Below are 69,550 nucleotides of genomic sequence, written 5' to 3' on the forward strand. Positions count from 1 at the left end.
GCGCAGACGAGTGTGCACGTACACGCTCACACGTACGCACAAGGCACACAGGCACGCGTGCAGATGTGCGTGTATGTACACGCTCACGCATACGCACAAGGCACACACAGGCACGCGCGCAGGCGTGTGTGCACGTACACGCTCACGCGTACGCACAAGGCACAGGCACGCGGGCAGATGTGTGTGTACGTACACGCAGCGTGTTCGCACAAGGCACACAGGCACGCGCGCAGGCGTGTGCGCACGTACACGCTCACGCGTACGCACAAGGCACAGGCACGCGTGCAGACGTGTGTGCACGTACACGCTCACGCGTACGCACAAGGCACACACAGGCACGCGCGCAGACGAGTGTGCACGTACACGCAGCGTGTTCGCACACTCCGACACAATGCAGTGCAACGTGTTTGGAAAACACATGCATTCACACACGAGGCGCATACTCGCGCACACACCCAGGACGTGGGTGTGCACACATAACGGGCATGTCTGAACACACACACGTGCACAGAGGCACGCACATGCAGGCCCTTGTCACGGCACCGTGGTGCGGTTTAGAAATATCGGCTGAACACCTAGTAAATAAATAGCTGAACAAAAATGTAAATCATTGATAACGTCTCATAAACAAAAGTCCATGGAATTTAGCTTCCTACGTGCAGGAATGCAGAATACTTTAACAGAACCCCATCACCAACCCTTCTTCCTTCCAGATGCCCTGAGCCCTCCCACCCCGCAGCCCACAGCTTTGGGGACACAGGCCAAGATGGGGACCACCGTGCTGGGGCCGACAAGGCTCCTGAGGGAGGGCCCCAGCGCTTCCCGGGGCCAGTGCCGCCCAGCTGGCCAAGGCTCCCATGGACAGTGCCTGGGGGTCTCCCAGACCCCAGGTCATCACACATGAGGTCATCGGACCTCATCCCGGCCCCAGGGTCCTCCTCCGAAGCACTGCTGTGGGTGGAGTCCAGTACACGGGCCTCCCTGACAGCACACAACCTCGTGCCTTCTCAGAGGACAGGGCCAGCTCATTCCCCAGTAGCTCTTGGGGCTGCAGTTCCACTCCCACTGTACCTGCCACTTCATCGCCTACCCCACGGCTCAGGGACATGGACAATTAGGGTTTTGTCACCTGGATGGTAGCTACCGAGGGTAGGCACCTGACATGTTCACTAGGGCTAGGACAGGTGCGTGGGACTAGGTTTGGGGGATGGAACAGTGTCAGAGAAGAGAGAGGTGTGGGGGATGGGACAGGTGTGGGGGATGAGACAGGTGTGGGGATGGGACAGATGTGGGGATGGGACAGGTGGGGATGGGACAGGTGTGCGGGATGGGACAGGTGTGGGGGATGGGACAGATGTCAGGGATGAGACAGGTGTGGGGGATGGGACAGGTGTCAGGAATGAATCAGGTGTGGGAGATGGGGCAGGTGTGGGGGATGGGGCAGGTGTGGGGATGGGACAGGTGTCAGGGATGAGACAGGTGTGGGGATGGGACAGGTGTGGGGATGGGACAGATGTTAGGAATGAATCAGGTGTGGGGGATGGGACAGTGTCAGAGAGAGGTGTGGGGATGAGACAGGTATCAGAGATGAGACAGGTGTGGGGATGGGACAGGTATGGGGGATGGGACAGGTGTCAGGGATGAATCCGGTGTGGGGGATGGGACATGTATGGGGATGGGACAGGTGTGGGGGATGGGACATGTGTGGGGATGGGACATGTGTGGGGATAGGACAGGTGTGGGGGATGAATCAGGTGTGGGGGATGGGACAGGTGTGGGGATGGGACAGGTGTGGGAATGGGACATGTGGGGGATGGGACAGGTGTGGGGATGGGACAGGCATCAGAGATGAGACAGGTGTGGGGATGGGAAGGTAGGAGGGGAGGAGTACACGTAGCCTGCATGGGTTCTGGACACTCCAGGCAGGGCTGGGATTCAGGAAAACTTCCTCCAGTCCTAGGACAGGTGCAGAGGCGGTTGGGGTGGGGTGGGGATGGGGGCAGGGGGACCAGTGAGGGCAGGACGGAGTCCCAGGGACATCAGGGAGGAAAAGATGGGGTGGGGCTAGCCGGGCAAGAGGGGGGCTGGGGCCGCAGTCTGGCAGAGCTGGGGCACAGGAGAGAGAGTCCGGCCTGCAGGGACAGCAGGCCCTGGGAAGGGCCAGGCCGGCCTCCACTGCGTGGGCCTGGGGCCTGTGTCCTCAGAGAAGCTCCAAGCCATGTGGGAAGGGTGACCCTGGGAGGTGGAGGCGGCAGCGGGGCCATCTTGGGCCTCAGGCTCTGCTCCGTGGGTGAGGAGACCCAGGGTCCCCTGCCTCAGTTTCCTCCTCCGCACTCCTTGGCAGGGTTGGGAGGGCTCCGTGCGCGGACATGTGCACTGCCCGAGGCCGGGACTGGCATGCCCTACCATTGTCCTGAACACGCCCAGCCACGGCTGGACAGCGTGGCCGTGGAGGACGCCCCAGTCGTGTCCCCCTTTCCAGTAGGGACAGCCTTCGGAATTTGGGGCCCAGGAGCCGTGCTTGTGGCATGTGCTGCCGGGCCGGGCTGCGGCCATGCTCACGTTTCTCTGGGTGAGCACACTGCAAACAAAACCCAGACGCCGCCACAAGGCTCAGCCCTGCGGTGCGGCCGCCTGGGCTGCAGGGCCATCTTGTTATTTTCATCAAACAGCTCTGCTTCGTCTCCAGCGGCTGCTTGTCTTTCTGCTCACAGCCTTGAGCTGGACAGAATGAAGGAGAAGGCGCTCTGAGGCCACCCGTCCAGCTGGGAGAGGGGCCACGTGCACAGACAGGGTCCCTCAGCCAGCGTCACCCCAACAACACTCCGCAGGGCCCCTCTTTCTCTTGAGGAAGGGGACTTGGCAGAGCAAGCTCAGTTCTTGGGGTTGGGTGAGAGGAGAGGCATGCTGGGGGTCCCCAGGCCGCTCCCCAGGACTCACCCTGGTATGGCTGAGCTGGGTGCTCTTGGGCACCGGCCCCTGGCCTCGGACCCCCACCCCGTCGGCCCTGGACAGGGGTGCACAGGGCACCTTCCCGGCCCGCGGGCCCCACTGGGGCTCCTTAAGCTCAAGCACTCCGGCACCAGGGGCTCTGGCTCTCTTCCCAGATTGCCACGAGATCGCTGGGGCCATGAGAAACGATCCCTTTGGCAGCCAGGGTCTTTGACCCCCTGCACCATCCTGGGAGCCCAGCTCCCTGTGGCTCAGTCCAGAATCCTTCCCCTTGGTAGGAAGGGCAGGAGGCAAGAAACCAGGGCCCCACTGTCTGCCCCCAAGGGCATCTCAGAGACCACAGCAGAGAGCTCCTGGCTAGTACACGGTCTGCAGGGAAGGGAGTGGGGGGAGAGGGCAGAGGGGACAGGGGATGGAGGGGAGGGGAGGGCAGGGCAGGGGCGGGGAGGTAGAGGGGGACAGGGAGGGGGGAAGGGAGGCCAGGCCTGTGATCCCGGTGCCATCATCAGAGGCAACGGCAGACCACGGGGCCTGTCGCTGTCGGTGGGGTGGGGCAGGGGTTGCTGGGTGAGGCACAGGCCAGGCCGAGGGGCACCAGCCCAGGGGCGCCCTGACAGCGCAGGGGGGAGTCTTCCTGACGGCCACCCAACTCCCAACGCTCATGCCCCCAGATTCCTCCCAGGGGACGTTCGTGGACTTGGGTGTCTCTGTTCCGACGTCTGCTGTTGGCCAAACCAGCCACTCCTCTTATCTTTGTTCACATGTTCCTCCTGCTTCCTTGGGCTTTATCTTATTTTTCTTTTCTACAGTCTGGAATTGAACGTTTAATTCACATTTTATTTTAGTTTTTTTTAAGGACTCTTCACGCCCAGCATGGAGCCCAACACGGGGCCTGAACTCATGACCCTGAGATCGAGACCTGAGCTGAGATCAGGAGTCGGACGCTCAACGGACAGAGCCGCCCAGGCGCCCCTATTTTAATTCTCCCTTGATTATATCGAGGCCCTTTAAGATGGTAAGCTTTCCTCCGAGTGCGTTTTTGGCCGCCTTCTAGAAGCTTCACTGGGCAGTGTCTTCTGCACTCGGCAGTTGCCGCCTCTTGGACTCAAGTCAGGTGCAGAGCATCGGTGTTGTTTCTCGCTGTCCCGCCGGCCTCAGTGGGGCTTTCCTCAGAGGTGGATTTCCGGCCCCACCGCATGCGAGAGAGAACTCTGCGTTCGCGGGAGGGTGTGCGGCTCGCTGCTGCAGACACCTGTCGTTTCCCGGTGTTTCTGGCCTGGCTTGGGCATGGCACCAGCTCCCGACCTCAGGAGCCAGAGTAGCGCTCTCTGTTCACTCCTCGGTCTTCTCGGTGGGAACCAGAAAGCAGGTGCGTCCGTCACAGGAAGGAACATTCCCAAATAGCCAGTGGCTCCCACCCCGCTGCGGGTGGGCCGGAGCTCTGGTCCTTGTGGTGCACACAGTGGGAGCCCAGGCTGCCGGACAGGCCACGGTCTGCAGCCCTGCCGGTCACCACACCAGCACGGTGCACCACGCGCGGACTCCAGAAGCATCCCCCGAAGTGGCATGTGTCCCTCACACCCGAGGCCAGATCAAGTCCACGGCTGTGCCCAAATCCAGGGGAGGGGGTGCAGGCCCACCACAAGCTGGGGACGGTGGGGCAGGGTTAGGACAGGGTCTCCCCGCCCCGGCGGCCTTGACATCGGGGACCCCTGATGCCACTTGGCCCCAAGCGCCCCTGGCAGAGCCAACACAGTCAATACGCGCCCAGGCTTCTGAGAATCGGTCACCGGGTCCCTGGGCCTCCCCAGGAGGAGGCCGTGGGCACACGGTCCTCTGTGGACCCCTCCGGGCTCCCCTCCTGAGGCTGCCCGTCCCCCACGACTCTCACCTTCCACATCCCCTGAGATCAAGCCCCCCACTCCTGAGCAGACACCTCACTTTGAGCGTGTTTACAGTCAAGACCAAGGGAAGGGTCGAGGGTGGCACGGGGGCTGGCCGTGCCTTCCAGTTACTCGGCGCAGACAGGCTGGGAGGCCCCGCGCAGCTGGCTGGGAAGGAGAATGTGACTGACTAATGGAGACGTTCCTTATGCGGCGGGTTTTTGTCACAGATGACAAGGAGACCCCCGCAGGCTTCAGGGGCCAGGGAGGAGGGCGGGCCCTGTCCGGGCAGGGACTGTGAGGGGAAGACCCACGGCAGGACCCGAGAGAGAGGTACTGACCGCCACACAGTGACCTGCTCCTTCTGGAATGCTGGGAGCAGGACGTCCGCGGGGCAGGCCAGGCCGGGGTCCCGCTGGGCCCACAGTGGCCTCTGCAGAACCTCAGGGCTCCCTCCCCAGGAGGAAGGCGGGGCTGGAGGCTGCACTGGGCCACCCCCCACACACACCGGGGCTTCAGCACGAGGCCTGTGTCCTGACCTCCACCTGGGGGCTGGGCATGGGGCTGGTGGGAGCCCGGCGGGCAGGTGGGATCCCGCCTCGGGGATCCACGGCCTCCGCGCAGGGCAAAGGCAGGCACATCTGCCTCCTCCCCGCCACCCCTCCCCCCTCCAGAGGGTGGCAGCTCAGAGACACCGTGTGGAAAGCTCCCTGGAGACCCGCGGGTTTCAAAGGCGATGCCCAAGCTGCCCCTCTCAGCAGCCCCCGCTCAGGAAACCCCAGCAACCAAAACACAACCCGAGCCAAGCCCGTGACCCCAGGAATGCAAAGCCGAGCAGCATGAGGGAAAGTAATCCCACCATTCGCCCCCCAGCAGGAAAAATAATAACAAAATAACAAACCACATAACTTTCTCAACAGGAACCAAGAAGGAATTCAGTAAAATTCATCTCTTCTTGATACGAGCGCTCCTGAGGTAGGAATGAGAGCTTTTGCCCCATTCTGATAGGAAGTCATGCGCGTAACGCAAACGCCTACAGAGCATGTCTGAGTTTGCACCTGAAAGCTCGTATACCGCACGCGCACACACACACGTGTGCACACGTGTGCGCGCACACACGCTCACAGCCCCACGTGTGTGCCCCACGGCAGTTATGTCCTTCCAAGCGGGACCAGGTGTTCCGGAGGACGGCCGGGCCCCGCGTGGGGCTACGGTGAGGACTTCCCCAGGTCTCCCAGGCCAGTGTCCTGTCTATGCCCCACCCCGCCCGGCACCCCCCCACAGGATGTGACCCCAGCCCGCAGCAGCATCTCCTGGGTCAAAAGATGTGCCCCAGTGCTGCCTCCTGTCCAAATCTGGACTCACCAGCGTCCCCCCCGCCCAGGGGATAACTGACCGAGGAGTTTAGGGCACTTCGTCCTAGGGCAGACACGGCCAAGGGTCAGTGCTGTTACTGCCCCTCACCCCCAGCCAAGGTCATGCACTCGTCAGGACCCTCAACCAAGCAGGACCAGGGTCACAGGGTCCTCTGAGGGCTTCTGGCCAAGCCCAGGTTAAGTCCGCAGTGCTGACCGCTAAACCCAGAGGCCTTGCAGCTGAGCTGTCCCCAAAGCAGCCCCGAGTGTCCCCAGGCAGCCCTGCGCTCTTCTGGAAGAGGGGGCCCCACCTGCTCCCAGGGTTGGGCCTATCCACAACGTGGGGCCCTAGCCCGCCCTTGGTGCCAAGAGACGGTCCCCACCCGAGGCCTGTGCTGTCAGGGAGGGCAGCCACCTCAGGCTCCAGGAAGCTCCAAGAGAAGGTGCCCCTTGGCGTTGGGAGAGGGCGACAGCGGGCCGGCCACTCCCTGCGGCACTGACAACGATCCAGGGCTGCAGCCGACAGCTCCGGCCCTCCGCTCCCCCCTCCGGTAGCAGTCCTCCCGTGTTGTCCAGGCCTGTCCCACCACGGCAGCCGGGGCCTTGGGGCGGGTAAGGCGAGTGTCCCAGGCGTGCAGGAGCCGGGCAGCGTGGTAGGGATTCCTGCAGGCCTCCCCAGAATGCGTTTATCCACGCGTGTACACCCACATCCGTCCACACCCATGTACTCCCGTGTGCATGCACTTAGCCACACTGTGCTACTCCGTGTGAGACGTCATGGTACACACGAGTGTCTAAAGACCAGGGGCCTGGACCCTGCATCCATCCAGACAACCCCTGCCCGGAACCCAGGCGCTGTCGGCAGGGGCCTGGTCCGCGAGCACCTGAGCCCAGCAGGGCCGCCCCTGTGGCCGAGTTGTGCCGTGTCCGGCCGCCCCCCCCCCCCCAGGTAAAGCCGGAGCTGAGGCCTGGGACTTGAGGGCCGCCGGGTCTCTAGCAGCCCACCAGCCTCAGGCACCGGGAAGGTCCCACTGCGCTGCCAGGACAGGTCTTCTCGTCAGACAAGACGCAAGCAGAGGCAGCGTGACCGCAAACCACCGACGCCCCATTAAAAGGCCCAGGTCCTGGCTGCCCCCAAACCCAGGCTGGGGCCCCAGAATTTACTTGGATGCAGCTCTGGCCCCTCCCTGCCTGCAGAGCACCCCACAGTACTGCCCTCCCGCTGGTTCTCGGGGGGCCTCCCCCCATCCCTCGCCCCCATCTGAAGGGCCAGAGGGATCTGTGCAGGCTGAGCCAGCGCAGGACTGCCGGCCACCTTCTTCTCAGGGGGCACCTTCTCGTCCTGCCTTTGGACGTCTGACCTGGGCCCAGGGACGAGGAGTCAGGCGTCCAGGGGAACCTTCCTGATCACCCTGCTGCCACCACCCCCCCACTGGCCCTTCCTCTGCACTGCTGTGCGTCCAGTTATCGACAAAAGTGCTCACCGTGGCCCCAGGTCAGAGGACAGCTCGGACCCCCTGGCAGCAGGGTCAGCAGTACCGAGGACCTGGCGAGAGTTCTCACTGCACACATGATGCTGAGATCCAACACCCACCCGGCTCGCTGGGGGCCGTGGTGGACAGTGGTGTGGACAGCTCTGCTGAGGAAGCCCAGGCCTCACCCTGCCCTACTGCAACAGAAACCACCATCCACCCTTGGCCCTCCCCCTTTTCCCGCCTGGAATGTGGACGTGATGGCTGGGGTGCTAGCAGCTGCTTTAGCAACAGAAGGAATGAGACCGGGCTGCTGACAGCAACCTGCATCCAGGCTCTCATTCTGGGAGGGGCAACCCACCCCACTTCAACATAATCAGCCCCCACGACTTGGGTTTTCAGTCACAAGCACTATAGCGAACTGGCAGATGACCAGCGCACCCCTCAGGCCTCCACCAGATGGCATCCCCAGGGTGCTCTGCAGTAATGCTGGGTCAGCCCCGAGCCAACCTCCCGTGTGCCTCTCACCCACCCACCCGGGGCCTCCACCACCAGTCTGTTTGGGACGGGAGTTCCGCCGGCAGGAGCTGACATCTTCCTAACGCACACTTGCCACTGTCCCCTCCCCTGGAGACCTCCTGGTGGGGCCCAGGGCGCCCACTGAGTTTACGGGCTGCACACAGCTGTGCCTGCCTGCCCCACCAGAACAGCTTTCCTGATGTGCTGGGTGTGGTGTGAGGACCAGCTGCAGACTGGGGCAGAAAGGCTGCCTGGGAATGGGGGGGGGGGGCACCCTGCCAGGTGGCAGGCCAGAGGATGGGGCACATTAGCCTGTCGGGTGGGGGGACGTGGGTTGGCCAGCCAGGGCCAGGTCCATCAGACCCAGGGGCGTGCGTCTGCAGGAGGCAGAGGGAAGGCTGTTCACACAGGCGCCCAGAGCCCGGGGGCTGACCAGGATAGATTCTCTAATTACACACTGTGATGTAATTAGAATCTGCTCCCAACTTAGGAGACTGGAGGCTGGAATAATTACCACTGTGCAAGAACCCTGCGCACCAAAGCAGGGAGAAGAGCACCCCAACCCTGTACTGTGGCTTCAGGCACTGACCTGAACCTGCAGAGGGCGGAGGCCAAGGGCACACATGGGGGTCCCGGGGTGCCTGGAAGCTCTGCATTCCTGAGGACCTCAGCCTCAGCAGGAAAAGCACCAGATACCCCAGCTCCAGCCCCAGCCCGGGGGGTGGGGGGGGCTCTCCCCTCTCCAGGCTCTTGGGTTCCCCCGCTGCAGAGAAGGTCCTAGCCAGGGCTCAGCAGGCCCAGCCCCCAGGCCCCCTCTTCTGCCAGCAGAGCCCAGGAGAACAGGAAGGGAAAAGGCTTCAGCCTGGCAGGAGGCCCCGCAGACTCCACGGCCCTGCAGCCTCTGTGGCACCAGAGAACGTGTGAATTCAAAGACACGAGTAATCACTGATTTTCTCCCCAGTATCTGAAAAATAACATTTCCCAATCTTAACAAAGCCTTAAGAAACACAAGCCAACATCAGGAACACGTCTGTAATTATCACTGTAACCCGTGTTATTTTAACACCTTTAGAAGAAAATGCAGTTTATTGAGTCTGTTTGACCTCAAAATAAGGAGGTCGTCCACGCAGGCCGAGGGTCTCAGGTCCAGAAGCAGGGGACCAGCTGGCCCGGGAACGGGACATCAGAGAAAGGCCCGGAAGGCTGGCGTCTTGCTATCTCCAGGAGCCGGCTGGCTCTCCCGATATCCTGGAGACACGCACTGATAGCAGCACCCTGGAGCCCGGGTCATGGGGTGGTGGCCAAGGACCCACCGGGGCCAGGCGGGGGCTGGGCTCCAGCATCTCAGCCCAAGCAGCGGTCACGGACCGGTGTGACCGCCGCCCGAAGAGCATTCCAGGAGCAGTGTGGACGACACCGGACTTCAAAGCAACACGGGACCGACAGGCACGGCTGCCTATGCCGGACTCACCACCCAGCTGAGGCTGCCCGGCACCGACGCCCGTCTGCCCAGGACAAAGCTCTGAAGCAGGAAGGGAGCCCGAGTCCGCGTGAAGGCCGGCACGCGGAGGCTGTGGGGCTGCATGAGGCTCACGTGTCACCAGCCGCCTGGCACCAGAGCCAGGCCCCTGTCGACAAAGCTCCATACAGACGGGGTGCAGCCATCATCAGCCCAACGACCCAGACACCTGAGAGAATAACCCAAACATGGGCCAGCCCTGCCGGCCGGCCTCGAGAACCCGCGGCCTGCAGGCGCACCCAGGACCAGAACGGACCCCGAGGGCTGTGAGTTCATACCGACTCCTTCCTCCCCTCCAGGCGCCTGAGTCCGCGCCCCCAGGAACCCTCTCCCCACTGGACACCGCGTGCAGACACGAGGCCACCCCACCTGGGCCCTGGGCTTGGTCACCTGGGCCCACGCAGCCCACTGCTTCCTGCCTCTGGTTCATTCATTCATTCACTGCCACGTGGGGCTGCTGACCCCCCAGCAGCGCAAAGCACACCCTGCCCTCAATCGTTTCCGTCCTAGGGGAAGCAAGCCAGCCCAGAGAACATGTTAACACTGGGCAGGACAAGGGCAGACGTGCCAGAAAGAAGGGCTGGGGTGCCGTCTGGGGGAGCGCAGGAAGGGGTGGGGCACCAGGAGGCCGTCACCACGAGGGGACCCCAGCCCACCACCCAAAGCCCCAGTGCAGTGCTCTGCTGTCCACGACTGCCCCATGCCTTCCAGTCCTTCGCCCGTGTCAACGTCCCACCCCATGAAGCCTCCCAACACCCAGCGCTTTGCCCTGTAGGCGAGTTCACCTCCTCCCCGCCCCACTTGGTGAGTGGTAGCCGACTCTGGATGTGCATCTTCGGTTCAGCTGGGGGCTTCCGAGAATCCCGCTGCCCCGACCGCCCCCCAGACCCAGGGCATCGCCCAAGATGCACATCTACGTGGAACCTCAGAATGCAACTGTATCTGGAAATAGGATCTTTGCAATGGAATTAGTTAAGGGGAGGTCGTCCTGCAGGAGAGCGGGCCCTGACCCAATGACTCATAGGAGGCAGGGGGAGGAACAGGAGTGATGCAGCCACCAGCCAGGGGACACGAGAGGGGCTGGCAAACAGGACTGCCCGTCTGCCCGTCTGGAAGCCTCCGGAGACGGCGTGGGCCGGCCAGCATGACCAGACTCCATGACAGAATGCATTCCCAGTGTTTGAAATCACCCTGTCTGCTGATCTGTTACCCAAGAAACAAATTCAGTGGGTGCCTCAGGCAAGAGTCCGGCCTGGCCCAGACTTGTGGGGAGAACACGTGGCTGCACGTTTGGGGGATGTCACACGGGTACCATGGCAGCTGATAACCGATGCACACATTCACCAAAAGAATGGGACAGCGTTCGTACCAACCAGGGGCTCCAGAAGGGAAGAGGAGGAGAGGGGTGTTTCATGGGGAAGGAGGATCCATGTGGGTTGCTGGAGTACTTTTAAAAAGGAGTCTTGAAAATTTCCGGCTGGGGGCAGGGGACCTTCAGAGGTGACCCTGCAGGCAGGTGCCAGAGACAGCAGGAGTGCACAGGGTTTAAGAGGCACCAACACCAGGAACTGTTCCACTTCACCACTTAGACCTGCCACCCCGGCAGCCACACCCACGGCACACACATCAGAAACCACACACATGCCCGCTCGGCGGCAGGCGTCCGGCCGCAGCCAGGGGACACCCAGGGGACGGCCTCTCCTGTAAGCTGTCACCGGGGCCCGGCACTCTGCTCTGGGGCGGAGGTCCCCACGCGTCTGAGGCTTCTCTGGTGACCCTCCTGGGGTGAGATCTGAGGCCAGTGGTCGGCGCAGCACACGTGGCTCAGCCCCTCAAGAGCAGCCCGCCCCCCCCCGTGCGGCCCCTCCCTCTCCCACGGCACACGCGCTCCCGGGCAGCCGGGACACAAGGGGAGCCCAGCTGGCCGGCCGGGGTCACACTGGAGTCGCTGGAGGCCGGGAAGTACATTTTCCCTTCAGATGACACGCACCAGCCTTGCACTCACTGTCACCAAACTCATTCGGAAAAACATGACGGAGGAACATCAAGGGGCCTGCATCACCTTCCGGGCAGCCTGTACCCCAGTTTCTCCCAGCACTTATTTATTGCAAAAATGAGTTTGTCACAAATACCACTTTGTAAACAACTCATCTCCCTTATCGAGAACTGGTTCCTGTGCTGAGGACAAGAGTGCACCGTCACTTAGGGGCTGGCAGTCCTGGCGAGACGGCCGTGCTAACCTCCGGCCCAGGGGACTCAGGCTCCCACCTGCAGCCTCGGTGGTCCCATCTGTCCCTTTCTGTATTCCATTCCTGGGAGGCGGCCACACTGTGTGCTCTTGTGCAGAGAAGGGGCCCAGGATGCCCAATGGGGGCAGGGCATGGGCTCGGATCCCTTCAGCCACCCACGCCCGGATAGCCTTGGTAGACGCTGCCCAGGTGTCCATGAGTCGCGAGCACACCAGCCAGGGCACCAGAGGTCAGGGACATACCTGGAGCTCATGCCGGTTCAGCCACAAAGCCTAGAGTGCCTGGCGCCTGGACGCGCTGGTGCCCACCCCCACACCACAGCCTGTGAAGGGGTGCTGGGTATCCTGGCCCCGGCCCCAAGAGTGACGGGGCGCTCACTGGGTCCAGAGCTGCTGCCGTGGGTGCCCAGGCCTCCGGGCCACACATCCACCACCACTGATCCCGCAGGACATGGGCGGTGAGTCCCCACACAGCACACACTCCCAACTCCCACTCCCCAGGCAAGCCCAGGCCCTTAGGGTTGAAGTCTATTCCTGCAGTCTGGCCCCCAAGCCCCAGGTTTCTAACAGTAGACACCATCCTGCTCCCGGGTCAGCTGTGTCGCTCCAGGGCGGGACCAGGCCTGCTCCCAGTCTCCGGACTGCTGGACTACGGCAGCCCGGCTCACCTCAATCACAAGGGCAGGTGGGGAGCAACCTGGGCTCGGAGCCAAAGGGACACACGGTGGGGAGCGGGCTGGGGAGGAGCACAGGGACCACAACCCAAGAAGGGCAGACAGGAGCCCTGGGAACCGGGAGGGCAGCAAGCGCCCACAGAACCCACCATGACCGCGTCTTGGGGCTGCAGAGGAGCTGGGCATCCCCAGAGCCTGCTGCGTGGTGGCCCGCCCAGAGAAACCCAAGAGCAGTCTGGAAGGAAGCCCAGGGGGCCACGGGGGCACAGAGGAACTGCCCCCATCCCAACGCCTCACGGTGGGCTCTCCTGCCAGGCTCAGGGCAAGGGCAGCAAGCGGTGGATCCTTGGAGCTCACGGCACGTCTCCAGGCTGCATCAGAGATCAGAGCTGGCTGCCGCCGTCCAGCTGCATCTGCCGGGCCAGCTGCTGCCCGATGGCCAGCAAGGGGCTGGCCCTGTAGGCTGGACTGGCCAGCAGCTCCCGAAACCGAGCCCTTTCTTCCTCCCTGAAAGAAAGGAGATCAGCGCAGGTCAGCAAACCCCACAACCCTGTGTAGGGAGGGGTGGGGATGAGCACCAGCACCGCCCCAGCCCGGCCATCCCATCCCTGGGCACCTCAGGGCGGGCTAGACACTGGAGTGGGTAGGCCAGGAGTACACAGAGCAGAGCACCTGGGGCCTGAGGGTCACCAGGGGGCAGTGGCAGTATGGGGGAGGGATGAGGAAGGCAGCAGGGCAGGGAGCGGGCTCAGGAGCGGCCTTGCGGGGTCAGGCCCAAGGGGGATGAGGGGGCTAGGAGAGCTAACAGGCACTTCGGGCAGGAAGGGACTGGCTGCCCCGGGGCCGCCTCACGATCACACACAGGCTCTGCAGCCACCAGACGCACCCGTGGGTCTGGGGGACTAGCACCCCTGCCCTCCCCCAGAAAGTGGGCTCTGGGCCCCCCATCCCCAACTCTGATGCAGAGCTGCTATTCGAAGCAGGAAGAAGCGGACACACGTGGGGAGGCAGACACGCGGGCTTACATAAGAGGCGCCCTCCCACCAGCACTGCCAAAACCGAGCGCTGCCGCCCCACAGGCCGAGACCGGCCCTGCCCACAACAGGGTGCCCCGGCGACAGAGGAGGCAGCGGCTGCCTCTGATGAGAGCTGGAGGGCTTCCTCCCGGGGGAGGACCTGAGCCCCCAGTCCACAGCGGTGGCTGCCACTCTCTGCACGTGGGTGTCTAAGCCCAGCCAGCCCCGGGGGAGCCGGCACTCATGCCGCGTCTCAGAAGCACGGGGGCCAGCTGGACGTTTGCAGGTGCCTTGGCGAGGCACCCCTGAGGGAGGAAAGCTCGGGACGACGGTTCCAGGACACGTGCGGGCAGGGCCGCCGTGGCACCCGTGGCACCGTGCTGGGGAAGGTGCTGCAGCAGGGGCGGCCCTGGCCCAGGGGCGGTAGAGTGGAGCCGAGCTGGTGCTCTGCCCTGTGTGCGCGTGACAGAGGGCAAGGCCGAACCGCAAAGTGCCCGGCTTTCCTGGCTGTTGGCGGAGAGACTGAACCCCTGGACCGACTGCCCAAGCCAGGGGTCCACACCCAAGATGCCTGGGAGGGCAGCGGGCTCTGGGCTCCCAGGGTGATCTCCTAAGAGCCGGCATGTCTTGTTCTGGCAGCTTCTGCTCCCCTTGCTGCCTGGGCAAAGGGGCTCTCCGGCCCGGCTACCAACCGGCTGCTTCATGCCAATGAGAGGCGCCACTGGCCAAGCTGTCCGCGGTGCCCAAGTGGGCCAGGGCTGGAGGCGCTCGGCCAGAGGCCGGACGGCACTCGGGTGAGGTGGGAGGAAAGGAGGTGGGCGCACTGGAGTCTCATTTTGGTGGCGGGGCCTACTCACAGGAGCTCAAGCCTCTGCGCGGCGCTCATGCGGCTCAACTCGGCGGGCCGGGGCCTGCTGCTCACCCTGCGAGGGACAGAGAAGCAAGTCAGCACAGGCTCCCCTGTGGGGCCCCGCGGTAGCCTGGGGAGCTGTCCCCCGGAGGCATGCGCGTCTACACGGCCAGCAGCAGGAAGGGCGAGAAAACCAGAGCCCAGGCCGACACCTAAATTTAGCCTCCGACCAGGAGACCTCATCCTTTATTCATGGTTTCTGTTAAAATATGAATGAAAGACCTGTCTTGTGCGTCCGAGATGGTTCCCACCGCAGCTCCGCTCCTCTCGCTGCTGACCCTCCATGTTCACCCCAGAGCAGGCCCCTCGCAGAACTGACTGGCATGCCCAGGACGCTGTGCCGGCAGGTCAGGGAGCCTAAGCCCTGGATCCGATCCAACCCCCACACCCCAACACCCCTGCACCCCCATCTATAAAAAGGTAAAATTGGGGCGCCTGGGTGGCTCAGTCAGTTAAGCATCATCTGACTCTTGATTTCAGTTCAGGTCATGATCTCGGGGTCGTGAGATCGAGCCCCACGTCAGACTCCACACTCGGCAGGAAGTCTGCTGGAGATTCCCTCTCTCTTCCCCTCTCTTAAAAAAAATAAATAAATAAAAGATAAAAAAAATAAGAATAAAAACGTAGAATCCACTGAGGCCACCCACGGCCCTCCAGCTCTGACAGCAGTGCCGTGGAGACGCACCGGGAGTCCCCTCAGTGCCCAGGGGCCAGGTGCGGGCTCTCGTGGCCTAAAGCCCCCAGCACGGGGGTGGCCAGGGCGCGCACGGAGCCTCAGGGCGCGGCTCGGACCTGGTAAGCAGCTTCCAGGGGGAGGCTGCGGTCCTGTGGACAAAGGCAGGCTGTCTGGGGGAGCAGAGCCAACCCCTCAGTCCTGTCACCTCCGTCTAGACAGGCCCAGGCTGTGACTTCAAGCCTCTCAGGTGGAGAGCCCCTGGAAGGCAGAGCCCCACTTGGTTCCGGCTGCAGGCAGAGCAGGGTCAGTGGTGGGCTGAGACCCCCGGCCAGGAACGAGGTGCGGCTCAGAGCCCACAGCCTGCTTGCTGACGTACCGCGGACGTGGCCCCGGCCCCAGAAGCCCTGGAGGGAGTGGCTCTGGACACCGGCTGACCGGGGATGAACCTTGGGAAAACCACTGTACCCTGAAGCCTCAGTTTCCCCCTCAAACAGGCCAATGCTTTCCTGGCAAACTTGCACTAGCGGGCCTGCAGTCCAAGAAAGTGAGTGCACAGTGCACCCCGGTAACTCCCAGCTCTGTTGCTCTCCTGCAGGCGGTGGGGCCAGCCCTGTCACTCACCTGCTGATGGGAGTGAGCCCACATGGCACGTCCCAACCCCAGGGGCCAAGGAAACCAAGTGGGTGTAAGAAACCCCAAACAATACGGACTCTTGTCCAAATCCACAGCCCCGGCGGGCGAAGCCCTAAAGCCCACCCAGGGCGGCCCAGTGGGCTCCACGGTGCTATTCCCAGCCCACTCTCCAGCAGCACCTGCTGGCCCATAAGATCCGGGAGGGCTGAGCCGGCAGGAAGCACCCCGACCCTGGCTGCCGCCCAGGGGCTCTCCGAGTATCTGTGGCAGCAGCCTCGAGACGTGGCCAAGGTCACCAGGACCACATGAGGTCCAAGGGGTGGCTGGCCTGGTGGCTTAGCTGCACAAAGCTCATCAGAAAGGACAAGGCGACCTTCACCTGACGCTCTTCTGCCAAGTTCCTAGAGACTCTAACCTTCCACTGATAAGCAGCATCACTGTGTACAACCGCGCTGCGTCGTGCCCACCCAGACGGCCGGGGACACAGCACGGGAAGGCGTGCTCCGACGGCTCCCTGAGACCACCGCCCTGTGAGGCCACGTCACGGATGTGGGACGAGCTTGGAGAAGGGCCCAGGGCCTTGGTCAGGGTGTCCCGGTAGGTGACTGGAGACCCTCGCACTCAGGTCCGGGTGCCCAGGGCCACAAGGCCAACCCCACAGCACATCCTGTCCCACCCCAAGCCCAGGACACGCCTGGGGGGGGGGGGGGGACAACACACACTGATCAGCAGAGCCAGCTGTACCGTGTGCATGCTCAGGAGTCAGCCCTGCTGTGCCCCCTCCAGCGCAGAGGCCACCTGAAGGGGCTCCTGGTGGCCAGAGCTGGACCAGTCCCAGCAACAGAGTGAAGTCGTGTTGGATCATAGCCCACAGTGTAAAATAAATACCCACGAGTCCATACGGACATCCATAAATGATTCACTCATGCGCTGATGCGGAAACGGTATTTATCTCCTCCTCCGAAGAGAATCCCGCAGTGTCTGCTCAGCCGCTCCATCCTCGGGCAGCAGAGCGCACCTCCCCACTCCTTAGGTGTGGGCTGGGCGTGGCGACTCCCTTCCCCGGGGGACAGGGCAGGGAAGGGAAGGAGCCACATGGGGTGGGGACACCGGGGAGACACACCTCTGCCAGGTGACCACGGCCAACATGAGCAGTGGGACAAGTCATGCTGACGGCAGGCACCTGGGCCAGATGGGATGAGAGGGACACTTCCCTGTGTGGTCTTCCCCCCGACAACCCCTGACCCCAGTCCACTCGTGAGAAACCACATCATGCTAATCCCAACGAGGGGCATCCCCCAAACGCCTGGCTGGTCCTCCTCCCAACGAGGGGCATCCCCCAAACACCTGACTGGTCCTCCTCCCAACGAGGGGCATCCCCCAAACGCCTGACTGGTCCCCCTCCCAACGAGGGGCATCCCCCAAACGCCTGGCTGGTCCCCCTCCCAACGAGGGGCATCCCCCAAACGCCTGACTGGTCCTCCTCCCAACGAGGGGCATCCCCCAAACGCCTGACTGGTCCTCCTCCCAATGGTCAGGGTCATCAGAGAAACTGTCATGGCCAAGAGGAGATGTAAAGGGACATGATCAGCGTCACGTGGTGTCCTCACGGTGTCCCCACCCCACGTGGCTCCTTCCCTTTCCTGCCCTGTCCCCTGGGGAAGGGAGTCGCCACGCCCAGCCCACACCTAAGGGATCCTGGGACAGAAAGGGGATGTTAGGGGAAACTGAGGAAATCTGAATAACCCAGGGACTTTATTCAATCACTATTATTTACATATCAATACTGATTCCTTACGGGCCCCCAGGGCACCACGTTCACAGGGGGAGCTGGATGTGAGGGACGTGGGAACTCTCAGTATCCTCTCATCATTTTCTGTAAATCTACAACTGTTCTAAAATAACATTTATTCAAACAAACAGCTCCCCAGTGCCAGACGCACTTGAAGAGGGACGGTGACCCCCGTCCCTAGGAGACCAGCTAGGTGACGGTGACCGCCCAGCTAGGAGACCAGCTGGGGACCTTCCCGCACCCAGAGAGCCGGAAGCAACCTCAGCTACAGCCCAGCTCAGCAGCCCAGGCCGCCCGAGGCCACACACATTCCTCCTCAGACTGCCAACCGGGTGTTTACGCAGCAATTCCCCCCTCAGGGAGCCCTGAGCACATTTTTCAGATGAGAAAACTGAAAGCGGGGAAGGACACTTGACTGGGGTCACATTTTTTATCAAGAATCAGGGGGGGAGTTTGCATCTCAGGCTCTGGCTCGATCACCAATCTCAGCTGTGAAGGCCACTCCTCGATTCTTTGTCTGGACCAAAGGCTCCGGGTGCTCCCATCCCAGGAGCTGGCCTGGGGTGTTCTGGCCCTGAGCACGTGGCTGGACACCCCCAGCCTCCAAGCTGATGAAGGGGCACAGGGAGGGTCAGCAGAGGGACTGGCTGCTCTAGAGCACGCATGTCGCAGGGAGGCGGGAAGCGCTACAAGAACGTGTACTTCTGGGAGAGGGTGCTGAAGGCAGCAGGTAGGTGGCAGGCCGTGTCCCTGGGGGGTGAAGCCCGGCGGCTGGAAGGACCCACCACACCGCAGCCCTCCCGGCTAAGCTGCTCCGAGGCCCACCTGGAGAGGGCCGACAGGGGCCCCTCGTCAACATGCTGGACAGGCCATTTGCCTGCAGAGGCCCCAGCGGGGGAGTCGGCACACCACCTGCCTACCTCAAGGCTTGGACCACGGAAGCAAGGGTTTCTGCATCAACAAGGAGGTCGGGCACCTCTGCGGCCTTTGCCTGCCCCCCTCCCCTCCCCTGCTGCTTCCTCTCGGGGCTCCAGACACAGGTCAGCAGCTGCCACTCTGAAGAGCCGGCCCTTTCCTGGCCTCCCACTCCCAAGGCAGCCACAGACGGACACTCACCCTCTGGCACGTGGCTGCCGACCGCCAGCCTCCAGCTCCAGCAGCTCGGGGAGGGCGTCTCTCAGGGGCTGCAGGTCCCCCACCACCACCGTGGCCCTCCGTCTCCGCTCTGCCTTGCGCTTCTGCTCGGCCAGCTTTATGGCTTCGATTTCTGAGGGCGGGTAGGGGAGGGTGGGCGTGGGGGGGGGGGGACAATGGGTTAGTGAGAGGAGCAGAGAGCAAGGGACGAGCACACAAGCAACCAGCTTCCTTCCTGAGCAGGGCCGGCAGGTGGCACTACATTCGCCCTGGGAACCCGGGAGGCAGGCCGGCACCCTAATCGCGGGATGCCGAGACTGAGCTGCAGGCGCTGAGGCTTTCTCTTTCTGAAAAGGGACGCTGGCTCGGGGGCCTGTGCACGTGGGGGGCGCGGGCTGCGCAGTCAGTGGGCAAGGGGAGAACAATGTAAACGATGAGTCACTGAGCGGCAGGGTCATGCTCTCCTGTGCTCCCCAAGTTCCACCTGAGACGCACCAGGAGGGAGAAAGTGGGCCCCCACATATAGCAGTTGATCATGGGGCTCCCAGAAAGCTCTGCACAGTGGTCCAGGCGTCGGAGGGGGCAGCGCAGCCACTGGGAAGGGGGCACCGGGGTAGGCCGGGGGCCAGCGCGGCTGAGAGGAGCACAGGGAGCTGGAGGATGAGGGACGGGGGCACGGCCTGCGTGGGGGGCAGGGCCAGCGTGGGGGGCACGGCCTTGGGAATTGTTAAGATTTATTTATTCATGTGAGAGCACGCGGGCGTGAGTGGGGGCGCAGCAGAGGAAGAGAGAGTCTCAGGCAGACTCCCCGCTGAGCAAGGAGCCCGACACGGGGCCCGATCCCAGGATCCTGAGACCATGACCTGAGCCACAATTGAAAGGCAGACACTTAACTGATGGAGCCTCCCAGGCGACCCAAAGCCTGGGGACTTGATTTTCACTTAGAAATGTTTTTATTTCACAGCTGTTAGTAAAATATGTATTCAAATGCAGTATTTCCAGTGTGGCCGGTGGGCAACGCCAGCTCAGCTCTTACCCGGGGAGACAGCGGGCGGGCCCAGGGCCCGTTGTACGTGAAAGACGCGCGGACTCCGCGCTCACGGATTTTGTTCCTTTGCTCTGTCAGGCTCTCACTGAAAAGCTGGGACAGGACAGCGGCTGTGGGACGACCAGACCTGAGCCCATCCTGCCCCACTGACACGGCCAGCCACACGAGGAATCACACCTCAAAGGCTGCAACACACCGCTTTCCTGACACAGCGCCCGGTGGGTCCACAGCCAGGGCGCCACCAGCCAGCGGCCTGCACGTGGCAGGTACGGGACCCCTGACTCCGCGAGCTGGGTCCTTCGGAATGCTGTGGCCGTCCATCACCCCGCAGAAGGGCAGGCCAGGAGGGGAACCCCACACTGAGCCCCAGGAAGCACACGTGAAAGGGGAGTCATACATGGTGACCCCAACAGGCATTTTCAAGAGGGGAGTTTCCAGAAACTGCAACTATTCACCTACCGGGGAGAAGCACCGAGGAAGGCTTCCCAGAGGCAAGAGCCGCTCAACAAGCCTGCAGTGCTAGGCCAGGGCCACCCACCCCAAACCCCTCGGCTGCCCGGGGCAAGCTCTGAAAAGCCCACCCTGTGTGGCCCAAAGTCAGGGACACCCATGCTGCCCCCAACCACAGCCCCTAAGAGAGCCCCAGAGGGCCCCTGGGGAGTGAGGTTGCTCCCCTCGCCCCAAAGAGCGGAGCTCAAGGGGACGAGGATAGCTCCACTCGTCAGCTCCTTGTGCGCGGAGCAAGCCCTCAAGGCTCTGGATTATCAGGACTTAGAAGGGACAATTCAGTGCTTTCCCTCCTGCCAATAAGAGGATCAACAACTTACTGAGCATCTCCTCAAACCAGATGCCTCTTCCCCGAGAGCCGAGCATCCTGGGAGGGCGGCAAAGGCCAGGGCAGGTGCTCTGAGACCCCTGCCCCTTCAGTGGCCAGCAGACCGGCGCTGGGACCAAGCACAGCAAAGCACAGGCCCAGGCTCCTGGGGGACACAGGAACACGGCCACACAAATGTCCGCAAATCCAAGCTGGAAGTGCTTTAAGTTAGGGACACATGCCACCTAGCGGGAGTGTAACCGAGGCACATGAGGACAGTTCAACATGGGGACATCTGCCAGGCACCCCACTGGGGGTCTGTTTAAACACAAAGGCCACCGTGGCCACAAGAAGTGCCAAACGGAACACCACAGAATTCACTATCCACTCACCATAAAAATGACAACACAGCCATGAATGGAGGCCAGTTCCTTAATGTGACAAGAGATTATCTACCAGAAACATCATGTTCTCTAGCAAAACATCACAAGACCCCACAGCAACCCAGGGAGGGCGGACGGTGCTGGGCTGGTGACCCTGAGAACCCGCAAAGCTCACACAGCCTCAAACTTCAACAGGATTTTCACCTGAACCTGTGAAGCTAATTCCAAGTCTTACTTTGAAAAAGACTCAATGTGTAAGAGTAACCACCAGAACATGTTTAAGAGAACACGCAACAAGGAAGTGGGCCTACTGGACACTGAAGCAAATAAGGAAGTGACAGAAATCCCAACAGGGCAGCGTCCCGGGCAGGTATGGAGGGCAGGCTCCCAACATCCTTCTGGGGAGAGGGGGGTCCCTGCTGCCTGCCCTAAAAACGAAGAATTAAACACCACAAATATAACAAATAGGAATCAAAAGCCACAAAACACAGGCGTGCATGCACGCACACATGCACACCATGAGTTTCTAAAGCTCCACACCCCCAGGAGAAAGGGGAAAGGTCTGCAAGTTCAATCCTGCACAAGCAACCAACTTGCTAGTGAACAGGGTCTTCAGCTCTGTCCGTCTTACCTAAATAGATTTATAACTTTTTTACGCGGGACTGAAACATTAACATGTCCTCAGATTTGGGTGCCTTTCATTCCAGCCTGGAGACTTGGGGGGACATGTGAACAGTGAATTTAAAGAGGTGTAATTCTGTGCCACTGGGCTCAGCACAGGGGCTCCAGGCTGGCCACCCTCCGCAGAGGACAACTGCGCCCACGTCACCACGGGCCCCACCCACTCTCCCCTTCCTGCCCCAGAGCCACTCCCACACCTTCTAGCAAGAGACAGGGGCTCAGGGGGAGGGGGGTGCCCACCTGGAGTGTCCTCTGAGGCCAGGACCCTGCTACACCATCTTCTGGCAATGAAGTCTCCCTTCTACCCTCCAGGCCAGATAGAGGTAGGGGGCCTCCCCTCCACATCCTTGTACCTGGGCTGGAAATCACCCCCTTCATCGACTCCTCTCCAGGTAAACCTTTCTTGGGGTGCTAGGACCAGACAGACCACACACCGATGTTTCTCCCCGGGGAGAATCTCATGGCCAGCCCACTTGTAAGCAAGGGGAGGGGCAGTGAAAGGTCCCTTCTACCAACTGTGTGTTCTAGAGCAACAGATTCTGAGCATTTTGGGGGCGGGGAGGCTCCTCCTGCCCCTACCACTCCCCCTCCCCTGCCTCTGGAAGTTTCCCAGGAACTGACACTCCTTCATTCTAAATGGCTTAATTTAAAACTAGCTTGAGGTATAACCAAGAAAGCATTCCACATGCTAATTGAGCCTCCAAAAACAACTTCACCGGCTACATGGGATGCTGACCGTGGGAGAGTCTTAAGGGCTGGGTTCCCTGAAGGCCAGTCCACATCCCACTGACAGAAGTCAGGAGGAGGGGGCAAGGCATGTGCCCCCGTCACTCTCCTTACTTCCGTGCCCACATCTGCCCATTGATGAGAAGCCTAAGGGAAGTTCCTTAGAAACCGGGCCTGAAGCAGAGAGCACATGACGGCACCTTGCGATGTGCACCAGGGCCGCTGGGTCCCAACCCCTGGCCCCAGGCTGGGAACCATTCGCACCCCTTCCATCACCGCCCACCGGAGGCTCGAGCCCCTGCCCAACGATGAGAAGACATAAAAACATGAGCTTGGAGAGGAAGATGAAACTGTATCCATTTTAGGTGGCATGATTTTTTATGTAGAAAGTTCTAAGGAATCTACAGAGTAACTATCAGAATACATGATTTTAGCACTGTCAAAGGATACAGTATTCTTAAAAATCCATGCTTTATAAACTACTAGAAAACGAAGCTTTCGAGAATCTCACTTATAACAGCTCCAAAAACTATGAAACTATTAGCAATAGGCGTAACAAAAACAAAAACCCATGTAAGACCTCTACTCTGAAAACTATACAATGCTGACAAGAGAAATTAAAGAAAATCCACATAAAATGGAGAAATATACCATATTCGTGGACTTGAAGATTCAATACTGTTAACACGGCAGTTTTCCCCAAACTGATCTACACACTCAAGGCAACCGCAGTCGTAAGCCTGCCAAGGTTCCGTCGGTGGGAGCGGGCCTCTGGTAAAACCTACACGAAGCGCCACGGACGTGGCCTTCCCACACAAGAACCGAGGAGGGGCGGGCGCCCGCTGTGTACCACGGCCTCCTCCGGAGCTGCCGGCACGTGTGAGGACAGTTGCAGCAGCCAACAGAAGACGCCCCCAAACAGAACCACACTCAGGAGGCCGTGCGATGTTTCGCCAAGACACCGCAACAAGCAAACGAGGGGAGAAAAGTCTTTAGGACAAACAGCGCCAGAGTAAGCGGACATCCACCCTGAGGGGGAAAGAGCCTCAGCCAGGACCACACGTCACCGACAAAGACCAACCAAGACAGACCAGAAACCTAACTGACCTAACCACACAGCTCTTAGAAAAGCAGAACAGCACCTTGAGGACTTGAGATGGGGCAAAGTTTTCCTAGACAAGACACACACGTATACAAAATAACCATATAAAAAAAGATAAATCAGACGCCTCAAAATCAAACTTCTGCTCGTCAAAAACACATTGTTCAGAAAATGAACAGGCAAGTCACGGTCTGGAAGAAAATCTGCAAGCACGCACGTGACGCAGGGCTGGCCTCCGGGACGTCAGAACCATTCTTGGAGCGAGGTAACAGAAAGGCAGGGCCCCCACGAAACCACACCCAACTGGGGCGCACACGCAGTGCTCAGTGGTGGTTGAGAGCCGACGCCACGGGGAGCTGCCGACGCCCTGCCCTGCGGGGAGTCGTGGCTGGTGGCAGTGTGAACACAGGACCACTCTAGGGAAACGTCTGGCAGTTGCTTATAAAACTAAACATGCACCTGCCCTATGACCCAGCGCTCCATTCCCAACCATTCCTCCAAAATGATGACACTCTCCACAAAAAGACCTGAAGAGAATGTTTGTAGCAGCCTTTTTCATAGTAGCTAGAAAGAGAAAAAAGACCAGGTGTCCATCAATAGGAAAGGGGGTAGCAATCGGTCTGTCCAGATAAACCCTTCTCAGCGAGAGAAGGGCCCGGGCCACAGCGACACACACAGAGCAGACTTTCAGACTTCCTGCAAAGCGAAGAAATCCAGACACAAACAGAACACATCCTACAAGATTCCACTCATAGGACGTCTAGAGCAGTAAAATCTAAACTGTGACTCTGAGGGGAGGAGACAGTGGTCGCGCCTCGGTGCTGGGGCTACTCCGTCCCTCCCAGGGACTCTGGTCGCACGTGTGTGTGCAATGGCACCCAGACTGGTACGTCATCGTAGGCCGGCCTTACCTCAAAACGAAGGAGAACCATCTGCAGATGCCGAACTGTAGCAGAATCGTTTGGGAGAAAGCGTCCTAACGTCTGCCACTCACTCGGCAATGGGTGGATGGAACACAGGGTGGTGGAGAGACAGACAGGAATGGACAGAGGAACAGATGTGGTAAACAACAGTGTCCACATCAAATCTAGGTGTTCACTGTCAGGTCCTCCCTGCTTTTCCATATGACACTTTCCATGATAAGATATTAGGTAAGCCCGAGCGGGGCGCTCCATTCCTAAACAAAACTGTAAAAACTATGAGCCAGGTAACTCAAACCTAAAGAAAGCAAGAACAGGGTATTAAAAAAACCAGAAACTAATAATTTAGGGCACAAGAAAGTAGAATTGACAAATACAAGGCTTAATTCTTGGAATGGAAGAGAAAATAAAGAGAAGTTCAAGAAAGGGATGCAAATAAAGGACAACAAACAGGGTATCGATGATGAGAGGCCAGGAGCCCTTTGCCAATAAGGGTGGAGATCTCATCAGAGTAGATGCCTTTATGGGAAAATAGGAGTGGCCATGCCAGGCTCAAGGAGAGACGACGAAAGACCAACCAGCACGGAGCGAGGAGCGAGTTTTAAGTATCTCGGCACACGGCAGCGCAGAGAAGCGCAAGGCCCCAGAGGCCAGTCTGTCTGCTTCCCCAAGTCCAGCTTACAGAGAACGTTCCGCACAACCCCACGCAGGGACTGTGGAAAGAAAATGCACGAATGAGTCACTTCTGTAAGAAACACCCACAGAGGGACAAAACATAAAATAACTGTGGAAGAAGTTGACAAATTTCTCTAGGAAATTAAAAACGTACGTTTTCTTTAAAACCTTAAAGGAAAAAAAGAATTTTAACCATGACAGAACATATCACGTAACACAAATTAATTTTAAAAAGTCAAGAGAACCAAAAAATTATAAATAAATAAATAAAAATAAAAGTGAGCAGAATCACACTAAAATGAGAACAGTAAGAAAAAAATTGCAAAGCAAGCCTCATAGGACAATCCTTAGAAAACCATCAGTGCATATTCAGCATCATGAAAACTAACTCTAGGGAGCGAGGCACCGGGGGCGGGGAGGCATCTGCTGGAGGCCCGGGATGAAGCGCCCCTCAGACAGGCCCTGAGAAGGAAGGAGCAGGGGCCCCGCCGCACCCAGAGCGCCCTGGGACAGTTCTGCTGTAAAACCCTCGCCACAGCACGGTCGCCTATGTGCTGATGAGCCAGCCCTGCACACGAGGCGCCCAGAGCCGTGGCGCTCGGGGAAGACAGGGTCAGGGCCCTGCCCCAGGCCACTGTGGGTGTTGGGGGGGGGGGGGCACGGGGGCTGAACTTACTCTGCAGCCACCTCTCACGCCGCAGCTTCAGTTTCTCCTTCTTGGGCAAAACTGCCCTGGCCTCCGCACCTGAGGACAGAGAACACATGGGGGTGAGTGGGGCGCTCCGTGCCCACAGGGAGGAGCCGGGCACTATGCCCCAGGCCAGGCCGCTGCCAGGTGCATGGTGGCCCAGCATCAGGAGGGATCCCTGAGCACTTCCTACGGGGATGCCCCGGGACACCTGACCCCAGGACGACCTCCAGAACAGGCTGCAGTGTAACCAGGCAGCCCAGAGATGCCACATAACTCCCCAGGAGGAAGCGCACGCTGACTGGGAGAAGCCTGGTGGCCCCAAGGGGGAAGGCCCATGCCCCCGAGCCTGGGACCTGGAGCCCTGGAGCTGAGGCTCACGGTCCCTACCTGTTTGCAATTTCTCTGCACAGGCGCTGCCCAAAGCCGAGGGTCTCAGGTGAGTCCAGTCGAAGAAAGAGACGGTCCCAGATCTTGTCACTGATTCCACCCAGGCAGTAAGAAAAACCTACTTCTCTTCACGTGGTGCCTTCCGTGAGGGGCTGCTGTCCACCCTCGCCTGCCAGCATCGGAACGTGTCTCCAACGTTCCCAGCCTAACCCTAACCCAAGGTCAGGGCAAAGAGTGCAACACATGCCCTCTCCTCTGTCTCTAGAACATCTCCACCATCAGAATGCAGGCCACCGGCTGACCCTCCCACCACCCTCCCTGCTCCCCCCAGCTCAGTGGGTGAGTGGCCTCCCCTCCCTCATAAGCCTGCCCTCACCCCCGTGGTATGTCTGCACACCCCCATTTTACGGACTAAACTGTGTCCCCCAAATGCACATGCTCAAGTCCTAATCACCAGGCCCTCAGAATGCAACTGTGTTTGAAGACATGGTCTTTAATGAGGGCACAACGGTGGCCCTGATCCAACCGGACTGGTGTCCTCATAAGAAGAAATCACAACACAGACGTTCACGGGGACGATGATATGAGGACGATGGCCGTCTACACACCCACGAGAGAGGCCTCAGGAGGAACCAAGCCTGCCAGCACCCTGACCTCAGAGGCCCAGCCTCCAGACCGTGATACAGGACAGGGGTGGTGTTTGCTCCGGCCGCCCGAGTGGGCCCCCACATCCATCTGCTCGGGAATAAGGCAAAGCCCTGTGCTTCCGCCATCAGCCAGACAGCAGGCCAGTGCGGCCCTGCCTGCCCAGGCCCCACGTGGACTGCAGTTACCAGACACCAACACGGCATCACCCGTCGCCCACCAAGGAGAGGGCACCCGTTAACACTCATTCACGAACTACCTCAAGAAACCTGCTAACCTTTAGGAGCACTGGGCACCTTTCTGTCAGTGACCCTACGAACTAGCCCAACAGAGGGGGCCGTAACCCCCGCAAGTCATGGGAACTGCTAGGGACCGGGACCGGAAAGGAGCTGCCCTGGGACCACACTGCTGGAGGTGAAACGGAGACACGAGACTTGAAGTAAAGCCTGAACCACGTAGGCACAAAAATCACACACGGCCCTGGCCGCAGGACACGGGGCTTCTCTCCTCAGCGGGCGGACGGGATGGGAGCGAGACAGAGGAGCCCCTGCCCCCAGGAGGCACACAGAGTGGGAGGACGAAGCCTGACGTCACTGACCAGATGCTGACTCCCAGCTGGACAAAGCCGGCCAGCCTGTGCCAGCAGAAGCCATCTGCAGCCCCAAGGACGCTCAGGCAGGGCCTGCTGCTGCAGCAGACGGCACTGGGCCTCCCCTTCTCCAGCCCCTTCCTTCTCCAAGGGCAGGACGCTGGCACGGGGCCTGAACTACACCCTGGGCAGTGGGACAACCACAAAAGGAGGGACCCCTCACGAGTCACTGAGCCTCTCAGAGCCTCTGCATTCGAGGGTAAACGAGTGGGACAGAGAGCACGGTAACTTTGGGCATGATCTATAAATTTACGATACAAACCCTGAGACATCGTCGTCACCCCTTCGGAGTTCTTCCAGCCGGGGAGCTACCACGGGTGAAACACGCAGGTGTCCCCTGGGCTCTGTGCACAGGAGCCCGGCCTGACCTGGGGGCAGGGAGCATAGCGTCGCTGCCAGGCTCGGGGAGCACAAAGACGGAGTGGCCCGACTGCTATCTGCCCCACGTCAGGGCTGTGGCATGTGGGAACACAGGCTGGGAGGGCGCTGGGCCAGGAGACGCCGGACGCTGCGGACAGTGTCTCTGCCTCCAGTTTGCTCTACAAACAGAGCGGTCTCCAGGCTGGCTCCACTTCCTTGGCCTTAACCGGTTTCCCCAGAGATCAAGTGGCCTAAGCCCAGGGCATAGCCCACCCCGAGCACAGGCTACGAGACACTCGCATCTCCCGATGTGTCTTTACTTCACGCCGATTTTCCCAGCTCCTACGGGAGATCCATGATGTCTACACAACAGAGCAGAAACAAGTTCCATCAAGAGAAAGGGGGTGCGCCTGTTAAACTCTTCAGCTCAGGAACGTGCATAAAACCCTGTAATCCGGGACTCCCAGGAGGATTAATCCCTCATCCAAAAGTAAGACCCTGCGAGCTGTGGCCTCGCGTTGAAACTTCCAGATGCGCTGGAGCTGACCTACTCTCCTCCTCGCGGCCCTGACCTCTCACTGCCCCCCCCACCCGCCCAGAGAGCGGAGACCTTGTGTGACTTTCCAGTCACCCTCAGCTGCTCAAAACGGGGGCGGGTGTGAGAGGGTGGACAGAAGGGGCTGCAGGGTGCGGGCCCCCAGGGTAACCCTGCTCCCCCCGCTGCTCCAGCCCCCGCCCCCCTGCGCCTGGCACCACACCCACCATGCTATCCGGCCGCCAGGTGCCGGCCTGATACAGGCCGGGAGGGCATCTCTGCAGCCTCGTGCAGGCGCCAGAGGCCTCTGGGGGTGGGGGTGGGGGTGAATGTCCACGTGTCCCGGTGCCATGTCAAGCCACAGCTGGGTGATGACAGTGCCCGCTATGGGGTCAGGGGGCATCTGACTGAGGTGACAGTCTGGGCAATGGAGGCCAGTGACAGGAACAGAGCTGACCCACATGTCCAGCAGGTGAATGCAGGAGGGTGCCCTCCCAGGGAAGCATCCGACAGGAGGACGTGAAGGCGGCTCACAAAGTTCAGGGAGACCCCACCCCTGGGGGCCTCTGCCCAGTAGTCTGTCCCCACGGCACCGGGGAAACAGGAACCAAACATGCCGTCCCTGTGAGACAGCCGAGCACCCGGACAGTGAGGTCCCCCAGAAGCTGCCTGGAAGCGTGGGCCCCGCAGGCCGCAGGCGGCAAACACGCGGCCCACCCTGGGCACAGGCAGCAGGGATGGGCACGGGCACCACAAGCCCTGCTCACTTCAGTGTCCCTGACGGGGGTCCCCAGCGCATCTGGAGGGTTCCAAAAGCCCAAACCCCCAAGGACCAGGCAAAGCCCTCACTCTGCACTGAGGCTACAGCCTCGAATGAGACAGACAAGAGGGCAAGAGGGGCGTGGTGGCCAGTGGGCCAGTGGGCAGGCCCTAAGACAAGCCCTGTAAACACAGGCTTCAGAGAAGGTGGTCTCTGGGAGTGCCGGGATGGTCTGGGCAGCCAGAGCCGGAGGCTGAGCGAGGCAAGACAGCTGCCCAGGCGCACCTCGCTGTCCCCGGACAGCGTCAGACCCGGAGCGGAGGCAGCCTCGGAAGAAAGAGAAACACAGATCCCGGCAGGGGCAGGGCTCCACGGCAGCCTTCTTACGGGAGATTTTCACGCACGCGCAGGGGAGGGCAGGCGGTGAAGAGCCCTCGAGCGCCTCCAGCCGCACCCACTCCGAGCCCCCACTCCCGTACAGCGCACGTCCGACGCCCGCTCTCGTGACCCCGCCCCCGGCCCCTCGCTGCGCCCGTGCCTGCTCACCGGAGCGCCCGGCTGTCCCGAGCCAACACCTGTGAAAGGGGCCCCGCCCTCAGCACTGGCGCCGGGAGCACGGGCTGACATGGGTCAGGAGATGCTCAGGGGCACACGGAGGTGGCCTGTCCAGTCGTGGCACCAAGCCTCAGCCCTGGGCAGGCCACCCTCATGACCCCAAGTGAGGGCACCTCTCCCAGGTGGACGGGAATCCCAGCAGCACTGCCCGACTGCGGTTTCTCCACCACGGCCGACGGGGCCTGCCACAGGGGCGAGCACCGGGCGGCACCAGCTCACGTCCTACCCAGGAGCACCCCCGGGGCCTGCTCTGGCTCTCAGTTACTCCCACCCCACCTTGTGGGCTTCCCTCCTGTGGCCACAGCGGCTGGAGGGTGCTGGTCCCACAGGCCCCGTTCCTCCTGACGCCCCGCACGTGGCTGTGCCACACCACAAGGAGGCACGGAGGCCCAGAGCAGAACCCACCCAGAGCCAGGCAGTTCAGCGCACCCGGCACCACCCGCACCGAGGCCGACAGACCCCCCCTGCGGTGTCAGCGTGGGCTGTCCCAGTTCTCGCACGTACAACAAAGAAGTACACCCAATCTCCAGTCGCCGCCTCCGGGCAGCAAGCTCCACGTGACCCACGACAGCAGAAACGCCGGCCTCGGAAAACCAGGGCCGGGCGCCATGACGCTGGCCTCTCTGGTCCCAGGCAGGAGGCTCAAGAGTGCCGCATGCAAACCTGGGTCCTAGTCCCTCCCAGGGCCACTGTCCTGGGTGTGCCCTCACCTCCAGAACCCCCCAAGTCGACACTACAGCCCTGCCGCCTGGGGGAGCAGAACGAGAGGTGTCCAGCAGCATTTCCGACAAGTGACAAAGTGACAGCAACTGCGCACCCCGGGGCGCGTCATCCCAACCCGAGTGCCCAGCCAGAACTCAGGGCAGGTGCCAGGAACGCCAACCCAGGGTGTCCACGTGACCCAGCGAGCAGCGTATTCTCACCTTCAGGGTCAGAAAAATTCTCCAGAACCTAAAAACAATACTTAGAACAGTCAACCCAGTGACCATGCTGAGCACAGGAGGCCGCGTGGCCTCCCACCCTCGCTGTGCCTGCACCCCACCAACCCACCCACTTCCGAGCCCCACCCTCCAGCCGGCCTGAGGCACCTCCGCAGCCCCGGGGCAGGACCTCAGCCAGAGGCCAACGGGCTCTGGGCATCCCAGGGAGGACGGATGGGCACGAGCTCAGGTATAGGCTGCTCCAACCAGAAAAGCTGACGCTAAGACGCAGCTTCCTACAGCAAGACAGCAAGCTCTGGGTCTTCGGCGGTAGAGACTCAACAGTCTCCCCAGCCGTGTAAGCGGAATGCCGGTGCACAGTGCGAGGTCCAGGGCCCCGCACTGGCGCCCCAGCGGCCCGCCTCCCATGCGGTCTACAGCCTGGGCAGGACGTGCAAAGGACAAGACATGAGTAATGCCTCATCACAGGACGTACATCCTAACGGAACTGGAAGAATTAATACGTAATTAGCTTTTCCATAAATGACACCAAGAACCTGCTCTCCTTTCATCAACAAAGATGTGCAAGAACCAAGCCCAGGTAACACAAGGAGGTAGCCTCAGGTTTCAGAGCGGCTTCAGGAGCAGGCTGACGTGACTAAAGCCCCGCACAAAGGCATCCCGGGACACTGACGCTCACACCTCAGCTTCTCAGTAAATGCTACCAAAGACAGAGATTTGCAGGAATAAAGCAGGAGTCCTTCCCGTCCCTCTGTGCATCAAAATAAGGTCCCAATGCATAAAATATGTAAACAAAACCGTAAAAGTACTACAAAAAACACAAATGAGTCGCAAAATAGAAAGAAAACATCAATTTGACTACGTATGAGAACTGTAGTAAAAAAGTTATGTGAACAAACTCAAAAGGCATCACTGATGGGGACGCCTGCAGGCAACAAAAAAGCGCTTCTGAATCAATAGGAAAGGCAAACAGCATAAAGGAATAAGAAAGGCGCAAAAACGGACTGCCTTCAGAGACACATGGCTAATGGAACTTCTAAGGAAGCGCACATCTTACGAACCCGCCCGCACTGGCCGCCCCCGACATTAGCAGAGACCTAGGCAGCACCGGCCGGCTCAGACCAGGGGCAGAGGCGGACTCTCACACGCACAGCAAGGGCTCCCACGGGGCAGCATCTTGAGAAGGCGATTAGGCACTGTCTACTGACTTTCGTCGTTGTTTTATGGGCTTCTGGTGTTCGGTCCCCAGTCAGAGGCATGTACTAATACCCTGGGCCACAGGTGGGGACTTGTGATGCAAACCCAGGGCCAAAGGGGCCATCTGGCTCCCAAAACCATCTATGGATTTTTTAAATGTCTGCACATCTGACTCAGCAATTCCACCTCTACATTTCTGTGTACAGAGGTGTTTACTAGCATCCACAAAGATGGGCGGACACGACATGCCCTGCAGCGTAGGTCCCATCATACGACAAACCCCAACAGCCTTGCAGAGGAGCGAGGTCACCCTGTGCTGACGGGCAACCATGCCCAGCACTCGCGGAAGCACGGGGCCAGCACCAGCCAGGTATGCAGACTGTGGAAACGGAGAAGCCTGCAGGGGGGCAGCTGCACCAGCGTCCCTGCACAGAGTCTCCACGCTCGTGGACGCCCCGCTAACGAGAGGGCAGTGGTGTACCACGGCGGGGCTAGCACTGTGGGCTCTCCAGGACGGAGAGGACAGGCCCGACGGCCGGAGCCGCAGCTAGAACGAGGAGGGCCCGAGCCCCCTACCTCGGCAAGCCTGAGACAGGTGGTCGCCTACAGACGGTGCAGCTAGATTTTGTTCCCTTCATTTTTCCATTTAATTATTTATGCTGCACCCTGCAAGCAGACAGCCATTTAGAAATTTTTATAAAAGCAAAGATATAAAAAAAACAGGGACAAACTTCCCTAATCAGAGACCATGTCTGGGAAGAAAAATAACAAGATTATTAACCAAAGAAGCCACATCCACATATTCTCAAAAACACCCACCAAGTTCTACTGCTAAAGCACCCTTTTTGTTGATGAAAACCTCTCCCATGATGAACTCCCAGATGCCCCAAACTGTTGCATATGTCAAAAGGACAGACGCAAAACCCTTGGGACCAACTTCTAACATAGACGCGTGGTGACGTGGCCATTGGTGCAGCTTTCGGAGCGGAAGGCTGACGGGGCCCCTGGTGGTTCTGGGTCTGCAGCCGCCAACAGACTGACGGGAGGGCAGAGGGGAGGGGCTCCCGGGGGGCTCGGGCCAACCTGCGGTGCTCCCCTCGGGACAGACTGTCCTGCCGGCGCCTGGGCCCCGTCCCCAGCACGACACAAGTAACCCCTGCCTGCCCCTCCTGTAAGCCCTCGCCCCACCCCCGCCAACCCGGCCCAGCTCCATGGCCTCCTGCAGGCCACTGCCAGGACAGACCAGCTGGGGGAGCCCTCCAGGTAACAAGGCGCCAGAGGGACAGCGAGCAGCACGGCTGCACTCCAAGGACGGAGGCAAAGAGCTCATCCTTCAGGCTCCTTTCTCTCAGGGAAGGAAGCCTGCAGGCGGCGCCTCCACCCGCAGACGCTCAAGCCAAGCTCAGCCTCCCCCCTCCAGGGGCCTCTACATCTGCCAGGGAGAAAGGGGACACTGGGCGAGGTGCCCCGAGGGTCCCCCAAGCAGCATGTACTCAACATGCTCTGGGGGCGTCCCCTCCTCACCTCCTCTCCACAATCTACGGAGCGCCCAGGATGAGCCCACAGGGGGTAAGGCTAGGCCCTGCCCAAGGCTCCTTGCCGGACAGGCCACACACCCCCCCCCCCCCGACCGTGGCGAGCAGCAAGCCCGCAGAGCGAGGGGAAAGTCCCAGGCAGACAGGCAAGCGCAGGTGATGCTCAGGTTCAGCAGTCACAGCACCTTCACTGGACAGGGCCTCCCCCTGAGCGGTAGGGATGTGAGGACCCTTCGTCCACAAGAGGCCAGGAGGGCCCCAACCTCACAGATTCTGCCTGAGCAGAACCCACCAGCGTGCAGGTGCCCAAAGGGGGACGGCTGCCAGACCCATGGGCACCGAGCGCCGAGAGGGCCGGACGGCCTGGATGAGCAGAGACCGCACACAGGCCTCCGGCCCCCCTCAGCCACCGGGGACATGAGTGACAGCAGACGGCCTCGGCAGGGTGCAGCTGCCAGGCTCCCCAAGCAGCAGAAACGCGCCGAGAACCTGAAATAGCTGCTTGCCGCCAAGTCCAGAGCGCCGGGTTTAGAAATAGCAAGCCGCGTGCCCAGACAGCACCTCCCCACCCCGTCTTCTCCAGCATGTGACACAGTCGTGCCCAAGGAGCAGCACCCCTCGCAAAGGGAATGACCCCCAAACGGCCATATAACCCCACCTGCCCCCTCGGGTCCAGAGGCCGCTGCTGGTGGATGGCACTGTAAAGACAGCGTCCCCCCTTGGAAGGAAGGTTCTGGAGCGGCAGGAGAGAGGAGAAGGCTCTCAGGTGGTATCTGGTGACGGAGGAGCACCCAAGGACCTGCCCGCGACCAGACCCAACTCCGCTGACGGAGGAGCCCCGGGAGCTGAGGCGGCGCACTGTCCCTCCACACCGGCCCGCCACCTCTCTGCGTGCCCAGGGAGGCCTCCCGCTCAGGTGTGCAGAAGCGGACAGAGGCACTCCGCGAGCCTTGCAGGAGGGAGCCAGGGCTCTGCCCCGAGGGACATTCCCCCAGGCAGGGCCAGCGGTTCCACCCAGCCGGCCACGGGAGGGGGGCCCGTCTGCACAAAGGGCAGTGAGCTGCACTGGGCCGAGGAGCCCGCCAGCCACTTCCGGGAATGGGGCAGGTGGCATCCGCTCTGACCAGGTCAGTCTGTGGGCACAGCCGGGTCACAAATGCAAAATCCCACACAGGGACACAGGGACTGCAGTCTCTGGGTAGAGAAGGAGGCTTTGTCTTTTCTCTACTGCGCACATGCTTTTCCAATTATCAAGTGTTACCTTTCACAAAAGCGGTTTTAGAGGGAGGCCAGTCCCTGACTTCCGAGCCTCCGCCAGGGCTGAGCCTGGTCGTTCAGGGTTGAGGACTTGGGGCATCCATTCATGCGTCAGCTCAGCTTCATGGAGCCAACACCTGGAACAGCACAGAGCGAAGGGGCTTCTTCCACAGCCCGGCCCCTCCTGCTCCCCCCAGATTCCAGAGGGAGCCCAGATCTTTCTCCCCCCGCCGGCTCTCCACGCCCCCCACCTCCTGTGCATGGAAAGGTCTGCTGGAGCAAGATGCTGGCCCCCCGAATGGCTGCATGTTCTCCCCCGTGCATGTGTCAGCCATTCCTAAGACAGTCACATCCAACAAGCTACTTCAATCACAGGGAACACTCAGCTTGCCATGCTGCCAGGAAGGGGGCCACCGTCACAGGCTCCAGGACAGAGGAGGGGGTCGCCATGAGCCTCCCTGTCACCTGCTTGGGCCACGCTCTGCAATCAGAGCTCTGCAAGGATGACCTCACAGAGCCCCCCAGCAGCCCTTCTTGCAGATGAAGGAGCCAATCACAGAAAGCCTCAGGCCGCCAGCAAGAAAACGGTGGGCAGCACATGCCCCAGCAGGCTGGCTCCCGACGGCCCGCCAGCACAGCAGAGGGGGTCACTGAAGCGCGCAGGGCCTGGGACAAACGCGGCAGCACTACAGCGGGCTGACGGGAGGAAGACACACAGCAGAGCCCGGCCCGGCAGCCCGGCCCGCCCGCCCCACTCCGGCGTCTCCATGGCACGCCACTCACAAGAGCGCCAGGCTAAAAGGACAGCATCTCACTGCTTCCTGAGCAGAAGAGCTCGGCCTCCCAGGTCCCCAAGGAAGTGAAAAGAACATCCGACGACAGGCACGTCCTCGCACCAGCCAATGCCCACTGCGGCAGGAGGCGGCTCGGGCACAGGGCGGGGTGGGATGGATGCCCAGAGTATCTAGCAGCACAAACATGAGCACCCCCAGGGTTTGAGCCTGATCCAGACCTAGACCTGGGGCCTCAGCCAACAGGCACACCGAGGCCCTGCAGTGTGGCACCCCAGCGGCCTGGCTGCAGAGTGGGGTACGGTCCTCCCAGTCCCAATTCTGGTCCTCTTTCCCACTGCCAGGCGGGATCTTGGACCTTAGTTCTGCGGGGTGGCTGCCTGGCTCACCCCGATGGTCCCCTTCATTCTCCTGAGGGTGGACACAGGTAGACACGGACTCCCAAGTCTACCCTGAGCCAAGCCAGGGACCACTGATGGGAGGAAGGAGGGGTCCCTTGCTCAAAGGGGCTGTGACCACTGCGGAGGCCCTGGACCCGGTGAGCGTGGTGACAGGTGGGGCCTACACCTTGCTGTGGCTCACACGGATTCTGGGAGCCCCACCGTGCCGGGCGTGTCCCATCTCTCCCCCACCCCCCACATGGGCTGTGTAGCCCCACTGGCATCCGGGTCACCAGGGCTGGGCAACAGCGCGGGTACAGGGCTTGGGCTGGGGCTCTCAGAGAGGGGCACCCAAGAGAGAGAGAGGGCCTGGAACTGGGCAGGGAGGTCCCGGCCGGAGGGCTGCCCCAGCCACCTGCAGGGTACACCTAGGGGCTGGCCAGGCCCTGCCTGCTGCGCACCCTGAGCCCAGGCCTGCAGGCGTGGGTGTTCAGCAGACATTCACCACACACCATACCCTCTTTGGCCCAGCAAAGACACCTCCTAAAGCCACCAGGCCTCCTCCAGCATGGATTTCAGCCCCCACACCGCACTCAGGGCTGCCGGGATGGGCACAGAGGCTCTGGCTGGTCAGCCTCTCACAGGCAGGCCCCCAGCACAAGAGCTCAGTGGGCAGAGGGCAAGCTGCGGCCACTCCGGGGCGCTCCCGGCTCCACACCTCACCCCTCTCAGTACAGACTGCATACGCCAAGTCCTCCCGCGGCCAGGCGGCAGCGCCCGTGGGCATCAGCCAGGTCCTCCCATGCTTCACCTCCCACAAAGAGCCGTCTAGAGGCTGGAAGAAGATCCTGGAAATGAAGTGGCTGTGGCTTGTCCCAAAGTGGGGAGGAAGGGGAATTCAAGCACGGGACCAAGTACTCCCACATTCCTCCTCCCAAAGCCCTGATGACAGAGGGAGCGGGATGCAGGCCCCATACCCCACAGCCTCACGCCCACACCCTCTCCAAACCATTCAAGCAGGGCTGTTCCAGGCTGCCTCCTTGACCTTGCCCTTCCCTGCTTCCTGTTGTTAAAAAGAACGGGCTGGAGGCAGACCAAGGCGCGAGCAGCCAGGCAGTGGGCCCCTTCCTGCCCTGGCACCGCGCGACCGCGGGGCCAGATGCCATCAGCATTCCAGCTCAGCGCCCCACGGCTGCCAGCAGGCCCAGAGCAGAAGCCCCCGCCTTCCAACCCTCCGCCTGGTCAGGAGCACAGACCTTCGGGCCCTGCGAGCCAGGCTGCCTCTGGAGGCACTGGGTGCCCCTCCCCGGGGCTGGGCGGAGGCGCTCCTGCCCACGGCCTACCCCTCGGCAAGGAACCAAATAAATGCCCAGGCAGCAGCAGAGGCTGCAGTCACAGGAGACGCGGCCACCTCCAGTGGGCGCGCGCCACGCACCGCAGCGAGGAGGCAGGAAGGCTCTCTGGCTCCCCAGCCCGATAAACACCACCAGCCACTGCAGACCTCCGGGAGTTCCCTGCAACAGCCTTCAGGAGGGCCAGAAGGCCACGGGGGCCTCAAACACTCCCTCAGCCAACGCAGTCCCAGGCAGCTACCGGCAAGGCCCCTGGCCTGGCCGAGAGAGCAGTAATCCCCTCTCCTTGCTCATTTCACACTCGGGGTGGCTTGGGGATAAGTGCTGAAAACCTTCTGGGTGCGTTGTGTCTCACCCCTACCTCACAGCTGGAGGAAAAGCTGTGAAATGTCTCTGAAGGGGGAGCTTTACAAAATCCCTGAAGACAACCGCCAGAAAGCCCTCGGAATCCGTGCTGCCGAGCTCCTCTCCCTAAGGCAGGGCCGGCCTCTCCAAAGCCAGGCTTGGCCTCCCGGGAGACGCAGCTTTGCCGCCCCCTGCTGAACACACTGCGCACCTGCAGCTGCTCCAGACTGAAGGCGAAGGTCACAGTCCAGCCCTGGAGCAGGGGCCGAGGAGGGCAGGTCCCCACGCTCTGCTTCCGGAGTCCCTGCGGCCTGGAGGCTGGCCTGGGCCGCTCACCACCGCCAACTCCCTACCCTCTCGGCCACAGCCTCATCAGCCCCCAGAGCACCTCCTGGCAGCCTCCACACCGCCCAGCGTGCTGGCCATCCAGTGTGCTGACCGTGCTCTTTGGTCATCCCTAGGGACTCCCTCCCTAACCAGGCCTGTCCTCTTCCAGGCCTGCCCTCACGTGCCTGCTTCTCTGGGCTTGAGTCCGGGGCCAGCACTGCGCAGCCCAGGCCACAGGACTGAGTACTGGCCCAACGCCCTGCGTGCTTACGTGACAACAGACCGGGCTTGTTATCTGCAACTTTCCAGCACGGACGAGTATGGAACTAGACACCCAGAACCGGCAGAGCGGTGTCCCCTGCCGGGGAAGGACGCAGAAGCCACATACTCACCCTGGACCGGCCGTGTGCCCCCCAAGACCGATGCAGAGGAGCTTCAAAGCCACTTCACATGCAGGTCCCTGAGCCCACAGACCCTGACCCTCGCGGCAAAGCCGAGTTCTGCTGCTGGGGTGGGGGGGCGTCTGCAGCGGGAACTGGGGGCGACCTTTGGCTCTACGCCACAGCCGCGTGCCCCAGGGTGGGAGGCGAAGCTACAGCGTCACAGGAGCCCCACAACCACCGCACAGAGTCCAGCGGCCCGCACACACTGGAATCAGAGGGTGGGCCCAAGGAGGCAGACTTGGCTCGCAGGCCAGCAGGATTCCCAAAGGCTCTGTCCAGACTCAGGGAAGATGCCAGCAGCAAAGCACCCACAAGGTCAAACAGGCCGCTTGGGCGTGAGCACGAGTTGACACGGGGAGGAGCAGGTGTGTGCGTGTTGGGGCAGGGGAGCCACACGCGTGCACGTGGCAGGGACGTACGACGGGCCAGGGCCCCCCCCAACCGTACCCGCTGTGTGGCGCGGTACAGCGGCCAGAGGAAGGCAGCGGTTCTGCCTGTGACTCAGCCCAGGCAAGGACTCTGGGGGGCCACGTCCGCGCTAATCCAGGCCGACAGGCACCCTTGCCTTCATGTCCCAGCGGGTGACTGAGCAGCAGCTGAGTCCTCAGATGCCACCTTCCACAGGACCTGCCCCAGGCCACCAGCCCCCGCTCAAACCTGGGAAGCCACAAAGTGCGACGTCTCCTGTAGGACCCAGGGCACTGGCCCGTCGGGAGAGGATGCGGGCCAAGATGGAAGAGCTGCTGGCCGAGAGGGAGGCACAGCGTGGGGGGAAGGCCGAAGCCCCAACACCTGAGCTGTCTGGACACGTCAAGCCAGCAGGGAAGGGGCCGCGGCTTCTGCAGCCCCAGCTGGGTGCTGACGAAAATCAAGCACCGGGTCCAACACTTCCCATCTACTAACCCACCTTCACCAAAACATGCCTCAGACTCAATTCGAAGGCAAGAGGTAACTGAGTTCTGCCCACTGAGCAGAGACACGAGTGGAGGCCCCAGATCTGCTGGCAGACCGGCTGATGCACCAAGGCGCTGCCACTCCGGGGGCTCCCACAGGACCGCAGTGGCTGCTAGGACCCGATCAGGTCAGGAAGGACGTGGTCATGCAGAGCTAAGAACCCAGAGGACCGGGCTGGGGTCTAGGATCTCCAAGAGGATCCGAGAAAAGATGGGAGAGGCTTCTTACTCCTGTAGCTGCCAAAGAGGACCCGCTAGACTCCGGGCCCGTAGCCTGATGTGGCGGCATCAGAGACCACTGGACGGTGGTGGCAACAAGGTTCAGCAGGTCTGGGTGGGGTCCCAGTGATGCTGGTGCTGGCTGGGGACCACCCTAAAGGAGGCGCGCAGCCTCAGAGGCTCTCTCTGCGGAGAGGCGGGGAGGGGAGGAGAGGAGAGGGGAGGGGAGGGGAGACGTGGGGGGAGAGGCAACTGTGACCGTGCTCTGCAGGGAACAGTGGCAGAGGGAGGCCCCGCTGTCACTCCCACTGAGCTCAGCAAAGGGAGGGTCCAGCCCCTACACCGCCAGCTGACCTCCATCCGTGAAGGGGGACAAAGTACGCCAGCCCCTCACAGACACGGGGGCGCTGCCTGGCCACCACGGCCAGAGGAGTCCCAGACAACTCCCAGGCAGGCCACATGGCACACCTACCCAGCAGATGTCACGCTCACCTGACAGCCGAAGTTAAACAGATGCTCCAAACTCCAGCAGACCCAACACTGTATCACCAGAGGTCCAACACAGGTCCTACAACTGCACACGAAGGCCCTGTCCCCTCCGCTCCCTCCAGACTGTCCGGGCACACCGAAGCACAGGCACTTCTCCCGCTCTTGGCCCTGGGTCCTCACCTGAAGCCAGCCCCTCAGAGACCCCACTACAGGCAGGCCAAAGGCGGGCGCAGGACTAGGGGCCCCGGCGCCCATGGACAGTCCAGCCAACCTCTCCCCTGCAGGGCTCCCCCTCTCAGGTAAGTGGGAATCTGTGTGCACTTCCACGGACAGGGCTACAACTGAGAGCTGTTTGTCAGCTGCCACAGGAACAAAAGCCACACACTAGTACCTCCACCACGCCCCTGGATGGAGGGGACAAGTGCCCGGCGCACATCACCGTGGCAATGGGTTTGGATGGGCTCAGTCGCTCCAGGCTGAGCACCCCTGCTGCCTCGGGCCGCACCGCTCCAGCTGTTAGCCACAGATGGGATGCTCACGCAGAAGGACAACCGTGAGGAGCACACGAGAAGGTGAGAGCACGCGCCAAGCAGTCCCATCTCCCACCTGGCGGCCCGCCAACCCTGCAGATGCCCGCCCTGCGGAGGGCTCAGCCTGTGGGGGCCAGACCGGGGCCAGACCAGTACGCCAGAGCCCGTCCCACGGGCAGAAGGCAAACAGCCCCACAGCCACCAGGGAGGCAGTAGGAGTAGGGGAGAGGCCACAGGGTGGCATGCAGAAGGGGGACACTGTCAGAGGCGGCCTCTGTCAGCTCTCTGAAGGAGTGACTTACGCGGCAATGTAAAAACCCTAGCCGAGCTAACCTGTACCACACAGAAAGCTCTCATCCAAGGCTGAGAGAAGCGCAAAACCGTCTGCTGGTCAACAAAGAAGCCTGAGTGCCCGTGGCCTCCAGACACAGCCCTGCCCCGGCCCCTGGGTCCCTGCGGGAGCACAGGACTCACACCAGGACAGGACACAGCCCGAGCTGCAATCCGCTTTGCAGTGTGCATCCGCAGAAACAGTCGCAGGAGGGTCCATGAGGGACGAGAACATGCTACCCCCAAACATGCCACTCTGGCCACCATGAGGATTCCTCGGAGCTGGAGGCAAATGGGATCAACAGATGCGGAAGGCAACCCTCCCAGAGCTTCCCATATCTGACTAAAAGCAGAAAATTCTGAAAATGCCTGCCGGGGTCCCTGTCCTGTGACGTCTTCCGGCCTTGAAGACGACGGGAACTCAGCACCTAGATGCACCCGCGCCGACGACCTTTCCTCCGGTAAGTTCCCCCGAGATTTACCTTGTCTGTGCCCCCCGAAGCCTACAGAACTAGCCTTCTATGTTGGATTCCAGAGAAGCCCCTTGGAGTTACCTCTCACTGAGGTTTCTCCCGGAAGATACATTGTTCTTCTCTTGCCTGTCTTTTGTTGGTTTACTTAGCAGGCTCCTGGCCAAGAACCCGGGGGTGGGTTCCCCCTACAGTTTTCAATGTACTAAGAAGTGCAAGGAGACTGGGATGGGCACATCTCCCCTATGAAACAATAAAAACCCCAAAGCGCCGTGTAAACAACATAACCCCAAGCAAAGGGCTTGATACAAATCACAGCTGTGAAATAATTACAACTTACAACACTTAAGGATGGCTTACAAACAGGAGATGCAACCTGGAACAATATTAAAAACCTGGAAGCCACATGATTACCCAACAAGAGAACAGTTCAGAACAGGTCAACTGGACAGAGTACCGTGGGGCCACAGAGATCAGTGCTTACAGCAGCACGACGACGAGAAGGCCGCTACTTACAACTTTCAAGCCTGAAAGGCAGAGCAGGATTCAAGCAAGGTAAAAAGATGGGCAGGTCTCAGCAGAGCAGGATTACGGACCGGCACAGACAGCCCGGCCCCGCACAGGCCCACACGCCGCCATCGCCCCAACCTCTCACCTGTGAGCGCGGCTCCCAGGCAGCAGAGGCCTCCCCCCAGGCGGCGGGCGCGGCAGCAGCGGCGTGCCCTGCCCAGGCCAGAGCCCACTGCACACGAGTGCTGGTGACCGGCAGCAGCCCGTCAGAGAAACAACCAGCAGAGTCCCAAGTGGGGGAAGTACACTGGGGAAAATGACCTGCCCCACATCGTAAGACATGAAGGAAAAAGTGGGGCAGGAGCTGCAACGGAACGGGTGGCCTCAAGTGCACCCTGATTTCTACAAAGAAATTTTCAGGTGATCACAAAGATGTGAGCACCGTGCGCTTATTTGATGATAAGGACTACTAAATGATTTAGGCGTGATAATGGTATTGCACATTTATGTTTTAAGAACTCCGCACATATATATTAAAAGAATTTATGAGTAAAACACTTTGTTTCAAAATAATCCAGTGTGTTGAAAGAGGGTGACCGATACATGGGGTACCTTTACACCATTCTTTCTACTTTAGTACACCTTAAAATTTTTCCACTGGATAAAAAAACCTTTGAAACACGTACAGGTTAGCTGAAACTTGCCCTGGCCCGCACATGAGTATGTCAGACCCGGCCTGGGGCCAGGGCTGTAAACACCCGGACCTTAGCCGCACACTCTCACCTCTCCTGACAGAAGCAACACTCCTCGTGTCTGGGTCCAGCTTCTGCACCAAGGCGCTGGGGTCTATCTTAGTCCCAGCAAAAACATCAGTGTTCATGAAAGCCCATTCCTAAGAAGGAAAGAAGACATAAGATTTTTCCATTACTGCAGAGTACAACTCAAGGCCAGTCACGAAGCAGGGAGAGCCCCTGACGGGCCCTCCGGATGAGCCAGGCTGGACCAGCTCCTCCGCGGAGAGCCTGGGGGGGTAACCCTCGCCCCCCAGAGCTGAGCCCAGGGTCCCAGGAACCTAAGGCAGCACTCCCTCCCACCTGCCTCAAACCACCAAACAGGCTTTGCTCCTGTTGTGGGGACCATCTTAGACCAGACTCAGGATAGGTAGTGATTATGAACCAGAAACACTGGGACAGGAACAAGATTTCCTCCCGAACCTGCACCATCTTCTTCTTCCCACAGCACTCTCCCGTCTCATGACCACTGTTCCACCTCAGCAGTGTCTCCCCAGGCCTGCTTCCGACAGTGAGACTCCAAAACCCTCCCAGTCACAGTGCCAATCACACTGTGCTGAGCCAGAGCCCACCTCCCAGACCCACCTGGCTCATTCTAGGCCCAACCGCGGAGGGACCGCAGCATCGACCCACAGGGGAGTCACAGACCAAGACAGGACTGCGGTGCACAGAAACTAGCCTGAGTGCCTGCAGCCCAGAGCACCTGAACAAGAAGCCCACGCTCCTCGGGAGCTCGCAGAATTGGAGGGAAAGTCAGTCAGCAAGAGACATCAGAAAATTCACAGGGGCCAGTGCTGGATGGGAGGCAGCTGGGAGGACCAAGCAGGGAAGGCCACCCCAGCTGAGCCCTCCCGCCGAGGAGCCACAGGAGAGGAGGGGCAGCGTGCAGACCCAGGTCGCCCAGGGCAGTGTGCACACAGCCAATCCTCACTTCTTTTCACATGGCCACTCGGACACTGTCCACAGGGGTGCTTTACATCTCAGTGCTCCAAATTTCTGGAACTTACTGTAACAGATATTGACGCTATGCTGCTGCGAGTGTCTTTCGAGGTCTGCAATGTCATGTGACGAGAAACCAGTGGTCTGTTTGACCGCCTATATTCCATGTCAGAGCGCAGCAACCGTAATCTTCGTCTCCACGAGGTCCATCTGCTGCTCTTCTCTTCCAAGTCTGCCTACTCGCCTCAAGGTTTTCTTCTGCTTCCTTCTCTTCTACGTTCTGGACATTCTCATTCCACATCTCCGTCCGATAATTCAACTTTCTGCCCTCACAGCATCTAACTCTGATGCCGACGCTCGTTCACGGCGGGCTGTTTCCTTCTAATTTGGCTGCAGTCCCGAGATCAGCAGGATTCTACCCTCGTGGGACTGCCACCCGGCCTGGTCAGCACAGGGATGGACAGCCAGGGCTGCAGGGAGCCCTGGTCAGATGGGCAGGAGAGGGTGCGGCACACCACCTCCCAGCAACCATTTAGCTGGAGCTAAAGAACCCGAAGAACCTATGGCTCAGGCGCTCTGCCCTGTTCTCCACGCCCCCCTTTACAGAAACTCCCTTGGGAGCCCTACTCCTGTGCCCCCGCAGCCAACGATGCCCCCACCATGTGCCACGGGCTCTAGTCCGAGCTGAGCCAGACGACGGGGCTCCCTTCCCCCGCCTCGCCCCCACCTGTTGAGCAGGGAAGGCGGGGCACAGCAGTCTCCCCGCTCACCCCCGCTTCTGTGGGGCAGAGGTACCAACGAGCCAGGAAGAGGCGCCACCCCCTCGGGGCCAGGGTTCCTCTCCAGTGCGATGGAAATGTTCTGAAATGTGTGCTGACGACTGCACTCCTCGGTGAATATACTTAAAAACGCCCGTTGAATCGTACACTTCAAACGAGCGAATTTTATGACGCGCAAATGGCATTTCAAGAGTTCCTGTGAGAGCCCGGGCCCCGGTGCCAGACCCCGCGTTAGAACGGCAGCCCCGCCAGCGGCAGCGGGGCGCGCCCGGTCACACGGCCCGAGCGCGGCGCTCCCCCCCGACCCGCGCGGCCCGGTCCGCGTCCGCTCGCCGGCCCCCGGCCCCCGGGCACAGGTACACGCCCGCAGCGCTGAAACGCGCTGTGCCCGCGCCGGGGGAAGTCGGCCCCCCGCGAAACGGCGAGAGGCGCCGATCCCGGGATCCCGGCCGCACCCCCGCCGACCCCGAAAGCAGCAGGCGAGCGCGGCCCCGCGGGAGGGAGGGACAGACCGACGGCCGCGCACACACACACGGAGCGGGGGTCGGACCCCCGGCCTCTCTCCGCTTCGCAGCCCCGCTGCCCGCCTCCCGGACCCCGCGCGGCCCCCACGCCCAGGGGCGCCCACCGCACCGCCGCTCACCTTCGCGCCGACCCCGCGGGCCGCGGCAGGCGCAGGGGCCGCCTCCCGAGTCGGGGGCGCGGGGCCGGACGGGGCCTGCCCCGCGGGCCTCACCGCCGCCTGGTGCACGCGGGCCCGCAGGCCCCTCACCTTCCCCATGCTCCCGCGAACCCCGCCGCCCGCCGGAAGCCGCACGGGCGCACCGCCCCGCCGGCCGGAAGCTGCTCCTCCGCGCTGGCGGCTCGGGGGGAAACAGGAGCCGGGCAGCTGGGATCCGCCCTCCTCCCGCGCCCGCCGCGCAGGCGCCCGGACGGGGGCGGGGCTAGGACGCGCGGCCCCGCCCTGGCCCCGCCCCGCCGCCTTCGGCCCGGCCGGTGGTGGTAATCGCTGTGGTCCAGGCGGCCATCCTGCGATCCGGGCGAATGATGGATGGATACAGCCTGCACGGAGACCAAGCATGTTGGAAATACACCAGTGTGTTAGCCACACGGCCTCGTGCCTTTCAGAAACGCCCCCGGCGGGGGCTGGAGAACAGGAATCAGAGGACTGGGGCGTGCGGGCCTGTGTGTGCTGAGAAGTGGAGTCCCGTCTGCAGTGGGACACCCGGACACCAAGGGGAACCCCAACAGCCCTTGATCCACCTAGTCCGTTTGCTTTCATTAACTTTGGTCGAACATTTACACTGTTCATTTAGTCCTCTGAACGATTCCTGGAAACTGTTGTTAACACGCGCATTTCAGCCTTAAAGCGGTGCAGGGTCGCAGGCTGGAAGCCCTGCTCTTGGGACATCCGCGGTTTGCTTTCTGCGCATCCAGTCCGGACGGGTGCGTTCAGGAAAGCAACCTGGGGGTGGGTGTGATTCCCATCCTCAGGGAGCCCGTTGTGCTGCTGGGGACAAAAAGCTGACGGATCTAGAACAATGTACAGCATGAAACGGGCAGTGGCTGGGGCCACGCAGGAGTCCAGACTCAGCCAGGGCACTAGCCACACTGTGTCCCCCCACACACACTGGGTGCCAGCACCCACGTCTCAACCACGTCCAGGAGCCGGGTGGAAGCCCACCTACACAGATGAGTTTTGGAGAGGAAGAGCCAGCTGCAGGCAGAGCTGGGTGCCACTTCTCAGGAGGGACACAGAGGTGCTCCCCGGTGGGAGATCGGACAGATGACCACATCAACCGCTTAAGGCCAAGGTGACAGGATCTGTGATTGACTCAAGGCCACATAACCAGCTGGAATTTGTGTCCACTTATATATTTAAGGCTTTACTGAGGATGTGATATTCTAGAAAAGGCAAGACTATGGCTAGTCAGCACATCCTACTTGGGTTGATAGCAGGTCTGTTCAGGGTATCTTTGGCTGGGCTGACCTATCCAGTTCCAGAATGTCCCAACAGGGAATGAGGCCATTTGTAGATGAAGAAGGCAGCTCAGAGACATCAGGCCAGAACATACAGGGGTGACTTCACAGAACGGATCTAGGCTGAAGCCACAGAGAAATGTCCCTGGAAGAAACCCCAGAAGACCCTCTCAGGCTTGACATCCCCACGCTGTAAGAGCTGCCAACATGGATGTCCGACCAGCATCTGCCAGACCAGGTTGGTCAACGGAGAGACCAGCTTCCTCTGGCTAGAACCTCCTGCAAGGCTGTGAGCAGCACTGGTTGTACTTAGTACCGGGTCAGCTCAAGCCCTGTCACAGCTTCAGTTTTAGGGTCTGCTTTTTGCCTCTTCTGTGCAGTGCAAGTTTTCTCAGTAAAGGGAAAACAATGTCCAACAAAATGGATCAGCTAGGAGTTTTCGAAAGTCCTGGGGCCTCTCCTCTCTCCATCTGTCCCATGGTCCGCCTGGGTGACCTCGTCCTACCCACGCTTTCCATGTCCTACCCTGCTATCCTGACATTTCCATCTGCAGGGGGATCTCTCCAGCTCCACCTGAAAATTTAGTGAAAATCTCAAAACAGAATTCTTGGTTCTGATCCCAATCTGTCCCACTGCCCCAGCAGCATATTTGCCTTCCAAAGAATGGCACGGTTACCCATGCAGCTGCCCAAGCCAAAAACCGAGGCGTTATCTTCGCTGGCTCCCCCTCTCCCTCTCGTATTCAACCCAACAGCCCCGTATCTCCACCCCCAAACTCCCCCACCCCCACCCCCATCCGGGGGCTCCTGCCTTGGCCTCCTCACTGGTCTCCCTGCCCTGTAGCTCCACCCTTGGCCCTCCTGGAGTCCCTCTCTGCTTACAGCACCCGATGTCCCCAGAGGAGAGGCCTGGAAAGGCGAGCGTGGCCCTGCTCTCCCCGGGAGGCTCCGCCCCATCCGCTCTGCCCTTCCCAACGCTAAACCCCGCCTCGGTGCGTCCCCTCCCTGCGGGACCCGGATTCTTTGCTTTCTCTCTGATTCATTGTTTTGTCGCCCGAGGGCGCTCGCGGCCCGCTGTGGGCGCACCCTGGGCTTCTGGGTTCCCGGGCGGAGCTGGGCTGGCCGCGCGGCTGCGGGAGAATCCGCCTCCCCGGGCCCGGAGCCCCTTCGGCCTCCCGCCGCGCGGACTGCGCACAGGCCGTCTCAGGACCGCCGCGCGCCCAGGCCTGGGGTCCCACGCAGCCGCGGAAGGATGGCCTCCAGGAGGTGCAGGCTCCCCCGCTGCTCTTCACGGTCCCCCGGGGCCCTCAGTGAGGGACTTCCTAGTGAAGAGCCCGGTTCCGCAGACCCCACCAAGCTGCGCAGGGGAGCGGCCAGCGCCTTGCAGCCCCGACGCCGTCCGCGCCCAGTCACAGTCCTGGGATCGGGACTCCCAACCCTGCCCGGCCCTGGGCCGCTGCTCCAACCCTGCACTCGCCAAGTGCCCGGTGCCAGGACTTCCTTCCCGGGGTGGTCACGGGGCGGGGGGCACCAGCTTCCGGGTGCAGCGCCCAGCCCGGCGAACCGGGCTCCAGATAAATTCTCCCCAGCGCTCCTCCCTCAGCCCTGGGAATGTGTCCTCTCAGCCCGTCTCCGCCCCTCTCCCTGCACACTCTGCTCCTTTCAACCCCTTCCTGGCCTGAGTCCGGGCCTCAGGGTACCCCCAGGCCTCGCTCTGAGAAGGAAGGCCCGTGCACGAGGCCGGCCAGGCTTGGGGTTGACTTGGGCCAGGCAGTGATGCAGCTTTGGAATATAGGTGAGGTTCCGTGGGGTGGAGTGCGGAGCCCACGACCAAGAAAGAATTCTTGAGGCGTCTTTGGTGCAAAATGGTGGCTTATTAAAGCACGGGGACAGAATCTGTGGGCAGGAAGAGCTGCTACCCTGTGGTCTTGAGGAGTGGCCTGTTACATACTCAGGAGTTGAGGTGAGGACAAAGGGGGTGTCCAGAAGGACTGTCATGTGCTGAAGACTCTCAGGGTACTGGAGGCCTGGTTATCGTCAAGCCAAGGTTGTTTTCCCCTCTAATGAGGCACTAACATGAAGACAGTTGGGAGTTTCCTGGAGGAATGTTACATTCTTCCTATCACACGTCCTTGTCAATGGGCTTCAGGTTCAAAAGAAATTCAGTTTTATTTATATTTCCTTCCGCCTCAGCCTCCCTTCAGGGGAGGGTGATGTTAGGGCTTCCGGAAACTGAGTTATGGGTCTCTTGGAAGTTAGGTTATTGATGAGAAAGCTTCTTCCTTGTAAATCACTAGGACTCTTGTAAACCGAGGGAGACTCCTGTCCTGCAGGATTGTGATCTCTATCAGTTAACCGTTTGTTTTTCCTTAAGGGCAGGCAGGAGTGCCTGAGGAATGTCACACATACCACATGGGGGGGGTAGGGTACCAGCTTCTGCTTTGTCCTCAGCTAGCCTTCTGTTCCCTCATCAGTAGGAATTTCTGGCCCTATTTCCCCATCCCTGCAATGGGGGTGCCACTGTGGGGTCCTTGAGCAGACAGGTAGAGCCCCAGGAGCGCCTGCAGGCAGCCCGCTCAGTAGATTCCAGGGGCCCCAAAAAGGGAGGCAGCAAATGCGGCCTGGTTCCCGGCTCAGGGTCGGTGTGGGGTTGGCAGGGTAAGAATCTTCAGCCCACCCCAGCCCATCCTGCCCCGCCCAGGTGCTCCAGGGCGAAGGGATGCGAGGCCGTTTTCCCTCCCCCCTCCCCACCTTCCGGACCCTCCCTTGCGTGCTGGACCAAGCGACTCTGGGAAGGAGATCCACGGTGCAGGGCGAGCAGCTGAGACCTGCCCCACTCGCGCAGGGGGCTCGATCCACTGGCTACAAATTGGGAGAGTAAGGCAGGCGCCAAGTCCCGCCGTCCTCTGCCTGGCCTGGTTTCTGGGCGAGGGCGCCGAGGCCACGCCCAGAACCTTCACCGCGACCCAGAGGGCACAGCTGGAGAGGGGCTGCCGGCAGGGGGATGGGGGTCAGCTGCGCCCCATAGACGCGTTGGCACCTGGGCGCAGCTGCCTCTGGGTCCTACCGCCCGACCAAGGCGACCCCGGCCCCCCGCAGATGGGGACGCGGCACGCTGGATGGACAGCAGCGAGCTGGGGTCGTGGTCGCCTCCACCCCCGTGACCTTCGGCTTTGCTTCAGGGACTTCAGGAGTTAAAAACGGTCGGTTTGAATTTCTGCAGGGCCGTTTGTCGTCCGAACAGCTCCATAACCAGACGAATTTCCGGGAATCGGGCACGCACGCCTCCCTCGTGGCTCCTGGACAGCGCGACGGGTCCCCAGCCTGCGCGCGCAGCTACCGCGGGGTGGACAGTCCGTGCCTGTCCGCGCCCAGGAATGCGACAGGAAGCTCAGATGCAAACTATTTGGGGCTGTGCGGTTCCCGAATTTGGAAACTTTCTGGGTAAAAATAATGTGTCCGACTCACTGCATGATGCCGGGGGCGATTGGAGGAAGTGGCGAGGGAAGGGGTGGAGGAAGAGGCCCAGGGAAGTCGAGATTTCGCCAGCGCGCTCTGCCCCGCGGGGGTGCCGGGTGGGGCCCGAGGTCGCCCTCCGGGGGCGGTCCCAGAGCCCCAACCCCAAACTTCCAGCTTTATTTCTCGCCATTCCTTCCAGCCCTCCCTCCCCGGAGCTAGCTAGAGAGCCGCTTCTGACATTTGACTGTCAGATTAACTTAGTTTATAGTTAACATCCTTTCCTGATTATAAAATTAATACATGGCTATCATAAACAATTTGGAAAATACAGAAAACTACTTTAAACAGCTAAAATCCCTTGGATCCCCTTGCTCAGAGGTGCCTGCAGTGAACAGCCAGTTCCTCCAAGCATCTTTTCCCCCCTCTGTCTGGGTCTTGGAGCCTTTTTAAAAACTTGGAATTTTCATGTTGCTCAGGTGTGAGAAGGGTTAGGTCTCCCTGGCGCCCACCCAGCACACAGCCCTGGATCTCAGACCAGCCCCTCCCCGCCCCCGTAACCTTCAGCAGGCAATTCCCTGCGTGGACGGGGTCACACCCAGATTAGGGCAAATGTTCCAACCCCCTGCTCAACCTCAGCCTCACCCCAGCTTAGCTAGCTCCTGGGTGCTTTGCCATCAGAATGGGGTTTTCCTCTCCTACCCCTCCTCTGTGTCTTATTCACCAGCCCTAGTGGGCTGGGCACTTGGCCCTGACCCCTGCCCCACCTCCACTTTCCAGGCTCTGTTGAGAGCTTCAGGTTTTTCATCTCAGCGTCCTGAGAGGTGGACCCATCACCCCCACCTTTCAGGAACTGGGCTAAGGCCTTGCAGCCACCTGCCCAGCAGGTGCCTGGGACTGCAGTCCAGGGTTCCCAGGGCCCAGGCATGTGGCCCACCACTGCTCACCTGCCCTACTCCTCTGTGGGCCAGAAGCAAGACTGACCATGGGGCCCCATGCTGGAAAGGTGCTGCTTTTCCCTTGAGAGAGAAAACAGGAAGAAGAAGACAGAGAAGACTGCCCCCCCAGCCTGTAAGGGCTTCCCAGGTGAAGGAGGGTGAGATCTTTCTGGATAGGTCCCTCTGGGCTGAGAGGCCAGCTCTGGACTGGGGCCCAGAACCAAGGCAGGGGACGGGAAGCAGGTGGGCAGAGCTGGAGCACTTCATGGGAGACTGGGAAAAGAGGCCCCTGGCCCCAGCTGGATGCCCGCAAGGGTGATGTGGACCCAGGTGGGACAGGCACAGGAACACCCACCTCTGGGGCTTGGGGTGGAGGGGGGACGACTGGGGAGCCAAATGAGATGCCTCTTTCTCCTCTGCAGGGGAGAAGGAGTCTTCAAACTGGTGCAGGAGGCCAAGAGAGAGAAAAGGCCCCTAGGGTCGACTTCAGCTCCAGGTGATTCCGGTTCTGTCCCGGGCTCTGAGGTCCTCCCCTTCCTCCCCAGCGCCAAGTGCCTTCTAGGTGCAGGCCCAGTGGGGCCTGGGGTTAAGACTCTGCTCTGGGGCTACGTCCCCTGCTGCCCGTCAGACCACCTGGAGTGTGTTGACCAGCCGCTCAGGCCCCACCCCGATCAGGCTCTGGATCAGTGGGCTGGGCGTGGGCTAGTGGATCTGCATTCCTCACACACACCCTGACCAGCACTTAGGCTGGGATTTCCAGGTTCCTGGGTATACTTCCTCTTCTCCCACCCACCGTCCTCTGTCCGCAGAGAATCACTGGTCTACAGCAGGGCTCTGCCTGGTTTTGAGCACAGCTCAGCTCATTTACATACGTTTACATGGCCAGAGCAGCAGAGCTCTGCAGCTTCTGCAGCTGGCCTGTGACCAGCAAAGCCAAAAATACGCACTGCCTGTGGGTCATGCACTTTCTCTGTGCCAGGCACTGTTCTGGGTCCCCCGTTGGCCCATAACTTCACACCCACAGATGTCGGGCCAGTGATCAGACCAGCGAGGCCAGAAGCGGCTGCGTGCATGTCACCCCCACCACGAGGCGAGGGAGCAGCCCAGGTCTTTGTCCCTCATCTCTACCTCCTGACACATTGGGGTATAAGGTGTCACCCAGAGGCCAGAAGAAGGGACGGCTCCTTACCGAGTACAGATGCAGCAGGGAGGCCCGTGGGGAGACAGCATTTGGGTTGCACCCTTTATGATGGGAAATGCATGGGCAGGTTGGGGGGGCTTTAGAATTGGCCATTCAAGCAAGACAACACCGATGAGTTCAGGGATGAGGCAGTAATTAGATTTGGCCAAAGCACAGGATCCCTGGTGGGGGAGGGAAATTCAAAGTGTTTCTGTAGACATTCCCAGGGATCCTGGTTGGGAAGAGGCATGAGAACGTCTCTCACATATTCCTCCAAAAACTCAACCTGCCCCGAAACACACCTTCTGGGGATGGGCAGTGTACCACCCCCACCGACCCAGGAAGGCCTCAGACGCCATGCCTTCCTGTGTGTCCTTCCTTCACGCTGTCAACATGCAGGGAAGTCAGGTTCTCATTTGCACTTCTGGGAGGGAAGGCAGGAAAGAATTTCATTCCTACCTATTATGTGCAAAGAAACAAATGCAGAAAAAGTAAATTGTTCCCCCACGTTCAAAAGTTAAAAGGTAGAAGCAGAAAATTCAACAAGAAGAAATTTCTTTCTTTCTTTTTTTTTTTAGGGAGGGAGGAGTGGGGAGGGACAGAAGGAGAGGGAAAGAGAATCTCAAGCAGACCTTGCAGAGACCACAGAGCCCGACCCAGGGCTCGATCTCAGGACCCTGAGGTCATGACCTGAGCCAAAATCAGGAGTCAGACGCCTAACCAACTGAGCTATCCAGGCGCCCCCAAAAGAAATTTCTCTATAAATCCAGGTATAGACACTCCCCTCAAAAAAAAAGTCTGCTTTAGTTTTATTGAAAGCTCCATGATCCCTGGGACCTTGTCTCTATCATCTTTTTATGATTTGTAACTTTACATTTATTGGGCACCTGCTGTGTGTGCCAGGCCCTTTGGAGGACCCTTTCATATGTCTTCATTTGTCCTCACAATGGGGGGGTGTGAAGGAAACTGGGGCCCAGGGAAGGGAAGGGATTGCGTGTCTAGAGGCCACTACCACTACCAGTGGGCCTCTCTGTTGGACCCCAAGTGCAAGCTCCTCTCTTAGCTCAGCATCCATGCCCCCAAACCATGCCCCTGGGGCAAGAGGAGCTTAGAAGGCAATCATGGAAACTGAGTTCCTTAATCCAGGGTTGGAAGGTACAAAGTTGCTTTGACAAAGGTAGCCCAGACTTTCAGTGGGCACGCGTCCCTAAAGATGTCCACAAGTGGCTCTATTTGGCATTGGTAGAAATGACAAACTGAATAGGAAATGGCAATTTAATAGGTACCTTAAGGAGAGAAATGACCCTGGGACCTGGGTTAGGGTTAGGTGACTCCCCTGACCTACTGGAGCCCCATAGTTCAGCCTGAGATTCATAGTGAAAGGAGAAATTAGATCCCAGGGGACTGGGAAGGCATTATGACCTTCCTGTTGTGGTAATGAAGATGTTAGCTCCTCACACCCCCGCCCATTCCTCACATCTCTGTAGAACTATAAAACAGTTTCATTTTTAAATTATTTTTTTTTAAGTAGGTACCATGTTCAGCATGGAGCCCAAAATGGGGATTGAACTCATGACCCTGAGATCAAGACCTGAGCTGAGATCAAGAGTCAGATGCTGAAGTGACTGAACCACCCAGATGACCTCCAAACAGTTTCATTTCTTTTTTTTTTTTTTAAGATTTATTTATTTATTTGACAGAGAGAGAGAGAGAGAGCTTGCGCACAAGTAGGCAGAGAGGCAGGCAGAGGGAGAGGGAGAAGAAGGCTCCCCGCAGAGAGGGGAGCCCGACGTGGGGCTCGATCCCAGGACTCTGGGATCATGACCTGAGCCGAAGGCAGACGCTCAACTGACGGAGCCACCCAGGCGCCCAAATAGTTTTATTTCTAATCTGGCTCAGTGCTTTTGTTATTCTGACAATGTAAATGTGCACTAATGAGCCAAGTGGACATTCTATAATTACATTTTCTTCCTTATACAACTTGTGGTTTTCCCCCAGAGTTGATAATTGCTTAACTTTTTCTGGCTCAATCTCCTTTGAATCCAGAGCCAAGGCTTCTGCCCTCCAACAGGTTCTCAGTGTGACCTTCCGCAAAGTCAAATCTGTTGGTTAATCTTTCTGTTCTGATGAGGGTTGGGCCCTTGCCCCAGCCTCCTCAGGGTGTCCTTCCTTCAGTTGAGTTGGAGGGAGGAAGCCAGAAAGAGGAAGACTAAGGAGAAAAGGCCCTCTGCTTGACATGAAGGCGGTAGTTGGGTAGTAAGTGGGGATGAGGATACGTAGGCCAGCATCTAGGACAGTAGGTGGCTAGAAATGGCCCCAACCTCTCAAATATCTTCCTTACTTTCTATGCTCGCCTGGCTGCTCCAGCACCCATGTGGCCTGGATTACAGTAAGGATGTCCATTGCCCTGGCAGGGTGACTGTCTGCCTCTTGGTATGGATTTGTGGGAGATCCAGTGAGAGAAGTGTCTGGAGCCCTTGCCAGGGCAGACACTGTTTTCAGCTCTGTTCTGCCCACCCCCACTGGAGCGTGCTTGCACCCGCCTCTGCAGCTGCCTCTGCCAACTCCTCCACCCCCTTCCTCCCCCCACAAAGGGAGCAACAGCTGAATCAACAGGCAGAAGGAAGTTACTGGTAGGAAGAAATTAAAAAGAAAATAAAAGCAAAGATGGGGGAGGGGTCACGAAAAGACAAGAGTTGGGGCAGAAGGAAGTTGGCAAAGGGATGCAAGATAGGAGGGTGTGAGCTGGGAAAGTGCTGTCACAGCCTTGCTGTTGGCCTGAATGCCATCACGTCACGGCACCCTCTCAAAGGCCAAGTTTGTTCTCTGCCTCTTATTTTTTTTTAAAGATTTATTTATTTATTTATTTATTTATTTGAGAGAGAGAGAGAGAGCACGCACGCCGCTGCTCAAGCAGAGGGAGGGGCAGAGGGAGAGAGAATCCCAAGCAGACTCCCGGCTGAGCACAGAGCCTGACGTGGGGCTCGATCTCAGGACCCGGGATCATGACCTGAGCCGACATCAAGAGTCAGACGCCTAACAGACTAAGCCACCCCGGCGCCCCTGTTTTCTGCCTTTTGAGTGCTGGGTTGTTCTTCCTCCAGTGCCCCCTCTGGTGAGTGGCCCCAGTTCTCGTGCCTTGCTCATCATACCCACTCACACCGTGGGCTGTGCTGCCTGCCTCTCCAGCCCCTTCCCAGCATCGGCTAAGATGCTGCAGCCTTGCCTGGGATTCCTATAAAGGGAGCCTCACATTCTCCATCATTACAATATGTCTTAATCTTCAAACTCTCACAAAGGAGTCCTCTAGTCCTCTTGGTGCTGTGTATTGTGGGGATGTGACTGGGGGAGTGGAGTGGGACTGGGGGTGCCCAGGCCAGCATTCAGGACAGCCAGGGAATGGAACCAGCCTGCCTCTCGCATCTCTTCCTCCTTTCTACGTCACTTGGCTGCCCACTGCCCCTCACCCCACACCCAGAATACTTTGAGGGACCCCCTGCTCATTCTGCCTTATGTCACTGTGACATGCTTGTCCCTGAGCTGGGCCGTGACGTCCTAGAGGGCACAGGCTGTCTGCTCTCTGGGCACCTAACACAGTGTTGGGCCAGATACCATGTCCTCAATGAACACCTGATGAAATGAAGTTGATTTACTGGAGGGTTAGGTGAAAGCGACTGTAAATGGAATTTATTGGGCAACTTTGGGGAAAAGATTATTCCCAGAATTCTGTTCTTTCATCCCTGGCTTCAGCTTTCTTCAAAACTCAAAGCCTTGTCTCTCGTGGTCACTCCCCACAAAGGCCTCCGCTGGTGGACCATCATGTCCTCTGTTTCACACCGTTATTCCTGAATGGACAAACCCCCTGGCACACGCCCGAGGACCCCCTGCTCGCCACCTTGCTGTCAGAGTCGCTGGCACCAAGCCCTGGTCTCAGCTGCTCCATGGTGTTAGAGATTGGAGGCGCCATGGTCCATCTAGCCATTTCCCTGTCACTAGATGTAATTTAATTACATGTATACTGATAATGCCCCAATAAAGACACAAACACTTTGTGGTCCTGGTCGTAGATACCAGGAAGAACAAATGGTGTGCACATTAACCATTTAAATATGCCAGTTGCCCCCCATTACCTCACAGTCTTTCCAAATTTGCCCCCGTGGGAAATGGTATCTTGTGTGGTTTTTTGATGTCTATCTTCCCAGTGTCCACTGAGCCTCTGTTTTGCTGGCCTTCTGTATTTCCTCCCAGCTTTCTTCACTTGGCATAATGCTTGGGATTCACTCATGTCGTTGAATCCTAATATGTGAATGTAATGCCATAAATTTCCCTCTAGGCGCTGCTTTACCTTCATCCTGTAGATATGATATGCAGCATTTCATTTCTTTCTGTTCTAAATATTTCCTAATTTACCTTGAGGCTTCCGTTTGACCCATGGATTATTCAGAAGCGTGTTGTTTCTTTGGAGATTTCTCTCCATCTTCCTGTTGCTTATTTTCCGGTTTAATTCCACTCTGGCTACAGAACATGATTTCAGTGTGATTTCAGTTCTCTTCGATGTGTGCAGGAGACAGTCCTCCTTGGTGAATGTGCCACGAGCACATCTGCGGCTGCTGGCTGACACGTTTTCGGATCTTCCGTGCACTTGCTGCGCTTGTCTCCTTCTTTCTAAGGGACTGCTGAGAGGGGCGCCGACGTCTCCAGTTGTAAGTGTGTGTCTGCCTTGTTCTTTCAGCTCTTGTAGTGTTTGTATATTGTGAGCCCTGTTGTTAGATGTGTGCCCGTTTACAATCCTTACATCTCATGGAATCGGCGCATTAGGGTTAAGTAAAGCTCCACGGTACACTTGATGGTTTTCACTGCTGTGACGTCTACTTTGCTTGAAATTAACATAGTAAATCCCGTTTTCTGCTGATTAGCATTTCTGTGCTACATCTCCCCCTTCCTTCTTCTTCTATCCCTACATGTTACTCTGTCTTTATTCCTAAGTGTCCACATTTCCAGCATCATTTCCCTCTGAAATCTTAAGATTGCTTTTAGAGCTTATCTGCTGGAGACTAATTTTCTCACTTTGCCTCCATCTGAGAATGTCTTTACTTCTTCATTTGTGGGGAATAATTGTGCTGCAGTAGAATCCCAGACTGACAGCCCTTTCCTTTGAGCACTGTGCCACTGTCTTCAGCCTCTATGATTTCTTTCTTTTTTTTAAGATTTATTTTTGAGAGAGAAAGTGGAGGGAGAGGCAGAGGGAGAGAATCTTCAAGCAGACTCCCCACTGAGCAGGGAGCCCGATGTGAGGCTCAATCTCATGACCCATGAGATCATGACCTGAGCTGAAACCAAGAGTCAGACGCTTAACCCACTGAGCCACCCAGGTGCCCTGCCTCTATGGTTTCTGATGAGAAATTTGCAGCTACTCAATGCTTATTCCTCTGCATGTAATGTGTCATTTTTCTCTGCTTGGTTTCAAGAATTTTCTCTTTATTGGTTTCAACCATTTGAGTATGATGTGTATAGGCTTGATTTTCTTCAGGTTTATCCTGTTTGAAGTTCACTGAGCTTCTTGAATCCAAAAACTTACATTTTTTACCAAATTTGGGAAGTTTTCATCCATTATTTCTTCAAATGCTTTTTCTATCAACCTTTCACTCCTGTCCTTCTGGGATTCCAATGATGCAAATGTTGGACCTCTCAATATTATCCTGCAGGTGCCCAGGCTCTGTCTTTGCCAATCTCTTTTTTTCTCTTTGTCATTCATAATGGTCTTTAAGTTCACTCACTTTCTTCTGTCTTCGCCATTCTCCCATTAAGCCCGTTCAGTGAAATTTTTATTGCTGTTATTGTGTTTTTAATTTAAATACTCATTTTATTCTTTTTCATAGTTTTTTATCTCTGCTGAAATTTTTACCTTTGTATTTGTTTCAAGAGTGTTTGCCTTACTTAATGGAGCATATTTATGATAGCTGATTTTAATGCTTCCTGTGGTAATTCCAACATTGGGATCATCTCAGAGTTAGTATTGTTCATTATTTTTTCTCTTACAAATTCTTGAGATTTTCTTTGGTGTTACTGTTGTGTGAGTACTTTTGGATTGTATTTTGGACATTTTGAATATTACTTAATGAGTCTCTGGACCTTATCAAAATCTTCTCCAATGTTGCTCATTTTGTTTTTGCTGTCAGGTCGGCCAGATTAGGGGCAGACCACAAGCTCAGACCTGCTTCCTGTGGGCTGTGGTTCCCATGTGAATTCAATTTTCACAGTCTTCAGAGTGCTATTTGGATCCATCTCACACTTGCATACCCCTGGGTCCAGTCTTTGACCTCGGCAGTGGTCTACACCATGATTCAATGCTCAAAGCCTCTCCCTGCATGTCCAGCTCAGGGGTGAGTCTGGAACATCCTACTAAGCTTATGAGATCTTTTTCTTGACCTCCTTCTTATCCCCTACACTTTTTAAGCCCAGAGGCCTCCGTCCCTGCTCTTCTGGCTGTGACGCCGGAGCTGTAGTCCCCCACATGCTCCTGAGTACCTCCTGTGACTGTGTGCACCCTGGGCCCCAGTGAGGATTGCAGTAGCTTCTGCTGCCATAGCTGCTGCTACCAGCCTCTTGGGAGCACAGGTTTGGGCAAGAATTGCCTCTGGGACAAGACTAAGACAAAGAAAACGAAGCAGGCACTTCTCCCTCTCTCTCCACCCATTGGGGCATCCCTTCCCAGCTCAGGGTCCAGAAAGGAGGGCTTCTCTTGGCCATGTGCACCTGCTCTCCTGGAGTGAAGGCTACCTTGAACTAAGTCAGGGGTCTTGAGGGGGCAGGACACCCCCATATCAGCCTTTCATCAAGTTTTGATTTCTCACCCTGATCTTTCAGAAAATTGCTCTGTTTCATTCTGTGTGATATTTTTAGTTGTGATCAGTGGTAGAGATGGAGTGCAGTGTGCTTGCTTGGTCTCAGCTAGGACTGGAAGCTGCTGGTGGCATCTTTTTTCTCCTAAATATTCTTTATTTTGTTTCATTTGTTACAACTTCATTAAGGTAGAATTTACATGCCAATATTCACTAACTTTAAGTGTACCATTTAATGATTTTAGCAAATTTACAGAGCTGTGAAATCATCACTACAGCCCAATTTTAGCACATTTCCATTACCCCACACACTCCTCTTGCTCATTTGTAGTCACTCCCTGTCAGTTCCTTTTTTAAAAAAATAAAATATCTCAAGACTACAGAAAAGTGTGAAGACCAGCATCATCAACACCCACATACCCACCATCCTAGTCTGTCAGATCTTAACATTTTGCCTTACTTTGCCCAGAATTTTTTCTTCTTAAAATTATAAAATTGAAGGCCTCTGCACTCCTCTCCCAGGACCGCCGTCCCCTCTGCCTTCAGAGGTGACCACTGTCCTGCACTCAGGACTCACGAGCACGTGGGTGTCGCCGCATCAAGCAGGCTGTGTGGTGTCGCACCATACATCCTTCTGCGACTTGTGCGTTAGAGAACTTCAGTGTCCAGGTTCTGAGATGTGTCCTGCGGATACATCCAACTCCAGATAAATACTTAAGTTGCTGCGGATTATCCCACTGTATTAACATTCTTTGGTGTGTCCACCAATTCTACATTAGCTTTGCTGCCAGTGTCTCAGGATGCTGGTTTTTTTCTTTAACGTCACCCTTTGGTTAACATCTAATTTTCTTATACTGTGTCCGTGAATTTGGCCTCCTTGTGACTTTTGTGCTTTAGAACATTTGAGATTTCCTTTGTGGCTTAATACACGATCTGTTTGTCAGTTAGAGAGAAGAGGTCATATTCCTCAAATTCTCCATGGGCCTCTTCTGCATTTCTGTTTGATGTGTTCATTTCTGAGAGAAGTACATTAAAGATGTTCACCGCATTTGTGGCTGTGTCTGTTGGCTTACGTATTTGTCAGTTTTTGTTCTATGTATTTTGTAGCTATTTTGTTCAGCACAGAAATACCCGTGACAGGCTCAGCTTTCTTTGTGGATTATAAATTCCATTACCTCTATCGTTCCTTAAGCATTTAATGCTTTTTGCCTTGAGTTATACCTTTTTTTTTTTTAAGAGAGGGAGAGGAGAGGGGAGGGGCAGAGGGAGAGAGAGAATCTTAAGCAGGCTCCATGCCCAGTGCAGAGCTCCACCCCAGGACCCTGAGATCATGACCTGAGCTGAAATCAAGAGTCGGAGGCTTCACCAATGGAGCCCCCCAGGCGCCCCTTGAGGTATACCTTTCAACACCATTTCTACATAATTGTTAGTATTTCCCAGTACATAATACATCTGTCTTCCAGTCCTTTATTTTTGGCCTTCAGTGTCTGTTTTAACAGTTTATCTGATAGACAGCATTTTTTTGCACTTTTTCCTTTTTAACTGTGGTTAAAAAACAACAACAACAACACATAACAAAGGGCGCCTGGGTGACTTAGTTGGTTAAGCTTCTGCTTTTGGCTCAGGTCATGATCCCAGGGTCCTGGGATTGAGCCCTGAGTTGGGCTCCCTGTTTAGTGAGGAGTCTGCTTCTCCCTCTCCCTCTGCTCCTTGCTCGTGCTCGCTCTCTCTCTCAAATAAATAAATATTTTAAATATCTTTAAAAAAACACATAACAAATTTAACCATATAACCAACCATCTTTCCTATTTTTAAGTGTGCAGTTCAGATGTTAAGTTATGTCCACACTGTGTACAATCTCCAGAACTTTCTCATCTTGCAAAACTGAAAGTACCCTCCTTAAGCAAATTTACACTTCTTTTTAAAGTTAAAAAATTTTTTTACTACAGAAAATTTTACAGTTACAAAAGTAGACAGAATAGTTACATGAATCCATATGTCCTCAACATTTGCTTCAACAATCTTCAACTCCTGGCCAATCTTGTTTTATTTGTACCCTTACCCACTGCTGATGCAAAATGAACAAAACTTTTTAAAAATTTTAAAGAGAAAAGAAAAGAGTTTTACTGGGGCCCAAGTGAGGACAGCTGCCCAGGCTCCAGAGTGCTCACAAGGAAGACTGTGCTCAGGGAAGGAGCGTTTGGTGCAGAGTTGGGTATGTTTTTACAGAGAGTTACCAATCACCATGACAATGTGCATTCCAGAGAACTACAGACTTTATCTTATGTTCTTAGTATGTGCGAGGCTATATAACTTTAATCTTAATGGGAGCCAAGGAGGTTTTTTTTGTTTTTCTTCTCTTTATGCTTAGAATGCTCCTTTTTGGTTTTTTTTTTTTTTTTTTAGATTTTATTTATTTATTTGACACAAGCAGGGGGCGCGGCAGAAGAAGAGGGAGAAGCAGGCTTCCCGCTGAGCAGGGAGCCCGATGCGGGGCTCGATCCCAGGACCCTGAGATCGTGACCTGAGCCAAAGGCAGGCTCCCAACCGACTGAGCCACCCAGGCGCCCCTGGTTATTATTATTATTATTTTTTAACAAAGCAGATGTACCGTATGTGCTCAGGGCAGAAATGGAGCCCATGCTTTGAGATTTTGCTGAGTCATTTTGACCTTGGGTAAATGTTAAGGTACAGCTTCCCTGGGAGCCCAGGAGCAGGGCCCACATGTATGAAAAGGTGAACATCTCCTTAATTTTCCCACCCTTCCTCCATCATCCCTCCCCACCCCTCATTATTTGGCAGCAAACCCAGAGCATCATATCATGTCATCTGTAGATATTTCAATGTATAACTCTTAAAGGTGACAACTCTTTAATATAATCACAAAATCTTTATCACACCTAAAAAAATTAACAGTAATTTCTTTTTTTTTTTTTTCAAGATTTATTTATTTATTTGAGAGAGAGAGAGTGAGCACAGGGGGTGGTGGGACAGAGGGAGAGAGAATCTCAAGCAGACTCTGTGCTGAGCGCAGAGCCCAATGGGGGGCTCGACCCCAGGACCCTGAGATCATGACCTGAGCTGAGACCAAGAGTTGGAGGCTTAATCAACTGAGCCCGTCAGGTGCCCCAATGGTAGTTTCTTAATATCACCCAGTCCATGTGTTGTGATTGTTTGATTTTCTCCTAGATCTCTAATCTATGGGTTCCTGGGACATGTCTTCTTCCTCTCCCTCTGTCCCTTGCTGATTGTTGTTACTCTTGTGGGGTTTTGTTGGTTGCATCCCTGTGGTGTCATTTAACACATCCCTCTGTCCTCTGTTCTTCCTATAACCTGGTAGTTAGATCTAAAGTCTTGGTCGAATTGGGTTCAGTGGCAACAATTGTTATGTTTATTTTAATAGTATCTAAATTTGTACTGCTCTTTCACCCAGACTGCTCCATAAAAGGCATGTGCACAGTATGGGGTATCTGTCTCTGTGGTGTGGTGGCTGGTGATAGCCATTGCTTTATCTAGTGAGCCAGCAGTTGGTGTGATATGGGGACAATCTCAGTCTACCCTTCTTTGTTATTCTCTGGAATCATTCTATAAAGAGCAGATTCCCTTGATAGAGAACATTTAATTGGAACTTATCTGTCTCTTTATTTTTAAAACCCAATGCAATAATTTGTTTATTCAAAGAGGGAGACTGTAACTCACTCTTAGGTGCTGTGATTCCTGAAATTCTGGAATATTCTAGAACATTTGAAATCATTCCTGGGTCACCTGGGTGGCTCAGTCGGTTAAGCATCAGACTCTTGGTTTCAGCTCAGGTCATGATCTCAGGGTCGTGGGATCAAGCCCCAAGCCAGGCTCTGTGCTCAATGGGAGTCTGCTTGGGATTCTCTCTCTCCCTCTCCCTCCCCTCTGCCCCTCCCCCCATTCATGCTCTGTCTATCTCTCCCTCAAAGATAAATAAAAGCTTCAGATAAAAAAAAAAAAATCATTCCTGATATTGTATGTTTTTAACTTGTAATCCTTTCTTATTTGTTCTATTTCTCTTGCCTTTTTTAAAACAAGAATTGTCATATTTTTTTTAGATGTATACATCCTATTTGTATCCTTAAGAAGGCTTTTTGATTGTTCTTACATATAATATTAAATACTTCCTATCAAAATGTCCACTGATGAGTATCAGAAACAACAACATGCCCCCCTGATCTCCTGTTCCAGGCCTGTGGGATTTTTGTTTCAGATTCTTAGTATTTTTATCTCTGTTTTTAAAACCTGTAGTTACTTAGGCTTCCTCACTTCTGCTTATTCCCTTGCTCACCTTTGTGTCACCCACCCTCGTGTCCCTGTTGGATCTATTTTTCTGTCTGTCTGCCTATTTCTGGAGAGCATCTTTCACGCAGAGTGTAGGGAGCTAGGTGTCTGCGTCCTGGTTCATCTGGAGATGTCTGGTTTTGTTTCTTTGTGGACCTAATCAGTCCATGTCTCCTCTCCTCCGTCCCCATCCCCCACCCGAATCCCCCCCACCTCGTGGTATTTTCTTGCTATCTGTTCTGTCCTGCCAGAGCATCAGAAGCCTCCCGAGGGCATGCATCAGCCTGTTCTGGCCCCTCTTCGGGATCTGGAGCCTCTCCCGTCACTGGGTGTCTGCTCCTCTCTGTCCACGGGTCTCTGCTCCCAGGCTCTGCTGGCCAGATGGGTGTGGGCATCGTGCATCTGCATCCATCTTGCGTCTTCCCGCCTCTGTGCTGGGGCCGATCCTGCCTGCTCACCAGCTCACGGTGTCATTCTGCTCCTTGGTCCCGGTCACGCTTTTTATTTCCATGACCAAAATCTTCACTGGGTGCAGTCTGCAGGCTGGGCGCCTGTCCCAGGGTGCAAGTCCGTGGTCCTCCGTCCCTGCAGGGCACGGCCACCTCCTCACACAGGGGTGAGTCCTTGGTGCCACCAGAGTACCTGGTCTGCCATACTCATCCCTCCTTTCGTGCTGCTCTGCTCCTCACCGGGAGGTGTGTAAGGAGAGGCAAGTCCCTCGTGTGCTTGTGGGGTCTCCCTCGGGTACCCCCGGGCGGGGAGCCCAGGCAGCGCGCAGGGCTGGCATCTGACGGGCCACCCGTGGCGCAATCAGCCACATGTAAGTACTTCCTCCAGAGCAGCTTGGAACAGGAAGCGCCGTGCCCTCAGCATCAGGGCTCACTGGCCCGTTGGCTCATCCGGGCAGCAGCTCCGCCAGATACCAACGGAGCTGCCGCCCCCTCTCTGCCCGGCCAGGACACCCACCGAGGTCGCCAGGGCATCAGCGGGGTGAGTGGACAGGGGCTCCTCTGTGTCCAGGCTTGTTTTCTAGCGGGAACAGGTGGGCCCTGCGGCTCTTCACCGGGGAGTGGCCCAGCCCTGGAGAGGGCCTGGCAGCCCTGGTCCCCGTTACCCGCCCTGGGCTTGTCCGCTCCAGGCCCCCTTTGACCAAGATCCAGCAAGGGGGAGTGCTGTGCCCACCGTGGGCAGGGCCACGCAGAGCAGTGTGAGCGTCTGTAACTGGGGGCAGGACCCAGCTTGGCAGGAGGACGGGGCATAGGCTCAGGCCTCGGCCACGGGGTCTAGGGTCTCTGGACAAGCCCCAGACACTTACTGGGCCCCCGACGTGGGGGCCGTGAGGCCCTGCAGAGCCTGGAGGAGGCCGGGGGGCAGGCAAGACCCTCCCGGAGGGGCCAGAGCACGTGGAGCCAGGGCCGTACGGGGAGTCTGGGGGCCCCAGCCGCCTTCCTCTTCCTGTCTGAGACCCCCTCCTCTCCATGCTCTCCAAGGTTGGCTGTGGTGCTCTGTCCTCCCACAGAGTCTGTGTGCGTGAGTGTGTGTGCAGGAGTGAGAGGATGCACGTACTGTGTGTAAGCGTGTATGTGAGATCGTGTGTGAGCATGTGTGCACGGAGGTGTAAGCGTGTTCACTGAAGTATTTGAGTATGTGAGGTGCGCAGCTGAGTGTTGTGTGTGAGCTTTGTGTGGGTGCGCAGGTGCGTGCGCGTGCATTCCCCTGCTGCTGGGTCCACCTCCCAGACTCTCAGAGGCTCGGCGGGCCTAACGCTGTGAAGGTGTCCCGTGACAGCTGGGTTTTAGGGGACAGACTAAAGTACGTGAGTCTTTAGTAGTGAGGGGACACTAGTACGTGACTAAACGCCCCACAACCAGTCTCCTGGGAGTGGGTGCTCAGGACCCTGGGGTCCCCCTGGATTCCAGCCGACACTGCACACCCCGCCCCGTCCCCTGGTCTCACGTCCTCCTGGTACCCTGTCCTCTTCCCCCGACCCCGGGCTGGCATCCTGCCCTGCTGTCCCCAGCTGGGCTCTCCACACCTGCTGGAGGTGGAGGGCACCTGGGACCCCGAGTGGACGAGGAGGAGGGGCAGCCAGCGGCGAGGGTGGAGCTCGCCCCGTGGTCCTCGTGGAAGGTTCTGGCGTCAGTGGCCGAGCCCTCGCTCAGTTCCACATCCTGTGCAGGCACAGGGCCTCCCTCTGCGGACGCCTGCCATCCAGGTAACCGCGGGCTGGGCTGGCTGCGAGTGGCCCAGGCAGGGCTCCTGTGAGGGTGGGGGACCAGCTCTGCCCGGTGTCACTGCAACGGGGCTCACGCCTGCTTCTCCGCGGAGCTGGGAGGTGGACCCCTGAGCGAGGAGCAGAGGCGCCTGTGGGCAAGCATGGGGAGGGGGCTCAGCATGGCCGCTGGGCTTCGCCCTGGGAAGGGAGTCCGTGAAGCCATCTCCCGAAGGCTCGGCCTTGGGCCCTCACGAAATCTGGGTGCAACACAGGGTCGCAGGCCAAGGGCAAATACGGGCATTGCCTAGAGATTTCGTGAGGGACAGAGCGCTGAGACCAGCAAGGGCCTTGCAGACTGTCCTGCGGAGGGCGCTGCCCGCTCTCTGGGGATGGGAGGGACCTGTCTGCACCCGGGAGGAAGGCCTCCCCCTGCAACAGGGGGCGACCCATAGCTCAAACTCCCCCTGACTCTGTAATCAAATATGTGATTGCCCCCTTCCCTGGGGGGTCGGGCAGCCAGCAGACCCCGGCTTCCACGGGAGCCCCTGGCGCGGGTCCCCCGCTCAGCACAGACATCCCCCGGCCACCGCCCAGGCAGAAACGTAGGCCCCTGGGGGACATTCGCTTTTACTTTTTTCCAGGAAACTTGAGTTGCCCTAACAGGCGCTCCCACACTTTCTCTCCTGGGGGGCCCCCTGGGAGGGCCTCCCAAGTGGGAGAAATATTTTCCAGCCGGACAGCTGGGCAGGCGGCCGCGTCGGCTGGGTAGACGGAGCGGGCAGCCAGCCAGAGACGCCGCACCAGCCGCTGTGACGACCCTCCCGCCCCCCCCGCCGCCGGGGCATCTGCCTCTGTTCCAGACTTCTAACACCTCCTTGCCACGAAATGACCCCTGCCCTTTTGCATTACAGTTACTACATGTCCTCTGTTTTATGCAGATTCGTTCTTTTAGAGTCCATCTGTCTTGACATTTTCTTCCTTAGTTTTTACGCTCAGTTTTCCCGATTCGGAGATACACATTCTTCTGGCTCTTTCATCATCCTGTTTCCCCACACGGAGTCTGCGTGGGCCTCCGGTGTGAAGGGGCCCCTTCCTGGGGAACCCCCACTTCTGCTCGTCCCCTTTGAAGGGGGGGGAGCAGCCCACTCACGGTCTCTGACTCAGCCACGGCCACGCCGCCCGGCTCCCCACGGTCGCACGGCCGCCCTCTAGGCGGCTTTTCCCAAAGCTGCTTGACCATCCTCAGACCAACTTCGTTGCCTTTTTCAAGGGAACAGGTTCTGATGTGTTTGTCGATTTTAGCTTTTTTGTTTGTTTTCCGACTCACGATGGGCACCTTTCTCTGCGTGTTTCCTGCCTCCCTCACCGAAGCTTTCCTGCTCTTTCCGCCACTTCTGAATCTGTGTGCCGTCCGGTCCCCTCTGTCCTCGTCCACGGCCAGGGCCCACAGGGCATCGGCTTCACGTCCCCATCGCGGACACATGCTTTTCCCTGCAAATACAATGTTGACTCCTCTCTGGCTCACGAGATACTCCTTTTCTAATGAATACGTGGGAGAATCTCATCGTGTTCCCTGCGGTCACAAACTGTGGTCTGCTCTCGGACTCCACGCCGTGGACAGGTCCCTCAGACACTTGTGGGGCTGGGTTCAGAGGACACGCAGGTCTCGCCTCCTCCGGCCTCTGCCCCTTCTGTCCCCTGGGTCTGTCCGGAGCCTCCGAGCTCTGAGCGCGCTGGTTCCAGCCTCCCTGCGGCATGCAGCTTCTGTCCAATTCTGGGTGTTTTTGTAGGAACCAGAAGCGCCACACTCTGTCTTCTGGTTTAAAAAGGCTGATGCCTAGTTCAGATCCATTGTAGACATTGGCTTTTTTTTTTCCATGAAAACGCTTTGAGTCCTGCGGCTACTGGGGTGAGTACAGAAGGGGTCCCCCGCCTCCCATCTTTTTCCTTTTTTTGTTCAATTTCAGAGGTTCTGAAATTCAGTGACTAACCACTTGCATACAACACCCAGTGCTCATCACATCACGTGCCCTCCTTCGTGCCCATCACCCACTTACCCCAACCCCCCACCTGCCTCCCTGCTCTGCCCCCAATCTTTGAACTTTCCCACCTGCGCCTCCCCCCACCCCGCCCCTGTCACCTGATTTGGGGCGTGCCCCTTGTAAGCCTCGGTGGGTGGATTGGTTCTTTGACCCCACCAGCCTGCAGGTGCAGTGAGCCCTTGGGATCGAGAGTGGCCTGGTCTGAGGGTTTGCACTTTTGCAAAACCTTCTTCTTTTGATGTGATGTGAGCTGATGGCCAAGAAAGAATTCTGGAGACATTTTCCATGCAAAAAGGTGGTTTTATGAAAGCACGGGGACGGGACCCATAGGCAGAAGAGCCGCACTGGGATTGTGAGGAGCTGTTGGTTATAAACTTTTACGGTGGGGGCGTAGAGATAAAGGAAGTTTCTAAAGGGATTTTCATAAAAGACTTAGAGGATCCTGGAGGTAGGGCTATTAGAAGCTAGGGCTGCTTCTTGTCTCCAGCAAAGCATGAGCATCCATGTAGTTGTGAGTTCCTGTCTCAGCTGTTTGTCCCTGTTTGTCCCCCGGTTGCCTGCCAGGTAGTAAGATTTCATTTTATCTGCATTTCTTTTGTCTTTGTTCCCTTCCTCGTCTTTGACAGGAAGCCTGATCTGACATCAGCTTGCTGTCCTGACTCAGACGCTGTGCCCTCCCTCTGCCTGCTGCCCCATGTGTTTTCTAATGTTTCCGCTTTTTCTTGTCTTTTACCAAATATGGGGTGTGTGTGTGTGAGATTTGGAAGGAATGTGTTACATTGTTCTTCTAAGACTCCCTCCGCTCAGAGAACCTGGCTGCTCAGAGCTTTCTCCTTCTGCAGGTGACCCTGGTTCACTGCATTCATTTGGGGGCGCTTGGGGCTGGGGCGGGGAGAGCGCCAGGCCCGGGTTGCGGGGGTCTCCGGGAAGCCACCCCATGGGGGACTCCCAGACCCATGACTTCCCGCGCTTGCCCTCAGGTTGCACCAGCATCCCCTTGGCGGGCAGGGGTGTGCAAGGGTGACTGTCGCAAAGTCCTCACAGCCGATAGCCTTGGGTTTCTCAAGCACCTTGGGCTGTGAGGGGCCTGCCCTTCTCTCGGGGGAAGTGAGACCGAAGGGCCCGTGGTGGAGTGGGGTACCATCCCTCAGGTGGCAGGGCGGCAGGGAGTGCCCGAGCCCCACAGGCTGGGCCAGGGGCCGGCCGAATCCTGGAGCTTGCGCTCCTCCCCTTCCTCCCTTTCCTCCTCCTCCTCCTCCCCTTCCTCCACTTCCTCCTCCTCCCCCTCACCTTCCTCCTCCCCTTCCTCCTCCTCTTCCTCCTCCTCCCCCTCCTCTTCCTCCTCCTCCTCCTCCCCTTCCTCCTCCTCCTCTTCCCCCCCTCCCCTTCCTCCTCCTCCTCCTCACCGAGCTCCGTCCTCCCTCTGAGCTCCCAGAGCTGCCATGTGTCCAGGCATCCTGCCCCCAGAGGCTGAGGGACCCGCGGGCTAGGGTGCAGCTGTCCCCATGGCAGCCGTCCCCGTGGCAGCCCCGGTGCTCCAGTGGGCAAGGAGCACTGAGGAGAGGGCAGCTCCCCACCCCCGCCCAGCTTCCTAAGGTCAGGGTCAGGACCTCGCAGTCTGTGGGTTGTCTTGCCATCAGTGAGGCTCTCTCCCTCTCTGTGGGAGGGGTGTGCCGGCCGAATTGGCACCCGGTCCACATCCTGCTGCTGCTCGGGGCCTCAGTTTTCCCACGCCCGTGGAGCTTACATGCTGGCTGTTGGGAATGTTTGGGGGCCCGGTCCGTGGCCACAGGAGAGTGAGTGGGGCTGCCCCTGCCCCGGGGCCGTGGTACCAGCGCACCCTGCCGGAGCTCGGGCATGACTGGGGCGCTTGGGGAGGGCGCCAACTTGGAGCAGCCTTGGGGTGGGGTGGGGGGATCCCCAGAGGCCGAATGTGCCCATGGCAGTGGCCGGGTGGGCCCGGGGTTGGTGGGGACCCTCGAGGCAGCACGGCCAGCTGTGGAACTTTGCAGGGACCCAGATCGAAGCAGGGGCTGGCCACGGCCGGTCTTGGCCTGAGCCCCACGCCTCTGGCTGGGAGACACAGACTGGGCCTGGTGTGAAACCCAAGCTGCCTCCCAGGCCCATCCACCCGCTGCTCTGACCCAGGAAGCCACCGTGCTACGTGGCTTCTGCTTTTGACCCTGAAAGGGAAGGATGGAGTGTTCCGTTTTGACATTTCTGGGTCCTGATTATAATCTT

General features: G+C 58.4%; 2 protein-coding genes across 5 annotated transcripts in view; one reads left to right on the forward strand and one right to left on the reverse strand.

Moving 5' to 3' along the window:
* Positions 1–11,751: 11,751 nt before the first annotated feature.
* Positions 11,752–45,185, reverse strand: SLX9 (SLX9 ribosome biogenesis factor). 3 transcript variants are annotated; one of them, XM_036075261.2, is made up of 6 exons: positions 44,996–45,181; positions 42,627–42,735; positions 25,809–25,877; positions 18,766–18,916; positions 14,496–14,561; positions 11,752–13,129 (listed from the first exon to the last, which is right to left on the reverse strand). In XM_036075261.2, the coding sequence occupies exons 1-6, from the start codon at positions 45,131–45,133 to the stop codon at positions 13,006–13,008; spliced, it is 657 nt and encodes a 218-aa protein (XP_035931154.1). In that variant the 5' UTR covers positions 45,134–45,181; the 3' UTR covers positions 11,752–13,005. The 3 variants fall into 3 exon arrangements, with proteins under 3 accessions (XP_035931154.1, XP_035931155.2, XP_077922525.1); XM_036075262.2 differs by lacking the exon at positions 44,996–45,181 and adding an exon at positions 43,642–44,196; XM_078066399.1 differs by lacking the exon at positions 25,809–25,877 and having other exon boundaries at positions 44,996–45,185.
* Positions 45,186–63,895: 18,710 nt separating this feature from the next.
* The window catches only part of ITGB2 (integrin subunit beta 2), a 25,221-nt gene continuing 19,566 nt past the window's right edge, over positions 63,896–69,550 (forward strand). The window contains exon 1 of one of the 2 annotated variants that reach the window (XM_078066405.1): positions 63,896–64,042. The gene's annotated coding sequence lies outside the window, so the exon portion shown is untranslated. Of the gene's footprint in view, positions 64,043–68,132; positions 68,152–69,550 lie in introns of those variants that run through there. The other variant, XM_078066413.1, reaches the window with a different exon arrangement.

This window comes from Halichoerus grypus, chromosome 1 (genome assembly GCF_964656455.1).
Source record: "Halichoerus grypus chromosome 1, mHalGry1.hap1.1, whole genome shotgun sequence".
NCBI classification, from domain to species: domain Eukaryota; kingdom Metazoa; phylum Chordata; class Mammalia; order Carnivora; family Phocidae; genus Halichoerus; species Halichoerus grypus.

Excerpts from the sequence above, each read along its gene's own strand:
- SLX9 (XM_036075261.2), bottom strand. The coding sequence starts at position 45,133 with ATGGGGAAGGTGAGGGGCCTGCGGGCCCGCGTGCACCAGGCGGCGGTG. Across the intron at positions 42,736-44,995 it reads CCCGCGGGGTCGGCGCGAAG|GAATGGGCTTTCATGAACAC; the intron begins GTGAGCGGCGGT and ends TTTCCTTCTTAG. Across the intron at positions 25,878-42,626 it reads TGTTGCTTCTGTCAGGAGAG|GTGCGGAGGCCAGGGCAGTT; the intron begins GTGAGAGTGTGC and ends CTCTGTCCTCAG.